The following is a 68,179-nucleotide window of genomic DNA, read 5'->3' as shown; positions in this document are numbered from 1 at the left end:
TTGACTTTATAAATAATGATACTTGCATTTTAATATAAATTTTGCATCGTTTACTTATATTTTTATAAGTTTATTTAAGAAAAAACGTTCATATGACTTTTTAATTTGTCTGCAGCAGACGCTAGATAGTAGATCATAAGCGCTACCACGGAGAAGCTAGCGCTGTTACGCCACCTAGACTTGTTTTGGTCCCGAATAGCTATTTCTATTTAAAACATAGTTTTACCTCCCCCGGAGACAGTGGCGCCGCCAGAATTTTGGTTCGCACGTAGCCCCCCCTCATTAAAAACGAAAAACAAGAACAAGTTGTCAAAAGGATCAGAGCTCTGAATTAGGAAAAGTCAATTGGTTATCGAGAAAAATCCGAGGGGCTAACCACTCTTAGAAAGTCTGTACACCGGATTACGCTTAGATTAGCACTGCCAAACGAGGGGCTGATCACTCCGCGTAATCGGTGTACAGAGCCGTACCTTTGACTGTACTAATGGGATTACGCGTAATCTTTGAAGTCCCTGCCTTTGGCAGTGTTAATCTAAGCGTAATCCGGTGTACAGACTTTCTAAGAGTGGTTAGCCCCTCGCTGCCAAAGGCAGGGACTTCAAAGATTACGCGTAATCCCATTAGTACAGTCAAAGGTACGGCTCTGTACACCGATTACGCGGAGTGATCAGCCCCTCGGAAAAATCATAAAAATTCTAAAAGCCCAACATCTGAAGAATAGACTCGTTTTACTACGTATCTGGAATTTTGCCGGTTTTACACACAATTCCTAAGCTAGGTATTTGCTAGGGGCTGACCACTATCCGTCATCGGTGTACAAGCCCGTAGCTTTGACTGTACTAAAGTGATATCGTAATCGATTACAGATTACCAAAGGCTGTACTTGCTGCAGGGGCGTAGGAAGGTCTATATTTCAGGGGGGGGGGGCAAACCGATAAAACTCCAAGTCTTCCCCAGTGTTGAAAAAAAGGCTATTTTTTTTTCCAAGACAAGAACCCTCCAGATATAATTTTTTTTGTTATTGTTTCTCTTTTTGGGTGAGTATTTCTACGGGGGATCAAAGTTTTGTAAATTTTAGGTAATTAAAAGAAATCAAATTTTACTTAACTATTCTCAGTTTCTCACTCAAAAAAAAAGAATCCATTGAATCCAAATACATGATAATTAAATAAAACGTTTTTATTCAAAATCAGAATATAAATGCTAGACTGAATCGCAATATTTGGATTCTAGATAAACCAAAGGACATCGCACTTCTTCTATGGGATTTGGCTTTCGACAGATTTTTTTCAAAATGAAACATGTTGCTAAGCTTGATCAAAGGAGCAAAATTGTCTCTTGCCATTTTTCCCTAGCTCTTATAGTTTTCCAGTATCAGCGGTCAAAAGTAGACAAAACTTAGTATAGTCTATTTGTTAAATGCCCCCCCCCCCCCCGGTTCCTACGCCGCTGACTTGCTGTAATCGGTGTACTTAGTTAGCCCCTCGGGGATTTGAGCGCACTAGTTACAGATACTGTTTAGCCACCGATGCCGATGCCGCCGTCTCCATTAATTAGGTCTAGACGGGGCATTGATATGTCAATAGATAACGGCTATCGAATCCTTGTTGGTATTTTAGGAGTTTTGGCGCACAGGGCCCACAAGTTGGTAATTTGCCCATTTTAATGGTAATTAGCGATTTAAGCAAAATAATATTCTAATATTTTATAACTAACTTTGAAATCTTCAAACAAAAGATCTATGATCAACGGCGTGCTATTGTAGCAACTAGCCGTTACATTTCATTCGAAGTTCACGTCAAATTGAGACTATGGCATATTTTATTTTTTAATATTTAATAATTGATTATTTACAGGGTGTTTCAAAAGGTTATGCAAAAATTTGAATTAAAGCACATCGTCAAATGAAACTTGGCTAACTTCTTTCAAGTCACTGCAAATATTCCTTATAATTATTACATTTAAAAAAACAATAAATGATATTTCGATTGTAATTAATTAAATAATTCAAAACATTGAAATCTCAAAATTGAAAAGTCCTAGCACAATCCTACGGGAAGTATGTGTGGTGGCGGAGTGCTTAGCACTTTCGCCTCCCAGCAAGAGGAGTTGGGTTCGATCCTAGCTTGTGGCACTGGGTGAAAACTCGGAACAACTCCTTCTGCGTTGAGTAACTTGAGTTTGAAAATACTCTCTCCGCTCACCCCCTACAACTCCTTCAAATTTTTGCATAACCTTTGAAACACCCTGTATAGTATTATAGTAAAGGTAAAGCATAATTATTTAAAATTTCTATATGCTTTATCTGTAGACCTTATAACACAAAACTTGATGATAGTATTTACTATTGGTCAGTTTTACTTAGATTTGCTTGATTACACTATTTCATATTGTGCCCCTTATAACTCAAACGTCATTAGGTGTGCTGTTGTGCATTTAAGCTTCTTCAATGCATTTTCCATGTTATTTTTTAAATTTTAAATGTTTTAGTTTGGCCTACTTGTATATAGTTTTTTCCATAGTCACAGGGGATTTTATAAACGATACCCGTACATTCTATATTTTCCTATGGTCTACTTTTAACTATTAAGCCCCATTTTCATGCTCGCTGGTAGCGGGTAAAAATCGTCAAAATCCGCTTCAGCTATACACTTTTTCACTTTCCGCGTCGATCTGTTTCAAACAGATATTTTAGCTTTATTTTCACGCTTGCGAGTGGCGGAAGCGAATTTTGACGATTTTTATCCGCTACCAGCGAGCATGAAAATGGGGCTTTAGGCTCTTTCCATGAGCGCACCCAGAGCGACCTTTCGGTGTCGACGCATCTGAACGGTCATGAAAATTACGCGACGCGATATCGCCGCCTGTTTCCATTGTCGAATCGAACCCCCACTGATGAGTAGATCGCTCCATTTGTAGTGCTACTAACTGGCACTTTGAAGCATTTATCCTAATATCTTATTTCTAGCCCAATGCGGTGGATTAAGTCAAACCAAACTAATTTGACTTACGCTTACGCCACAAATTTATACGTTCATATAAATGTAAATTTGACGGTGAAATTAGTGAAGCAGTTTGGATATATAATTCAGATTGTACCTGATCATGTGAGAAAAAGGTAACGGATTGATATGTTCAGATAGAAATTAGAAGCACTAGATTTACCAGTGGTTTTTCAATTCGGAAATTGGCTAAGAGGCACACCGAGTATTGAAGGAATAAGGAGAGAAACACCCAAAATGTAGTGAGAACGATGCGATGACCGTTTCCAAGAAACAAAAAGGAGCGATATTTTCTTCCCGGAACACCTCTTTTGTCGTGCCAAGAAGGTCGACCACTTTTATCGCACTAACCTGTTTCCATGACCGTTCAGATGCCGAGACACCGAAAGGTCGCTCTGGGTGCGCTCATGGAAAGAGCCTCTATATCAATTTTAAATTATTATTCGTTTTTTATTACCTTTAATTACGTAAGGCATCTTTTGGTTTTATGGCTAATTAAATTTACATATCTAATTTTTTTTTAATAAATTGCTTTAAATGCGAGAAATTTCTCAGTGGGAAATGGTTTGTTTTTCATAGATCAATTATTGTTTGTCGCGTATTTTAATTCATCGCCAAATTCATCTATACCATCTTTCGGAGCTCTGGGAGATAGTTTAAAAACGCCAACAAAATTAACTTGTCGATCGTCTGCATGGCACTTCATATATTTTTCAATTATTCTACCCTTTGAGATTTACTATGGGTGATATAGCTAAAAACAAGTTGGCCTGGGGGCTAAATATAACGTAAAGCACTATAAATAGCGCCAGGAGACATGACTAGGAGTTCACAGCCGGGCGCTTTTCCCAACACGAGCTGTCAACGAAAGACGCGTCTTTCCCTTCTCTAACTTTTACACCCCCCCCCCCCCCCGTGGTATCTGCAGTTAGAGGCCTGCACCGATCTGATAATGCGTCGGCGGCGGCGTTTGACCCAAAATGTACCGGCGGCGGCGGCTTACGCCGGCGTTTAGGCCTACGGCGGCGGCGTCTTTGGCGTGGCCAAAATGACCGGCGGCGGCAGCGTACGCCGGCGTTTGTATAAATTTTAGAGCTATTTTTTGTAATGTGTAACGGGGTGCCTATATGGGAAACCCCGATTGGGCCTAAGCTCGTTTACAGGTTCATGCGGCGTAGGGAAGATGGCGCCACTGGTCTGACGGATTCCTTATCACCGTTCAAGGGTCAGGCGAGCGCGGGCTTTTCAAGGATATAAGAGGCAGTTGCATCGAGGTTTGGGAAGAGAATCAGGACTACTCCTGAACGTACCACTTCGACGTTGATCATCCGTTGGCTGTCGCATTTAAGTTTTAAAGAAAGAATAAAGAGTTTTTATAAGATAATTATTTCGTATTGTGGTTTTTAATTCGGTTGGACAACAAGTAACTCAGTGACCAAACTTTGGTCCCCCGTACCCCTACAAACGATAGATTAAAAAAACACGCGACCAGAAGGGCAAGGGCAAATACCAACTCGTACTAGTCCTCCCATGGACTAATGAATGTACTTCACACAGGGACGCCCGGTTTCCGAATATTTGCTTCGGGCGATTGTTAATAGTGCGCTCTGGCGGCGGAGTTAGGAACTAACGGAAAACTAGGGTCAACGGGGGAAGAACGAAAGGGGGGGGAATATCGATAAACCAAGCAACATTTAAATTTAAAGGGAATTAAAATGTGGAAGCCTTGCTTATATTAGTCACTCTCTCTAGCTATAGCCAAGATAGCAATGCTGGAATCTATTGACGCTAACGAGTGTAACCGAGGTGTAAATCACCGATTTTGATGAAACTCGGGGGGTATGTGGACCTTGGGGTAACATGAATTTTCACCAAGGGAAAAAGTACGCTGGGCTTCGGTTTTGCTATGGCAACCGAAAATATTTTTGACAACTTAAAATGAAAAAATCTACATTTAAAAAAGCATGGGATTTTCTCGGGAAATTTTGAAAACTCAAAAAAAATAAATTGAAATGCTAAATTTGAACAATTTTGGGTGAAATTCATCAAGTTTGGGTAAACTTATACCAAATTTGGGTAAAATTGAGAAAAGTTCATTGAATTTGATAAATAAAGGAATATTTGCAAATTTTACCTAAATAGATTAATGTCAAATAATTGTTTTTTGAAATCGACAAAAATTGCCTAAATTGACCAAAATTGGGTAAAATGACCTAAAATGTTTAAAATTGCATAAAATTGGGTTTAACCAACTAATATCGTCTAAAATGGGGTAAAATGATAAAATTTGGGTAAAATAATCAAAATTCGTCCAAATGACAAAAATTGAGTAAAATTGTGTTAAAAGAACTAATATCGGATACAATTGGGTAAAATGATAAATTTTTGGGTAAAAAAACTAAATTTGGGTATAATGACCTAAAATGTTTAAAATTGGATTAAATCGTGTTAAACAACTAATATCGTCTAAAATGGGGGAAAATTAAAAAAAATTGGGGATAATTTGAGAAAATTGAGTAAAACAGCCAAAAATTAATAACATAGAATAAAATTGTGTTAATCCAACTACTATCGGATAAAATTGGATAAAATAATCAGAATTCGCCCAAATGACAAAAATTGCTTAGAATTGAGTTAAAACTACTAATATTGGCTACATTTGGGTAAAATGATAAAATTTGGGTAAAACAGCCAAAATTTGACGTTGAAGTATGTTTTTCCATAATTGCTGTATTTTGGATGTGAACGAAAGGGAGGTTTTTACCGAAAAAATCTTTAAGTTAAAGTAGTTTTCGTTATTAATTAGTGTTAACGAAATTACAACGAAATCGATAACCTTTTAGTTTCTACTTAACCTTATTTTGTAGGTTTTCTTCAGTTTATATTCTTTGGTCCTGCATCACTTTTGGTAGTTTGACAGATTTATTTTAGCCAATTTCAATTGATTTCAGACGATTCTAGTCGAAACTTATTTAAGTAAATACTGCTCTTTTTATCCAATTTCGTTCATTTCAATTAACTCATCGCGATACTAGTCAAATTCAAATTTATTTAACCCCAATTCCGGTTATTTAACCAAATTTCATTCATTTTATTCAATTTTAATCATTTTTAGCTACGTGTTTGGCTGTTTTACCCAAATTTTATCATTTTACCCAAATGTAGCCGATATTAGTAGCTTTAACACAATTTTACCCAAATTTAGTCATTTGGGTGAATTCTGATTATTTTACCCAAATTCTATAGTTTCACCCAATTTTATCCGATAGTAGTTGGATTAACACAATTTTATTAAATTTTATTAATTTTTGGCTGTTTTACTCTATTTTAGCCCATTTTAGACGATATTAGTTGTTTAACATTTAATCCAATTTTAAACAGTTTAGGTCATTATACCCAAATTTGGTTTTTTTACCGAAAAATGTATCATTTTACCCAATTGTAAATTGTTCTTTTACCACAATTTTACTAAATTTTTGTCATTTGGACGAATTTTGATTATTACCCAAATTTTATCATTTTACCCCATTTTAGACGATATTAGTTGGTAAAACCCGATTTTATACAATTTAAAACATTTTAGGTCATTTTACCCAATTTTGGTCTTTCAAAAAACAATTATTTTACATTACCCTATTTAGGTAAAATTTGCAAATATTCCTTTATTTATCAAATTCAATGAACTTTTCTCAAAGTTACCCAAATTTGGTTTAAGTTTACCCAAACTTGATGAATTTCACCCAAAATGGTTCAAATTTAGCATTTCAATTTAAATTTTTTTTTGAGTTTTCAAAAATTTCCCCAGGGTACCCCCTGTGAAACCGAGAAAATCCCATGCTTTTTTAAATGTAGATTTTTTCATTTTAGTTGTCACAAACATTTTCGGTTGCCATAGCAAAACGGAAGCCCAGCGTAACTTTTCCCTTAGTGAAAATTCATGTTACCCCAAGGTCTACATACACCCCGAGTTTCATCAAAATCAGTGAATTACACCTCGGGTACACTCCTCGTAAGTGAAAATGCTATTACTCTGCGTCGACCGAAATCCGAAAAATTTGACGTTCGACGTCGTGTTTAAATGTCGTTATTTTTGCGTAAGTGAAAACCAAGTTTAATATACCAAAAAAGTGTATAAAGAAAGAAAGAAACGGCGGCGCGCCGTTCTTTGTAATGGCGGCGGCGGCGTGCGCCGATTTTCGAACAATCGGCGGCGGCGCGATCGGCGCGTTTAGCGGCGGCGCAAGCCTCTATCTCCAGTCTCGTGACGCTCTCTAGCGAGGATTGTGGGAACTACCGCTGAAGAAAAAACCAGTTCTGACGGGGTGGGGGGGGGGCAAAATAACGAGAATGAATATTGGTGTATATAGCAATGAGCCTTCACACCAAGCGCACCAGATTCAAAATAAAACAAATGGAAAAATTAACAAACACTAAAAGCGAACAATGCAATAAAATGAACACACAAAACAAAAAATTAAAATACGCGACAAATCGAATAACAAAACCAAAAAAGAAACGAGATAATAATAGTCCGCAGACAGTTATCAAGTCCGAACAGCGTTGCGAAGTATAGCGCAAGTGGCGGAAATAACGTCTGAAAATCCGGCGTGGACCGCTTTCAACACACCCGTCAGAGAGACGGGAAGAGCCCTCTTATGGAGACTACTGAGGAGACCTCGCCGTGCTGCAACTTGGGATGGACAGGCGAAGAGAATGTGCTCCGCGGTATCTACCGCCCCGCACTTCGAGCAAGAATCCGAGCTACTCAAATTAAAGCGGAAGAGAGTTGCTTTCGTGGGAAGGCGTCCGCAGCCGAGACGTGCCAAAAGAGTGTCATCCCGCCTGGGGAGCTGCCGCCGCATAATCTCGCGAGAGCCCGGATTAGGCTTCGCTTCCCTGAGCGCGTAGGAGGTGGCGCGGGTCTGCCAGGAGTCCCACCAAGCACTGGTAACCACTTTACTACACGCGGATTTCAATTCAGAGAGCGTAGCCGGGAGGAAAAAGTTCACCTTGGAGGGACGCGGAAGACTGGTGACGTCCGCGAGACCGTGCGCCGTTTCATTGCCCACTACGCCGACGTGAGCCGGATACCACAAAAGAGTCACTGAGTAGGAGTACCCGTCGCATAAGTCATGAATAGCGGTGATTACCGGATCATTTGAACGCGAATGTAACATCTTAAGCGTGCTTTTGGAGTCGGAGCAGAGGACTATTGAACTTTCAAGATGAGCGGAAGCGTATGAAAGTGCCAATTGAATGGCCAACAGCTCTATCCTGTTTATGGGATGGCCGGGATCCACTAGAGACCGAGCACCGACCCCGAGAGAAAGAATGGCGAAGGCGGCACCCCCGACTCCCGAGTCCGGGGCGAGAGACCCGTCAGTGTAAATAACCGTCGCGTCTTTGGCGTAGATGTCGAGCGTCGCGAGGAACAACTGTCGTAGCGCGTCCGAGCAGAGGTCACCTTTGCGAGTAGTTAGCCAACGGGAGATGACCGTCACCTTGGGAGGTTCCCAGGGAGGAGTGGACGTGGGCGGAAGATGACCCCTGGAGGAATGAAAGAGCCAGGAGAGATTGTGTTCCCTAGCCATGTTACACGCTCGGAGCAGAAAAGGAAGCCGATCCGGGGCGAAGCGATGCTCAATGACCTCCAGTTGAGCCAGGTTGTCCCGAAGAAGAGCGGGATAAAACGTCGGGGTATCCGCTGCGCCAAATGGAGCAAGTGTATGGAGGTCCAAAAGAGTGCGACGAAAACTCAGCGGTGGAATTGCGGCCTCAGCTTCCATTAGGACAATGGGTGTAGACCGTGGCGCACCAAGGATGACCCGTAGAGCAGCGTTTTGGACTTTGTCCAAAGAGGCGAGCAGAGGAGCGGCTGCGGACGCATAGAGGGGGCTGGAATAATCCAGCCTGGAGCGAATGAGGTGGGTGTACAAAAGCCTTAGCACGCCTCTACTGGCACCCCAACCGGTCGCTGAGACAGTACGCAGAAGATTGAGGCGCTTGAGAGAAGAGGAGGCTAGAGCCTCGACGTGAGGCTTCCATGTGAGTCGGTCGTCGAAAATACCACCGAGGTACCTATACGAGTGGACTTTGTTTAAGGGAGTGCCATCGAGACTGAGAGTGAGATCGCCTGGGATGGTAGTCTCCTTTGAGAAAAGCATAAACTGGCACTTGAGTCGCTGAAAGTTGAGCCCCCAGAGTGCACCGTACTCCGCGATGTGATCAAGCGATTGCTGCATGGAGCCGTATAAGGAGCGAAGGGCTTGGCCACAGACCCAGGCCGCAATATCGTCGGCGTGTTCCCCTTGGGAAACATGTCTCTGGCATAGTTGGGGAATCCCGTCCAACATTACAGTGAAGAGGATGGGGCTGATCGAGCTGCCCTGAGGAACGCCTCTCGTGACGAGGTAAGTGGCTGAGAGCGTACCATTGACCCTGACCTGATAGGTCCTATCCTTGAGGAAGTCTTCCACCCAACGAAGAAGATTGCCGGTAAGGCCCCGGTGTTGGAGTTTGTAGAGCAGCGCCTGGTGGTGAACACTGCCAAAAGCGTCTTTCAGATCTAAGAAGACCGCAAGGCAGTGATTGTTCGTAGCGAGAGCGCCTTGGGCTGCCATAGCAAGGCGGATCGCATTGTCGGTCGCTTGACACCCACGTCGAAAACCCGATTGCTCTGCAGGCAGAACAGCGTTCTGGTCTAGGAACCAGACCAGTCTTCCTAAAACCAGCTTCTCGTAAATTTTGCCGAGATTAGGAAGCAGAGAGATAGCGCGGTAGGACGCGGCATCGAGGGAGGGCTTCCCAGGTTTCAGAATGGGGTGCAAGACAGCATGTTTCCAACGAGAAGGCATGATGCCCTCCGCCCAAAGGCTGTTATAGAGCGCTAGGAGTGCCGTTCGAAAAGCCGGAGTCGAGTTCTTTATAATGAGGTTGGAGATGTTGTCCTTCCCAGGGGAGGTGTTGCGAAGGCCGGAGAGGACCTCATATAACTCCGCTTCCGAGAAAGGGACATTGTATCTCGCCGGTGGCTGCTCCAAAAGTGGTTCAGGCTGGTATTTTTGTTCCGGGCCGAGCGTTGGCTGAGGATGGATATCCGCTCTAACAGACTGCGCGAGGCACTCTGCGACTTGGGCTTGATCCGTTTCCACCTTGTCTCCGGTGTTCAACGTAATTAGCTTCCGTGGACGCGTGCCGGTCTTGAACCACCGAACTTGAGACCAGACCTGAGTCAAAGGAGTGTGAGCATGTAGTTTATTGCAATAAGTTCTCCAACTGTTACGCTTCGTCTCTCTAGTTAGTTTTTTGAAAAGGGCCCTTTCACGTTTGTAAGTGACCTGAGCCAACGAATGACTCGATCGTTGGGCTCTGCGTCGGGCCTGCTTCGAGCATGTGGCATCCCACCAAGGAGGCTGGCGGGGGGCTGCGGAACCACTTCCCCGCTTAACCGGAATCGTTGCCAGGGCCGCTTGAAATATAATAGTTTCAGCCGACTGAGTTGTCAAGGGGTCAGTTGATAGGGAATCATCCAAAAGAATGCGAAAGCGTTTCCAGTCAGCCGCAGGGTAGTGCCAGTGAGCTGGACCAGTATGACCGCTATCTGCTTGAGATGGAGCACCCATGTGAATCGGAAGGTGGTCACTGGTGCCTGCAAGTATGACTGACCAAGGGAGATGGATAGCCAGGTCGGTACTTGCAAAAGCAAGATCTAGTGCACCATCAGGACCCTTAGTTGGGCGACGAGTCGATTCACCGCTGTTGAGGAGGACCAGATTGTCGTGGTCTTCCAGCCAAGTCTGGACGAGGCGGCCCGGTGCGTCTGTCTTGTAGCTGCCCCAGAGAATGTTATGGGCATTGAAATCGCCTAAGATTAAGACGGGAGTGGTTACATCCCGAAGGAGAAGGTCGAAAAACGCCTTAGTGGCTTTACTATGAGGATCATAGATGTTGAAGAGGGTGAACCATCCAACGGAGGAGTGAATCTTCAAGGCTAGAGATTCCACACCGACACAGGCTGGAGAGGGTAGACGGACTACCGGAAGAGACTTGTCGACGAGAGTCGCAACACCACCACGAACTCCGGAAGGCGAAGGGCGATGGACAACCCTGTCCGCACGAAAGGGTTCATAACAGCCGAAATGAAGATTGACTGTATCCGTTGGAGAGAGAAAAGTTTCTTGAAGCGCGATAATAGTGGGGTGTAAGTCACCGAGAAGGTCAATGAGATCCGGTAATCGAGATCGAACGCCGTTGACATTCCACTGGAGGACGCTAATCATCTCCAGTAGGATGTGAAGTGAAGGCATCCTGAGTGGTAGTGCCCTGACCATGAGGGGCAATTTGTTGTTGAACTTGTCCACAAATCCGGCGGTAAGAGAAGCCGCAAGGGATTTCAAGACCGACCGTTTGTCCTGGGTGCCCTGGATCTTTTCGTAGGTTTCCACAACAGCGGCCACGATGTGCGCCACCATCAGAGAAATATCAGCAGCCGAAAAAAGACCCAGAGGCGCGGGCGTCTGTAGCGTTGGAGCGGACGCAGCTGACGGTGGCGGCCTGCGTGAGGTTTTACTCCTGGGGCGTGACACTACGTGGGCTTATGACTTTTGACGGACGATTGCTCGTGCCTCTCTGAAGGAGACATCCTCTGTGCGGCGGACTTGTAGTACTTTCTGCTCCCGTTTCAGAGAAGGACACTCTGAAGACTTAGAGCTGTGGGCGCCTTTACAGTTGACACAATATGCCGTCGCTTCACACCTCTGAGTAGGATCATAGACGTGATCCTTTCCGCATGTGGGCCACCTGGGTTCTGCAAGCTGAAGCAATGTGCCCGTAGTGCCGGCACTCGTAACACTGTAGTGGACGAGGGGTGTAATCTAGAACCCCAAAAGCCATGCCATACACGAAGATTTTCCTCGGAACGGATTACTTGGGAAAGCCGATGAGAAACGTATTGGAACGGCCACCTAGATGGCGGACCGACTTGACCGCTTGCTGCCTGGAGTGTAAGGCCTCCTCAATATCCGCTTTGGTAATGTCCGTCGGGACAAAGAATTTAGACCCAAGGAATGGAAACTGCAGCTCCACCTAGTATAATTTGCTTGTCCCTAGCCTCCAAAGGCAAACCTAGGTTGACGGGCTTATTTCCGGTTCTATTGATTCGCCTAGCCGGAAGCTCTCCCGTCAACTCGAAACCGAGACATTAACGGTTTTTCTTTCCATTCCTGGGGTCTAAATTCTTTGGTCGGGACATGAATAATTCGCCGTAGAGCCACTTCCGATGCCGTCTGGGATCCCGCCACTCCAAATTTTAAATCTCCGAAAGCGGTCGCTGATTCGATAGCCACAGCCTGCTCCTCTGTTTTCGGGAAGACCAGCAGGTCCCCCTGTGGGAGGGGCTGAAAAGTGACCCCTTCGCCGAAAGCACCAACGGTATACACGTGAAGTTGTTTAGTACCCAGGCTTGAGAATTTCTCTCCTTCTAAAGACGGCTTCAGGCGGAGGGGGGGGGGGAGACCCCGGCGAGGGGGTGCCCCGGGCGCTGAAACGTCCTGGAATTCGCGGTGGGGGGGGGGGGCACGTACGTAGGAATGTTCCCCAACGCTCGGCGAGCGCGAACGCTTGGCGCGGTTTATCGGCCGGCCGCGGCGATCCACGGTGATGTAGCCGGAAGAGTCATCTTCGGCCAACTCCATACCTTGAGAAACGCCGGCAAATTCCGAGGAAGAAGCCATAGTCCCAAAAGCGGGCGACTAAAACAGGACGGGGAAAGCTAAAAAACTAGGCAGGATAGGGACTGGGAAAGCTAAGACAAAAGAAGCTAGGCCGAAAAGGCTTAGAAAAAAAAAGACGAAGACAAAAAAGACACGTCCTTCCGCACCAAAAATAACCCGCCCAGTTCTGACGGGGTTGTAGAGCCGCCTCAGCGTGAGCCCGCGAGAAGGGTTTTTTTTTCTCCCAGAGGGCGCAATGTTGATAGTATAGTATAGGAAAAAAGAGAACGCTAGAGAGAAAACTTGAGGGGTGGGTAGAAAGCGGGAATTATTGGGGAAAACGGGATTTGTGTTCACGACGCCGGGGCCCATTCACCGCGGCAACCGCTGTCAACTCCTAGTCATGTCTCCTGATAGCGCAGAAATTAACTAAAGATGCTGATATAGCGTTAAGATTAAATTAATTTTAATTTATTGCTCCAAACCAATGGCAGGGTTTGTGGAGAGATGGTTGATAGACTCCGATTGTTTCCCATAGTATAGCTTTGATTACGCCATTGGAAAATATAGATGGCGCTGTCATCGCTATGTAGCCCCTTTGAAATGTCGACCACTTCTCTGCAGCACATAGCGGTGAAGCTCATTCGCTATCTTATTTCCAAAACCACGTATCTTTGCACAAATTGTTTTAAAAGATACGTGGTTTTGGAAATAAAGTAGCGCACTGATGTTTTGTAGCTATAATTGCGAGTTTACAGATTAAAATTTTTAAGTTAAATTAGAATATTGATTTGAATTTATGGAAAAATGTTATGTAAGAAAACTTTAAAAAAAACTTATTTGAAATTTCCGATGTCATTTTACCACAATTTAAAGACAACTAAATTAAAAAACGAAAGCACAGCACCGATAAAAATCATTGTTAATAAAACTATATTTACCGCCCGCAAATTCGTAAAATTTTTAAAAAGTATCGCCTACTGATAAAATGGAGTAGAGTCGAAGACGCAAAAAATCTTTCTTGATATGACGAAAGCAGAGAGCTGACATGGACTAATTGGAGCTGATGACGAGCCCCTAAACAAAGCGCTCGCTGCGCCTTCTGGCGCAGACTAAGAATATTAAAGAGTAGAAAAATCAGAGTCTATCAACCATCTCTCCACAAACCCTGCCAATGGTTTTAACACGAGGCTTAGTGATAAATAATCAATTCGTAAATATTAAAAAATAAAATATGCCATAGTCTCAATTTGTCGTGAACTTCGAATGAAATGTAACGGCTATTTGCTACAATACCACGCCGTTGATCATAGATTTCAAAGTTAGTTATCAAATATTAGAATATTATTTTGCTTAAATCGCTAATTACCATTAAAACGGGCAAATTACCAACTTGTGGGCCCTGTGCGCCAAAACTCCTAAAAGACCACCAAGGATTTGATAGCCGTTATCTATTGACATATCAATGCCCCGTCTAGACCTGATTAATGGAGCCATCCGACATCGGCATCGGTGGCTAAACAGTATCTGAAACTACTGCGCTCAAATCCCCGAGGGGCTAACTATGTACACCGATTACAGAGAATACAGCCTTTGGTAATCTGTACGATTTACGATATCACTTTAGTACAGTCAAAGCTACGGGCTTGTACACCGATTACGGATAGTGGTCAGCCCGTCGCAAATCCCTTAGAAATTGTGTGTAAAAACGGCAAAATTCCAGATACGTAGTAAAACGAGTCTATTATTCAAACGTTGGGCGTTTAGAAGATTTATAATTTTTCTCGATAACCACACATCATTTACATAATTAATAATTTTGGGTCTAGTTATGTTCGGTGCATAAAATTCTAATGCTATAGCTTCAAATTCTTCATCAGAGCTGTCAGACGATGACTCCAATAACATGCAAGCTAGCTAGGGGTGTGCGAGTACTCGATCATCATCGAGTACCCGACGTTTTTTGAGGTCGAGTACTCGACACTCGAACTCGAATAAGAAAATTTAAATACTCGTCGATTATCGAGTAGTAAAAATTTGCCTTATTCGAGTACTCGACTACTCGAATAAGCCGCCTGCTAAACTCGTCGAGTTATTTCCCCGTCGATAATATTCAGCCCGTCGTGTAATCGTCTAAAAAACGCCACACTCCCCCTCTAAAAGAGTCTCTTTCTCTTCGTCTAGCCCTTTTCTCCACCGATGAAGTGTTTTATTTTATCTTCAACGCGCGGCTGCGCGGTACACAGCTATAATATAAATAAATGCCACCGTTACCTGGTACTCTTAGGCATACGGTACGACGGCTAGCTTTGAATTGGTAGTAGTAACAAGTATGGCGGACTTCCTGTACTTCTAGAACTTTCTAGTGTTTTAAAACTTCACTTTTCAAAATCAAATGTGATAACTTGTCAGGTAACTTAGGCAAAATTATCAGTTGTTTGGTTTGCTTTTCCTGTTTTTTGGATTTTTAACTTAATTGTTATAGTTTTAAATTTAACATGAACTACCTCTGTGATAATTTTTCACAAGACTAGAATTATAAATACCTGTGATAAATAAACTAGGTCATTTTATTGTAACTCTTCAGATTTTAAAGTTATTAAAATTAATTAAAATTTTTAATTAGCTACTGGTTTTTCTTTAATCGACAACTCCGGGCGATTTTTCAAACTACTCGAGTACCCGAACGATTTTTCATAAATACTCGATACTCGAATAAGGAAAAATTTTAGCTTAATCGAGTACTCGAGTACCCGACTCGACCAAAATATTACCCGACTCGACTACTCGACGAAAGCTTGTCGAGTACTCGATACCCGACTCGATTACCAAAAACCACTACTCGCACACCCCTAAAGCTAGCCGACATTTCGCATATAAAAAATGCTTGCAATTTGTTGATCTGCCAAAATTTTCGGATCAACTTCGAGCGCTCGCTGCTAGATCGCGATCGCCAGGGATGGTAGTCTCCTTTGAGAAAAGCATAAACTGGCACTTGAGTCGCTGAAAGTTGAGCCCCCAGAGTGCACCGTACTCCGCGATGTGATCAAGCGATTGCTGCATGGAGCCGTATAAGGAGCGAAGGGCTTGGCCACAGACCCAGGCCGCAATATCGTCGGCGTGTTCCCCTTGGGAAACATGTCTCTGGCATAGTTGGGGAATCCCGTCCAACATTACAGTGAAGAGGATGGGGCTGATCGAGCTGCCCTGAGGAACGCCTCTCGTGACGAGGTAAGTGGCTGAGAGCGTACCATTGACCCTGACCTGATAGGTCCTATCCTTGAGGAAGTCTTCCACCCAACGAAGAAGATTGCCGGTAAGGCCCCGGTGTTGGAGTTTGTAGAGCAGCGCCTGGTGGTGAACACTGCCAAAAGCGTCTTTCAGATCTAAGAAGACCGCAAGGCAGTGATTGTTCGTAGCGAGAGCGCCTTGGGCTGCCATAGCAAGGCGGATCGCATTGTCGGTCGCTTGACACCCACGTCGAAAACCCGATTGCTCTGCAGGCAGAACAGCGTTCTGGTCTAGGAACCAGACCAGTCTTCCTAAAACCAGCTTCTCGTAAATTTTGCCGAGATTAGGAAGCAGAGAGATAGCGCGGTAGGACGCGGCATCGAGGGAGGGCTTCCCAGGTTTCAGAATGGGGTGCAAGACAGCATGTTTCCAACGAGAAGGCATGATGCCCTCCGCCCAAAGGCTGTTATAGAGCGCTAGGAGTGCCGTTCGAAAAGCCGGAGTCGAGTTCTTTATAATGAGGTTGGAGATGTTGTCCTTCCCAGGGGAGGTGTTGCGAAGGCCGGAGAGGACCTCATATAACTCCGCTTCCGAGAAAGGGACATTGTATCTCGCCGGTGGCTGCTCCAAAAGTGGTTCAGGCTGGTATTTTTGTTCCGGGCCGAGCGTTGGCTGAGGATGGATATCCGCTCTAACAGACTGCGCGAGGCACTCTGCGACTTGGGCTTGATCCGTTTCCACCTTGTCTCCGGTGTTCAACGTAATTAGCTTCCGTGGACGCGTGCCGGTCTTGAACCACCGAACTTGAGACCAGACCTGAGTCAAAGGAGTGTGAGCATGTAGTTTATTGCAATAAGTTCTCCAACTGTTACGCTTCGTCTCTCTAGTTAGTTTTTTGAAAAGGGCCCTTTCACGTTTGTAAGTGACCTGAGCCAACGAATGACTCGATCGTTGGGCTCTGCGTCGGGCCTGCTTCGAGCATGTGGCATCCCACCAAGGAGGCTGGCGGGGGGCTGCGGAACCACTTCCCCGCTTAACCGGAATCGTTGCCAGGGCCGCTTGAAATATAATAGTTTCAGCCGACTGAGTTGTCAAGGGGTCAGTTGATAGGGAATCATCCAAAAGAATGCGAAAGCGTTTCCAGTCAGCCGCAGGGTAGTGCCAGTGAGCTGGACCAGTATGACCGCTATCTGCTTGAGATGGAGCACCCATGTGAATCGGAAGGTGGTCACTGGTGCCTGCAAGTATGACTGACCAAGGGAGATGGATAGCCAGGTCGGTACTTGCAAAAGCAAGATCTAGTGCACCATCAGGACCCTTAGTTGGGCGACGAGTCGATTCACCGCTGTTGAGGAGGACCAGATTGTCGTGGTCTTCCAGCCAAGTCTGGACGAGGCGGCCCGGTGCGTCTGTCTTGTAGCTGCCCCAGAGAATGTTATGGGCATTGAAATCGCCTAAGATTAAGACGGGAGTGGTTACATCCCGAAGGAGAAGGTCGAAAAACGCCTTAGTGGCTTTACTATGAGGATCATAGATGTTGAAGAGGGTGAACCATCCAACGGAGGAGTGAATCTTCAAGGCTAGAGATTCCACACCGACACAGGCTGGAGAGGGTAGACGGACTACCGGAAGAGACTTGTCGACGAGAGTCGCAACACCACCACGAACTCCGGAAGGCGAAGGGCGATGGACAACCCTGTCCGCACGAAAGGGTTCATAACAGCCGAAATGAAGATTGACTGTATCCGTTGGAGAGAGAAAAGTTTCTTGAAGCGCGATAATAGTGGGGTGTAAGTCACCGAGAAGGTCAATGAGATCCGGTAATCGAGATCGAACGCCGTTGACATTCCACTGGAGGACGCTAATCATCTCCAGTAGGATGTGAAGTGAAGGCATCCTGAGTGGTAGTGCCCTGACCATGAGGGGCAATTTGTTGTTGAACTTGTCCACAAATCCGGCGGTAAGAGAAGCCGCAAGGGATTTCAAGACCGACCGTTTGTCCTGGGTGCCCTGGATCTTTTCGTAGGTTTCCACAACAGCGGCCACGATGTGCGCCACCATCAGAGAAATATCAGCAGCCGAAAAAAGACCCAGAGGCGCGGGCGTCTGTAGCGTTGGAGCGGACGCAGCTGACGGTGGCGGCCTGCGTGAGGTTTTACTCCTGGGGCGTGACACTACGTGGGCTTATGACTTTTGACGGACGATTGCTCGTGCCTCTCTGAAGGAGACATCCTCTGTGCGGCGGACTTGTAGTACTTTCTGCTCCCGTTTCAGAGAAGGACACTCTGAAGACTTAGAGCTGTGGGCGCCTTTACAGTTGACACAATATGCCGTCGCTTCACACCTCTGAGTAGGATCATAGACGTGATCCTTTCCGCATGTGGGCCACCTGGGTTCTGCAAGCTGAAGCAATGTGCCCGTAGTGCCGGCACTCGTAACACTGTAGTGGACGAGGGGTGTAATCTAGAACCCCAAAAGCCATGCCATACACGAAGATTTTCCTCGGAACGGATTACTTGGGAAAGCCGATGAGAAACGTATTGGAACGGCCACCTAGATGGCGGACCGACTTGACCGCTTGCTGCCTGGAGTGTAAGGCCTCCTCAATATCCGCTTTGGTAATGTCCGTCGGGACAAAGAATTTAGACCCAAGGAATGGAAACTGCAGCTCCACCTAGTATAATTTGCTTGTCCCTAGCCTCCAAAGGCAAACCTAGGTTGACGGGCTTATTTCCGGTTCTATTGATTCGCCTAGCCGGAAGCTCTCCCGTCAACTCGAAACCGAGACATTAACGGTTTTTCTTTCCATTCCTGGGGTCTAAATTCTTTGGTCGGGACATGAATAATTCGCCGTAGAGCCACTTCCGATGCCGTCTGGGATCCCGCCACTCCAAATTTTAAATCTCCGAAAGCGGTCGCTGATTCGATAGCCACAGCCTGCTCCTCTGTTTTCGGGAAGACCAGCAGGTCCCCCTGTGGGAGGGGCTGAAAAGTGACCCCTTCGCCGAAAGCACCAACGGTATACACGTGAAGTTGTTTAGTACCCAGGCTTGAGAATTTCTCTCCTTCTAAAGACGGCTTCAGGCGGAGGGGGGGGGGGAGACCCCGGCGAGGGGGTGCCCCGGGCGCTGAAACGTCCTGGAATTCGCGGTGGGGGGGGGGGGGCACGTACGTAGGAATGTTCCCCAACGCTCGGCGAGCGCGAACGCTTGGCGCGGTTTATCGGCCGGCCGCGGCGATCCACGGTGATGTAGCCGGAAGAGTCATCTTCGGCCAACTCCATACCTTGAGAAACGCCGGCAAATTCCGAGGAAGAAGCCATAGTCCCAAAAGCGGGCGACTAAAACAGGACGGGGAAAGCTAAAAAACTAGGCAGGATAGGGACTGGGAAAGCTAAGACAAAAGAAGCTAGGCCGAAAAGGCTTAGAAAAAAAAAGACGAAGACAAAAAAGACACGTCCTTCCGCACCAAAAATAACCCGCCCAGTTCTGACGGGGTTGTAGAGCCGCCTCAGCGTGAGCCCGCGAGAAGGGTTTTTTTTTCTCCCAGAGGGCGCAATGTTGATAGTATAGTATAGGAAAAAAGAGAACGCTAGAGAGAAAACTTGAGGGGTGGGTAGAAAGCGGGAATTATTGGGGAAAACGGGATTTGTGTTCACGACGCCGGGGCCCATTCACCGCGGCAACCGCTGTCAACTCCTAGTCATGTCTCCTGATAGCGCAGAAATTAACTAAAGATGCTGATATAGCGTTAAGATTAAATTAATTTTAATTTATTGCTCCAAACCAATGGCAGGGTTTGTGGAGAGATGGTTGATAGACTCCGATTGTTTCCCATAGTATAGCTTTGATTACGCCATTGGAAAATATAGATGGCGCTGTCATCGCTATGTAGCCCCTTTGAAATGTCGACCACTTCTCTGCAGCACATAGCGGTGAAGCTCATTCGCTATCTTATTTCCAAAACCACGTATCTTTGCACAAATTGTTTTAAAAGATACGTGGTTTTGGAAATAAAGTAGCGCACTGATGTTTTGTAGCTATAATTGCGAGTTTACAGATTAAAATTTTTAAGTTAAATTAGAATATTGATTTGAATTTATGGAAAAATGTTATGTAAGAAAACTTTAAAAAAAACTTATTTGAAATTTCCGATGTCATTTTACCACAATTTAAAGACAACTAAATTAAAAAACGAAAGCACAGCACCGATAAAAATCATTGTTAATAAAACTATATTTACCGCCCGCAAATTCGTAAAATTTTTAAAAAGTATCGCCTACTGATAAAATGGAGTAGAGTCGAAGACGCAAAAAATCTTTCTTGATATGACGAAAGCAGAGAGCTGACATGGACTAATTGGAGCTGATGACGAGCCCCTAAACAAAGCGCTCGCTGCGCCTTCTGGCGCAGACTAAGAATATTAAAGAGTAGAAAAATCAGAGTCTATCAACCATCTCTCCACAAACCCTGCCAATGGTTTTAACACGAGGCTTAGTGATAAATAATCAATTCGTAAATATTAAAAAATAAAATATGCCATAGTCTCAATTTGTCGTGAACTTCGAATGAAATGTAACGGCTATTTGCTACAATACCACGCCGTTGATCATAGATTTCAAAGTTAGTTATCAAATATTAGAATATTATTTTGCTTAAATCGCTAATTACCATTAAAACGGGCAAATTACCAACTTGTGGGCCCTGTGCGCCAAAACTCCTAAAAGACCACCAAGGATTTGATAGCCGTTATCTATTGACATATCAATGCCCCGTCTAGACCTGATTAATGGAGCCATCCGACATCGGCATCGGTGGCTAAACAGTATCTGAAACTACTGCGCTCAAATCCCCGAGGGGCTAACTATGTACACCGATTACAGAGAATACAGCCTTTGGTAATCTGTACGATTTACGATATCACTTTAGTACAGTCAAAGCTACGGGCTTGTACACCGATTACGGATAGTGGTCAGCCCGTCGCAAATCCCTTAGAAATTGTGTGTAAAAACGGCAAAATTCCAGATACGTAGTAAAACGAGTCTATTATTCAAACGTTGGGCGTTTAGAAGATTTATAATTTTTCTCGATAACCACACATCATTTACATAATTAATAATTTTGGGTCTAGTTATGTTCGGTGCATAAAATTCTAATGCTATAGCTTCAAATTCTTCATCAGAGCTGTCAGACGATGACTCCAATAACATGCAAGCTAGCTAGGGGTGTGCGAGTACTCGATCATCATCGAGTACCCGACGTTTTTTGAGGTCGAGTACTCGACACTCGAACTCGAATAAGAAAATTTAAATACTCGTCGATTATCGAGTAGTAAAAATTTGCCTTATTCGAGTACTCGACTACTCGAATAAGCCGCCTGCTAAACTCGTCGAGTTATTTCCCCGTCGATAATATTCAGCCCGTCGTGTAATCGTCTAAAAAACGCCACACTCCCCCTCTAAAAGAGTCTCTTTCTCTTCGTCTAGCCCTTTTCTCCACCGATGAAGTGTTTTATTTTATCTTCAACGCGCGGCTGCGCGGTACACAGCTATAATATAAATAAATGCCACCGTTACCTGGTACTCTTAGGCATACGGTACGACGGCTAGCTTTGAATTGGTAGTAGTAACAAGTATGGCGGACTTCCTGTACTTCTAGAACTTTCTAGTGTTTTAAAACTTCACTTTTCAAAATCAAATGTGATAACTTGTCAGGTAACTTAGGCAAAATTATCAGTTGTTTGGTTTGCTTTTCCTGTTTTTTGGATTTTTAACTTAATTGTTATAGTTTTAAATTTAACATGAACTACCTCTGTGATAATTTTTCACAAGACTAGAATTATAAATACCTGTGATAAATAAACTAGGTCATTTTATTGTAACTCTTCAGATTTTAAAGTTATTAAAATTAATTAAAATTTTTAATTAGCTACTGGTTTTTCTTTAATCGACAACTCCGGGCGATTTTTCAAACTACTCGAGTACCCGAACGATTTTTCATAAATACTCGATACTCGAATAAGGAAAAATTTTAGCTTAATCGAGTACTCGAGTACCCGACTCGACCAAAATATTACCCGACTCGACTACTCGACGAAAGCTTGTCGAGTACTCGATACCCGACTCGATTACCAAAAACCACTACTCGCACACCCCTAAAGCTAGCCGACATTTCGCATATAAAAAATGCTTGCAATTTGTTGATCTGCCAAAATTTTCGGATCAACTTCGAGCGCTCGCTGCTAGATCGCGATCGCCAGGGAAACACACGAATCTCGGCGAGAACTGCTCTCGATTTCCCAGTGCAGCTTAAAATCAAAAATCGAGCGATCTCGGAGCGCCCGAGATCAGCTAGTGGAACCCGCTAATAGTGTTTTCCATTTGACTGCTCTCGAGCGCTTTAGATCGCTCTGATCAACATTTTATGTTCCATTTGCGTGCTCAGATCTGCTCCGATCAAGTTTCGTTCCATTTCCCCCTCTCAGGTGCTCCGAGATTGCTCAAAACCGATCTGCCGATTTCGACAGATCAACGGACCGAGATAGAGATCGGAGCAAGTTTTTGGGTGTTCCTTTTAGATTTTTTGGCAAAATCGCAGACCAAAACGCGAAAATTCAAATTACTAGCAGACCAAAAAACAACAAAGCGCGGGAATATGTTCATGGAATGTTCCATTTGCGGTTTTACTCTAGTCAATTGAGGCGAGATCTATGACGTCAGAGACAGTTTCGGAGCGAATTTCGAGAAGTCAAATGGAAAACGCTAATAGAGATAGAGATTTATATGAACGTGAACGCTCCAGCTTCTCTATGACACTTCGTCGGAAATCGACTTCAGTGACGCCAAGTTAGTCCTTATTGAACTAAAATTACCCGTGATTTTCCTATTCCCTCTATTCACGCGTTCTTTTTAAAGCCTAAACAGTGAGTCCCCTTAGATTCTTGGTCCATGGTTTAAATAACTTATACAGGGTCTTTTAAATTGATCGATCAAAGCGTGACGGACAATTGTGAAATTTTCAGGGTATATACAACCATAAGTCTATAATATTATTCTATAAGTTTGTCACTTTAGGGCAATATTTTACGGAGAACTAGTAACGGAGTGACGTCATCGCAGGAAGAAAATCTCCCCCTAGCGAGGCGCTGTCAAAGGCTACGTGTGACGTGGGAGCGAGCGGAAGCAAAACGGTGATGAAGCCCGTAATGCAATCTGTCTTGTAAATAGCTCTCAGTAAAACCTTTGTATATGAAGAATAGGAAGTGTCACACTTATGTAACAACGTTGGCCTGCTAGTTCTCGGGACTTAACTCCGATGGACTTCTGCTTGTGGGGCTCTATTAAAGACTACGTCTACCGTAAGCCGGTTTCGACCATCGAAGAGCTACTGGAGAGAATCCTCTAAGCTTTTTGTCTTATAAAGCCAGAAATTATACAAAGCTCGTTTCGAAATATGATTCACCGTACCCAAATGTGTATCGCAGTGGACGACGATATCTTTGCACAATTTTTGTAAAGTAATAGTAACGGTAATAGTTAGTGTAGGGAGCTGTTGGCTCGCGTGGCATGAAGGGCTTGCCACCACCCTCCTACGCATTGTAACCCGGCCACCTGTTTAAAGGCATTATAAGTCGCTAGATGACTTGGGCCTAAGCTGGTGCCTTGGGTATTAGTAGCCTAGCTGATTATTTATAATAATATTTATTTCTTTATAAACTTTAAACGTTATTTTATCGAAAATCCGAAACTTTAATTCCAATTTTGATTTCAAAAGAAGCTATTGCCACCTACGATCAACTTGTCTTCTATCAAGCGGCTTGACTACGGTTACATGGGGCTCTGAACGTCGACGTAAGGGAACGTCAACGTTTATTTTTCGCATGTAACCGCGCGAACGTCGACGTTCGGGGAGATACGTCGACTTAACGAAAACTACCTCGAACGGTCGACTTAACGCCTTACGTCGACGTTCGGCGCTGCATGTAACCCCTCAATGACGACGTTCCCTTGGCTAGTAGGGATTTTTCCTACCACATATCCGACTGTTCCGAAATAAATTCGTTTTCATTTGAGTTTTTTATATTATTTACTATTTATATTTATTTTTATATTTATATAATAATTAAAATAGCTACGCTTTAAGAAAATTATTAAGTTAATGATTTCAGAAATATTTCCAATAAAAGATTACGGTTCCAAGCTAATGTTCATTAAATATTAATTGGATTAAACAATAATCAGAGGGGCAGATCACAAGGTTAATCGGGGATATTTTACTTAATTTTATTTCCTATTAATTTATAAATAATTTTAAATATTTCGAAAAAATTTACTAACTACAAATTGCAATTTATAATTTATGAAACTTTTTAAATTATACTGAAAATAAAATGAACATAATTTATAATTCATTTATATAATAAATTAATCAACGTAAAATTATATACTAATAAAACGCAAGTAAAGCATATTTTTAAGGATCGCCAAAACCCCTGTTTTTGGAAGGAAAAATCCGTAGTATTTTTTGAAACCGCTCTCCTTTTCGGAACGTCGACGTTCCCTTACGTCGACGTTCAGAGCCCCATGTAACCGTAGTCAATAGGTGTTTTCATAAAATCCGGCTATGTTGTATCCCCCCCGATAAAAATTAAATTGCCCCCTCAGTCTTTGATGGGAGTTCAGTTAAGAACGTTCCAGTTCTAAAACCATCGGCGCGATTCGCGTGACTGTACATCAACAAGCTGGCAAACAAGTTTCCCGAAATATCAATAAAGACTACACTGTTACATGTCCCTTCCTCGAGTATATCACCTTCTATGCAGTTCTTTGATGGGGATTTTATGAAAACAATTATTATATTCTTACTTTTTTCAATATGCTCTTCAACTTTTTCATTGACACTTTTTGTCTGCACCCTACCGGTGAAAAAATATATTTTCTAAAACGCAAACAAATGCTTCGATTTTTCTGAAATTAACCAATAATAATAATAATAATAATCAGCTAGCTATTATTATTATTATTATTATCGTTTTTGAGAAAAACGCTTGGATCGATCAATTTAAAAGGCCTTCTATAATGTGTTTGAAACAAGTTGGCAAGCTTGCCAAAATATACCTCTCCTCGGAAGAATTGTCCCTAATGGTATTAATTTCTCGAGATGACCCTTAAAGATATATCTCCGCAATTCAGAGTTATTACTAAAAACGAAATCCCGGTTCCATCCCGCCCGGTATAAAATTTTAATTAAAATTAAAATAAATGAGACGAAACAACCGATTTTAATTTATTCAAAATATTATAAATAAAGTAGTTACAACAGTGAGTTAGACGTACTAAAACAATGCACAATTGAATTTAACCCTTTTTACAGTACAAGTTTATCAGTTGAATATAATACGAAGTAAATTTTAATGAAAGAAATATCTACACAGGGTATTTGTATTTTTCTCGCTTACGAAATACTTTCCGCATCTTTAACCCTCATTTTATTTCAACACTCGTAGACTTCCAGTTGACGTTGTGACACATACCGCATGAAAAAGACCAATACCGTCCAATTTCCAATATCATATAATGACTCGCACACCCAGGAAATCATTGACTGCGTTAGAAATCGTAGATATCCAAATATCCACACCAAATGTATTTATAAGAAGCAAAAACCTTACCATCAACAAAGCACAGAGAGCCACTTGACTAACCGACAGCTCTTAAAGCAATAAACGTTAAATTATCGCCTTTGCATTAACACAATTATATATAGGTTGATAAGAAAACCCGTAAATAAATAACAAAACACTAACAAAGTAGACCACCCACAGGGTCTACCCTTTAACCCTCTTATCTCGGCTGACTGCGCTAAAACCAGATTTGACCTTTAAAATTTCATACGTAAAAAATTTTGACTTTAAAAACCATTAATATACTCTTCCGCTAAGCTGAGTTTATAATTTTCAAAGATGCGTAACATCTATCGGTGGTTCTGTGGTAGAACATGCGCCTGTCATGCAGAAGGGCTCGGGTTGAAAACCTGGGCGGCGCTTTCGTTTTTAATCAACAGAGAATACGCTACATTAGAATTACTTCGATGCAATAATTTAAATTGAACACGAAATTTCGTTCTATTTAATAAAAACCGAAATTTAATACTCTGTTAATTTGTAATAAACGCTTCCGATAAAGCTGAAGTTCTAATTTTTGATGAAGCGTAATAAGTGTGGTAGAACGTCCGCCTGTCAAACAGGAGGTCTCGGGTTCAAATCCCGCCTGATGCGATCGCAAATTGATACGAAGACGAATACCGTAAACAATTGGTGGGAACCCTGCCATTTGGACGTTGAGACGTTTATCGTAACCCTCAGCACTCGGTCCGTACCAAAAGTCAATAATAAGAAGTTAGAGATAAAACGCCCATACATACAAAATGCAAACACAACACACTGAACACCCACAACCGCCATATCACATACTCAACATTCCCACATTACGCACATACATTACAATAACATAATTTCCAATGAACGACGGTGAGCGTTAACGAAAAAACAACCATACCAAACCGCGCCAACCGCAAAATACTCCGTCGGACGGTGGTTTTAAACTGCATAAACGGTTTTTCGACTTTGCTCCGGTAACGCGCTTTGAACTTTGCCCCGGTAACGCGTTCGCAGCCCACAGACAGACACACACACACACAGAGAGAGGTAAAAATAAATGTGTGTTTTTTACAACTCTACAATGTCGAAAACCGACTGAAGAACGTAAACAAACCAAATCACGTTGCTTACGACGTTATATCACGTGATGATATTATTTCATACATAGTTTCAACTTTTTTTATTAGATGGCGCGGATATGCGGGTTCCACTCTAATGGCGGTCTTCTATCTGGTACATCTCCCCCCATCCGATCGAAGTTCTAGTCTCATAAAGGGATACTAAAGCTAAACCCTAAACAAATTGAAGAAATTTAAAGACTTACTAATAGCTCGTACCATATGTAACATATTTACTCATAAGTATGCCTCTGTATAATATTTCCATTGAAAAAAATTCAATGAGACCTTGTTTCACGCGGAACATACATTAAGCGGACCCTAAAATGCAAAAAGGCTTATAATCCTTGCGCTATTGAAAAGGTTACCATGGAAATGAAATCATGTGATCGCGAAGCACGAGCTAAACTTGACATGGGCAAAGCCAGAAACGCGCGAGGAATTCTCACTAACTTCCGTTTCCCATCAGTAAAGTTGATGACGCATATTTCGTCACGGAGTTGTAAGTGACGTAATTTACGTCATATCCCGTGAACAAGGTTTCATTAACGAAAATGCTTTAATGGAATACTTATGAGTGATTATGTTACATATGCTCGTACCGATAGGTCTTCGAGCAAACATGAAGATGGGAAACTCGGACCCAATAGATCTTCGAGTGAAAAACTAAATTAAATTAAATCGGTGGTTCCTTTTAACTTACCACTTGATAACCTAAACAGACCACAATACGCAAAAATCAGGAACGAATTGCAATGAAAAACAATGACAAATCACGTCAGATCGTGCGCGAGTGAGACGACATAGACTAATGGATTTATATACCCCCGACAGTGAAGTAGACGGTGCCGGACGACGTGACGTTGCCCGCCTCACCACCCGCGCGCTCGGCCAAGCAAGCGCCACGGACTACTTCACTTAAACGGGTGATAGCTCGATGCTGTCGGAGACTCTTCAGTGAAAACGGGACAATTCTGCGTCCCGAAGCTTTCCCCGGGGACACCGGGACGGAGTACCGAAAAAAGGGACAGTCCCGTTCAAAACTGGAAGTATGGTCACGTTATGCATATGACAAGGTCAAACCATTCCGATAACATAATCACTTAGCCTGACTATTATTAACGGAAACCTTACAGTGTCATACCTAGGAGGATGAAAGTGGACTTCTGGAGTGGAAATCGGGGTGCAGAATGTATCCCAACCTCAAACTCTTGAATATAAGTTAAAAACTGACATCTAGCGTAGAAAATTAGCAACTTTTTCAAAAATTTTGCTTCGGTTCTTTTAATCGGGCTGGGTGTCTGGAACACGTGTTTACTTGTTTTTAACGGATTATTAATTGAAAATGCAAGGCAAAAAAATTTAGAACAGGGGGGGGGGGTAGAATAACGTAGTGTGGGGAATTGGGGCATACCAGGGTGGGAAATAAGGATTTTTTTGAAAGTGGACAGGAGACCAGTGACCCCCTGGCCTAAAATAAATAAACTGGACCATGACCAGTGCACGTCGTCTGCTACATTAGTATAGCGTGTTTTAAGTTTTAACCGGTTTTAATAGGGTGAATTCTAGGGCTGTGCGAGTCATAGAAATAGAAATGAGACTAGAGCCACTGCGCTATTCGGTAATCTCAAGGGAAACGGGCAAGCTAGTAGGCTTCCATGAGAGTGGAATCGCTACTAATTAATCCGCACTGGAGTGCGCCATCTATTAAGATAAATTGAAACTTTAAAGAATACAGGCGATTCCACTCGCATGGCAGCCTTCTTACTCGTACATCTCACCACAGTTCAATCTTGCTTCTAGTCTCATTTCTATTTCTTTCGTCCGAGTACTCGAACATCGTCGATTACTCGGCATTTTTTTAAATCGAGTAATAAGTAATTGGAAAACACTCGTCGATTATCGAGTACCAAAAAATTGAATAGTCGGGTACCCGATTACTCGAATAAGCTGCTGTACAAGACGTACAAACAACAAATGCTTTGAATGACCTTGGGGATGGATCACGTAGTGCGCCTGCACGGTTTTAGTTTTGGTTTGGAGTGTCATTTCACAAAATCGGATGTCGGCCGGCGTTAGAACTTAGAAATCTTAACTTCCTAAGCAATATACGGACAGACGGTACATTAAAAATTTAAAAAAATGTATATTGTATTGTTATTTTACTATTAATTACTATTATTAGGCTAGTAGCCTAGTATACTAGTCTTTTTATATCCCACTAGTCACTATTAGATAATTACTTAAGTTATGGAAATTGTGGTTCATTTAAATTAAAGGAATATTTTTCAGCAATGAAATTTAGTTTATACTCATTTTATATTTAATTTCCTAATTACTCGAATAAGACCAGCTCCTAATCAAGTATACTCGATAACCCTACTCGTTAAAAATATTACTCGAGGTTTTTTCTGAATTACTTGACTCGAATAAGAGAAAATTTCAATTAATCAAGTACTCGATTGCTCGACTCGACTTGAATACTCGAGGAAAAAAAAATCGTTCCCGAAACCCGACTCGATTGTCTAAAACCACTACTCGCAAAGCCCTAGTGAATTCGAATTGGAATGTACAAACATGCCACAGCCGCCGTTACACAGACCTTCAAATCCAAAGACTAATAATATAACATTTGGACCTACCAATTGCAAAATATTCAAGCAGAATCACTTAATAAAATTAAAACACCTCGAATTAATTAAGTGGTCTAGTCCAGGCAATTTAAAAACTGGTCATTTGCCCACTGTCACCACCTTATTTCCCACGCTGGTGCATACAGCGTAGAGCCTTCACACCAAGGGCGCCAAGACAACAAAAAAATATGTACAAAAAACCAATGAAAAATCGAGAAGAAAAAAAATAAAATAAAAATGCACAATATAACTATAAAACACAACCGAGTAAAATGCACAATGAATGTCAGAAACAAGTTCTCAGATCCGAATGGCACGTCGAAGAATAACGCAGGTGGCAGTGACCACCTCGGCGAAGCCCGCGTGAACCTTGGGGAACCCATCCAAAGAAACAGGAAGATGCCTCTTGTGTAGAGCGGTGTTGAGACACAGCCGTGGTGCAAGCTGGTCGGGGCAGTCTAGAGAATGTGCTCCACAGTGTAATCCGCACCGCACTTCGAACAACTGTCTGTGAGAGACAGATTTAATCGAAAAAGTAGCGTCTCCGTCGGAAGGTGGTTGCAGCCGAGACGCGCCCAAAGAGTGTCATCGCGTCGAGTAAGCGTGAACATGGATTCGGCTTCACGCGATGGAGAGCATACGCGGACGCACGAAATCACTCTCTCGCGCGTTGCCGATAGCGTTTACCCACTTCCCGCTGGAATTCAGAAAAAATTCGCTCCATGGTTTGCGCCCGATTTTTCTGAGGTCACGTGCCGGAAAAGGGTAAACGCTTCGTAACAAAACCGTCAATGGGAAAGCTCTCAGTATTCGAATCTAGGGTACGAGTTTAAATTATCTTTGCCGGAATCGACATAGGAACGGGCTACAACCCCTAGAGATGGAATTGCGAAAGCGGCGCCGGCGATTCCCGAGTGCGAAGCAAGAGAACCGTCAGTATAGATAATGGTCGCATCCTTGGCGAGAGTGTCAAGCGTGGCGAGGAAAGATTGCCTCAGTGCGCCCGAGCAGAGGACGCCTTTGCGAGAATGCAACCAGCGGGAGATGACCTTCACCGTGGACGGTTCCCAAGAAGGATATGGGGCGGGTGGGATATGACTCCTGGAGGTACGAAAGAGCCAGGATAGATTTTGCTCTCTGGTTAAGTGCCACGCACGAAGCAGGAAAGGGAGCCGGTCCGGTGCGAAGTGATGTTCGAGGACTTCCAAAGTGGCGAGATTGTCGCGGAGGAGAGTGGGGTAAAATTCTGGCGTGTCGGCTGCTCCACATGGCGCTAGAGTGTGAAGGTCCAGGATAGAACGAAGAACGCTCAAAGGAGGAATTGCCTATGGGCGAGGAGTGCGTGACTCCGAGGATGACTCGTAGAGCAGCGTTCTGTACTTTATCCAAAACGGCCAGAAGGGTGGCGGAAGCGGACGCATAGAGTGGGTTGGAATAGTCCAACCTGGATCGGATGAGGTGGGTGTACAGGAGCCGTAGCACCCCCTACTCGCCGAGATAGTACGCAGGAGGTTAAGGCGCTTTAGTGAAGATGTAGCAAGGGCCTCAACGTGAGGTTTCCGAGTGAGACGCTTGTCAAAAATGACGCCAAGGTACCGGAACGTCCTGACCTTGGTCAATGGGGTGCCGTCGAGACTGAGAGTGAGACCGCCCAGTTAGGTTTTTTTTTGAAGAGCAAATAATCGCACTTGAGGCGTTGAAAGTTGAGGCCCCAGCTGGAACCGTAGTCCAAGATATTATCAAGCGCTATCTGCATTGTGTCGTACAGGTTTTGAAGCGCCGGTCCACACTTCCAACCTGTAATATCATCTGAATGTTCACCGTGATCTACCAAGCTCTGACACATTTGGGGGATCTCGTCCAGCATAACGTCGAAGAGGATGGGGCTGATAGAGCTGCCCTGATGGACTCCCATTTTGACTGGATATATGTCAGAAAGCTCCCCATTAACTCTGACCTGGAAAGTTCGGCCCTTGAGAAAATCATCCACCCAACGAAGAAGATTTCCCGACAGACCCCAACGTTGTAGCTTGTAGAGCAGTTCTTGATGGTGGACACTGCCGAAGGCATCCTTTAAGTCGAGGAACACTGCAAGACAGTGTTGGTTCTTGGCCAAAGCGCTTTGAGTATAGCTGTGGCAAGACGAATCGCGTAGCTGGCAGACGAAATTCCAAAAAAAAGTACTTGCTCTGGCTGTCATGGGATGGCGTTAAAAATTGTGTCCAAAGGTTTGAATCGCCTTAGAGAAATAGGGGAACATTGGGGGTATACAATTTTCTATTCCACGATGCATAGTCTTCATCATAGAAATCTCATAGGTAACTAGAATGCTGCCGTGTAACTGGCAAATGGGCCAAACGCCCTGGCAGACGATAGCCAGATCTCAGCCAATCAGAGCTCAAAGAGTGGTTCTGCCAAGAATTTAATGTCACCAGAGAGAATGATGTCACCTATCTCCCGCTATAGTAGCGGATCCAAGGAGGATTATTATCCTCCTTGTCGGAACCACTCTACGGCCTCTCATTGGCTGAAGGTTCAAGGCGAACTGGCGACAAGCTCGGCCGTAGGCGGCAGCATTCTAGTTACCTATGAGATTTCTATGGTCTTCATCTTCATTTATTTTTGTTACTTATGGTAATACAGGGTTGCCATAAGATTTTGAGATTCAAATTCCCTGTTTTTTTAAGGCCAAAATTTTTCTTTTATATTTTACTTTTATCAGACGTTAATAAATTTAAATGGACTTATATTTCGGTAAAAAGGTTATTGCTATCATGCTATGTTGAAAAAATTATCCAAACTTTCAAGGAAATAAATAATCCTAGAATTTCTCATAGATCTAGAGCAAAATTACCTTAAAAGTGACCTTCATAAATTCTTAAAATTCCCTGACATTTAAGGCCCATTTTTTAATTCTCTGATTTCCCTGACGTGTGGCAACTTTGTAATAATAACGTGACCAAGAGTAGAATTTCATTGTTTATTTCCAAATCATTCATCCATTCATAAAATACAAAAAGATGACCTAACAAAATAACAAAATATTTTATGAAACTAAATGAAAATAAATGACCAATCTTTTGCACGAATGAACCAAATATTGCTATTCAGTTTTATCTTTGCTATCGCCATCACGGTGATGCAAGAAAACGCAACTAAATAAAAACACACTAATCATCATGCTAAATGCGCTTAAATAATAGGGATATGCGGATTTGATAAATCTCTCGTATTGTGTATGGGTCAACGGGCGGACTGACACCTGGGTGGAACTGTAAAGATGTGTGTAACCAAGCTTGTTGTAATCGACTTTGAACTGATAAACTCCGTAAACATCAGGTACTTTGAAATTGGCAATATATTCATTGCCTGCAAAACATTTTAAGGAAAGATTATGCGCTAGTTATTTCGGGTAAACTACACGATATTGTACCTTTTTTCCTCAATGGAGTTCTCACAAATGGGTCAATACGAACAAATTCAACTTGTAAATCATTGGTCTCGTAAGGTGCCCATTTTCCGTCTTTAAGAATTTCAACTTCAATGGAGTAAACCTTTACGGAGAATAAAATTATAATTCCACTCCCAAATGCTCAAAAAATAATCTTAGGAAATACTGTAAACGTACTACATCTTCTATGATAGTATAAGCTTCGGGTGGCACTTTTTCACCCTTTTTATGATGTTTAACACCTCCAGTTCTGAGAACTCCTTTTTCTTTAAAGACCCACTGAGTAAGGGCAACTGTTAGTTCAAAATTTCCTGACTTATCAAATCTAAAATCATTTTTTTATGTGAATTTAGTGTTCAACACTATAATTTACTATTCTAATTAGAATACTTTTTTCCTCCCAGTGTTTTTTGTACTGGTGCTTGGAAAAATTGGTCACTGAAAAATTCTAGTGATCCGGAGAACACAACTCTGGCGTTATTCCTCGCTTGGAGGGCTGATATGAGCAGAGTACTTCTTCCAACTGCATGTGGATACTTAAATACAAAAAGTCAAATTAATGAATTATTGACTCTCAGAAACGTTTTGGTCTATTTACTTCGGTAATCTTATTGTCTGGATTATAGCAATAAGCAGTGGGTGACGCTCGAAGAACTTCCAGAACCAAAGGATTCTCTCTATCAGACACAATTCTAAAAAAAGAATCAGTTGCACTTAATATGAAGATAATGATTATATACTCAAATTATTCTCACCCAACTCCTTGAAACAATAGTGGATTGATATTTTTACTGCCAACAACAGTGGGGGCGTTAATTAAGTCTGCAGGATCAGCCGCAATCAAGGTATGCTAGATGATGAATGCTGTTAATGAGTAAAACTTTAAGGTAATTTTTCGTTTTTTACCTTCCCATCATCTGTCATGTCATAATTCAAATGATCAATGACTTCTGATCCTTCTTCATCAATCTCAAAACCATTTTCACTGGCTAGTTCCCTTATCAGATCCCCTACTTCCGAGTTAGCAGCGACCAAGACATTACCCCCATTATCGATAAAGTCTGTTATAGCCTGCACATTCAGAGTACCTCCAAATTCTGTAAGCCCCAATGTAGTTTAATGTCAGGAATTGGGGGGAATATGAAAGCTATTACCTTCAACTGATGGAGAAAATAATATTAAATGTTCATAAAGATATTCTCCATATTTTACCAAACTCAAACCGGGATCATCGGCAGTTTTATAGGTTAATTTAAAACCTCTATCTGTAAATATCATCAATTGAATTAATGTTTTAAGAAAGGGTATTGAAAAAGCAAGAGGGAGGGAGCACGGAGCACAGGTTCAAGGCAGTGAGTGGGAATCAAAGGCTTATACAAAAAGTACTTGAATATTAACTTTACCTTGTAAACTCTTAAAAAATATAGAATGACTTTCTCTAAGAGCTAAACTGTCTAGTAATACCAATGTTTCGCCTCCAGCATTTATTAAACTTGCCGAAATTATTGTAAAAGTTACAGAAATTAGTATTTTACAGAAGTTATTCATCTTGCTCGACGTGTGATTTTGCACTGTATGCAACGAGAAGAGAAAACCGGTATCCGCTAGATGGCGAAAATAGCAGTATTCCACGTGTTACGTTTTTGTTTGTGGTTTTTTTTTGACAGCTTGTTAAAGTCGGGCCTTGTGCGATAGTTTTGTCAAATATTTTCCAAATTAAAAATGCCTAGTGAAGTGCCCTTTTTTTCTTATATATCTTTATATATAGTATCACTTCAAATAATTAATTGCAATACGAAATCTTCTCTTCATTGGAAATTAAGATTGGAAGATGGTAAAGTGTTTGGAATAAAACCTAACACTTTGTTAGCAGACGATAAGGAAAATGACAACAGGCCAAGGGTAAATGATTTGGGTCACATGTATGAAAATGAACAACACAAAATATTCAATAATGATCCTGAACTCAATGATAATATTGGTGATACTGTGCTTAACATATTAGTATCTACCATTTTACATAAGGGATTATGGGTTAAAAAGGATCATGGTCCTTGTGAAAAGGCTTGCAACCCCGTGACTGAGACTGTCAGCGGAACTGTAGGGGATAGTGAAAAGCCTGAAGTTCCAGAGTCCAAAAATAGCAATAGGTATAATGTGTAAATAATTTTTGACGTTAGGGAAAGTGTAAGTGATAATTTGTTACAAATATTATAGCCGAAAAGAAATGTACAGTACGAATGAGAGTAATAGGCTGTTGGGTTGTCCTGAAGCTAACTATACAGAATACGATAATCTGTCTGGAGTGGCTAATAGGCATAAACACCCAAATCTACCAGAACCAGATGTTATTACTTTTTTTCAAAAGAAAAGTACTGCGAAGAAAGAAGTAAACTTAAAAGCTATTGAAAGACAGTTAAGAAAGTCTTTAAAAGAGGTGTGGGTTTGATGTTGAACAATAAAGAATTTTTTTATTGGCATTAATGTATAATTTTTTATTCTAGGATCCGCAAAATATTAAAACATTACTAACAGCTGGTAATTATTGGAGGTTAAAGGGTGATACGCACAAGTCAATTGAGTGCTTCCGAAAAATTTTGAAGTTACAGCCAAATGACAAAGAAGCTTTGCTTAGCTTAGGAAGAATATTATACCATCTTGGTTATTTAGAAGATGCAGCTTTTTTGACAAGGAGGTCCCTAGAACTAGCTCAAAATCACGCAGATGCCTACCTTCACCATTTCACGCTGGGTGAAATTTTAAAGGCTTATGGTCACTATTACGAAGCTTCACTTTACTTTAAGCAAACTTTGGTTCTCAATCCAGATTATCAGGTGATTCCTTATTCTCACATGGATAATTTTTTTCAAGATATTTGGTGATTATTTAACTTAATTGGGATATTTACAGCCTGCCTCGGATCTCTTAAAGGATTTACAATCACTGCCCGAAGCTTCTGTCCATGCCTACACCCTTTTCATCATTGCCTTTCTGGTTTTAGCTGTTTTATTCGGAGTTCTTTCTACAATTGAGGTTGTTAGCCGAGTCTCCGATGAAGGATGCGCTTTTTCCTCCGCCACTGCTGAAGTAACTAAAACTCAACGCCATTTCAACAGGGCAATGGCAATGAGGTCTATGAAACTTGCTGTCAATTCTAGACCTTTTAGATTTAAGAAGTCCAATTAATTATATTTTTGGCTGCTTCTTACTAGCTTCAAATAGCTGTTAGGGAAAAATGTTCTGGCCATTTTACCAAAATATGTCTATACAATCATGAATTTCTTACCAGTATTACGTACTGTTTGTAAATTCTCTTTTTCTTCTTTAAAATAAGATTTGAAAAGTTCTTCAAATATCTCTTTTATGAAAAAAACTAAATGCATTTAACTTCAAAATTTGTGGTGAAAATTATGACAGCCATTTGTAGAAATTCTTCCATTGCCCTAAAGTAGTTAAATTTCCAAAGTTTTGTTAATTTGCATTTTCCAATGGCAAAGGGGCCAAACAAACCAATGTAGAATATTATTTTTAAGCATTATGCTAAAATTGTAAATCTGGTCATGTTTTTAAAAGTACTTAATTTATGGCTTCCAAATAGGGCCGTTATTTGTAAAGTAGTTTCGTGTACATGCCTAAATATTTTTTTAATGACAGTAACATTTTGTTACATCCTTATTTTAATTCAGGAACCCTGGATAAAATACATAAGCCTTAAAAGAAGTGGCATTTCTTGAGACGCAATAAAAATTGCTTTCTTAAAATTTCGGAAATGAATTTTCGTACTTTGATATTCATAATACTTTTATGAGACAATATATTTTCTTACATTAGGAAACTTCATACTGCATTTTAAGCTTTACAAAACATAAAATGGAATGCAAAAACCTTACACTCGATAATATATACTTTTTCAATAAATAGGGCTGAATTACATTTATCAACATTTTTAATTATAGGAAATATTTTTTTAATGAGCAACAACTATATTTCATAACGTGGTTTTAAATTTAATTTAGCCAAGAAAATGTGTAAATCTAAATATGCACCAGTCTCAAAAATTTTATTACAAATATTTGGTTTTACTTAAGAATTAATCTTTTTCATAAATACTGAGTTACTGATTAACTAAAGGCAGCGTTAAAAAGACTAGCAAAATTAATGATGCTAACATTATCGGACAGCGCTAAGTCATATCAATCAAAATGTTTACATCCGTAACCACCAAGATAACATAAGGCACTATCCTACGGAATTATTTACAGTTGAAATAGAAATATAAACACCAGGTTTTTAAACAATACCCAATAGACACAGTAAGTTAATTAAATTATACTAACATTTAAGAGAAAAATGTATCACTCTTTTCTCAATGAGTATGCATAATCGGAGAAATTATATTGCATCAATTTTGACCAAAGGTGTTAAGTTCTCTAAACTCTATTTTTATATATTCTAGGCATACATCAGTAGCCCCATCCTAAGATTGGAAAATGATATGACATTTTAGATTTCTAACAACTGATGATTTTTTATAAAGCAATTTAATTTATAACTATTGAAGTCCTTGAACTGTAATTAACATTTGAAATTAGCGGAAGAGAAGCCATAGAAAAAGACAATTCTACTACAGTTTGTGGAAGAGTAAATTATCAACTAAAACTGCACCCAATTATTAGCTTGCGTTGTAGTTGCTGCTGGCACATTAGCAGAGCTAAAAAGTCAAAAATAAGTAACGAAATTTAAACAATACTTAGGATATTAGTCACACTGATTTTTACTTTTGGCCAGCTGATGCAAAATCTCCCCAAAGGTCAACAATCTGCTGTCCATTAGTAGCTGTGCCTGTACTAGCTGGCGCTGGTGGTGGCGCAGGTGCTGAATCAAGAAGGCCCAAGAGATCAACTCCACTAGAGTCAGATCCTGATGATGGAGGGGAGGCTGGTAAAATGCTAGTTGACTCTGCCCCTGTTGGAGAAGGTGCTGGTGGGCTGTTTTTAGCACTAGGTGGACCTGGTACTTTGTGACTACCAGGCGGAGGTGGTAATAGTCCAAAACCTAATCCTCCAGCTGTTCCTGTACTCGTTTTGGCCTTTTGCTTTGATGAGCCACTTTTTTTCTGTAAATGAAACATTTTTCATCAATCAAATGATTTAATTTGTTAAATGTCAAAAAGGGAAGAAAAACAACTAACAGAGATATTCATATTAATAGTGATAGTTTGGCCTTCCTTAAAGCCCAGATCTAGTTGTGGCGTTGCTGCTTCGGGTTTGCTGGATTCTTTTTCAATTTCTTCACTCTTTTGCAGCCATCTGCATTCATATCATCATATTTTATTATAAATTGAACTACCTATAGCATTATTATATTACTTAAAATGGTCCTGCAATGCTACATTGACATCGAAAGAGTCTCCTCTGTCAGCAAAACCAATACCAATAAATGCTGATCGGCCATCATCGTCTTGTAGCCTTACAACGAAATAACGACTAGAATCAGTGACTGCTTCCAAAGCAATTCCAGGATATTTATCGATAGGGCTTTTTGCAAAAAGTTCTCCTGTGAAGTTATAAATTTTAGAAGTTAGGTGGTTTCTGATATTATATGCAATAGCGTAAATACAAAATACCTGTAATTTTGTCCTCCAATTTCAAAATGCATTCTTTTCCTTTCGCAACTAATCTCAAACGACCAGTCCAATCTGGACAGTCTAGTTTCCAATCTGCCGCTCTAGATTATATAAATGTTATTGTAAACAATATCAACCTTCAGCGACTGGCAATGAAAGTTGCCACAATGGTTACAAATAATTTAATAAAGGGGGTGGATATAAATTTTAATTACAAAGGCTTAGAAAAACCAAATGTAAAAGTTTTTCACAAAGCTTTTGCTTCAAAAAATTCTAGTCCACAAATTTTGTATATAATTATTCTTACCGGACACCACGATTCGTAGTTCTAGGTGGAATCTTGTAAACAAATATTTCGTTTTTAACAAGTATAACTCGCTCGTACGTATCTTCCTCCATTTTTAACCGGAAATTATTTTTAAAAATTCTTCGTAAAATAAATAGTTCCGGGAGTTTTCACAATTATCACGTGAATATATCTGACCAATGAAAGATTCAAAGCTTGGCGTTACAAAGCAGTCTGCAATAATTTCTGCTTTAATTTTGACCTATATTTGGGACAGATATTTTTTCGGAGAGGATAGTAAAGTGTTTTATGATTATTCAGATGTTTTCCCTTAAAAATGCTATGACAACTTAGAAGTTATTTTCCAAGTGACTTAAAATTTATTTAAATATGACTGCGTGTCTATTTTCTAGAGGAACTTTTGGGTAATAATTTTTATTCCTAAGCCTTGTCTGCCCATTTAAAAATGGCTTCAATGTAAATTTACAAAAATTTAGGTTTCGTATTAGTGGGTTATCTAAACTCGGACAAGAGAAAATCCAGCCGTTTTTCAAAAACTTTTCACACACACCAAGAAATCGTCTTGTAATACTGTGGCTTCAGTCTCCAAACTATTCCAGTCTTGCGTCAAAACACCTCCAGCTACATCCTACATTATTATCAAGAAATTCAAAATTACCACATCAACTAACTGTCAGACAGCTTGGAATTTTAGCGCGAGTTGTAAAAAATGTCCTTAAAATCAGATACATTGTTATTGGGTCTGCTGTTGGTGGTGGTGTACAATTGACTAAGGTATACAACTTATATTCTCTTACGGTTTTCAATTTAATTTCCTTAATATTGAATCCCTGTCAGAAATATGACGAATGGAAAGATAACTTACCTGACATGAGCTGGATGAAAAATATGATTCCACCATCTGAAGATTTAGATCGCTACCGCGCCAGTTTACTTGAAATGAAAGATAAAATTGGGTTACCTGATCAAGGATGGCTTAAAAAGGGACTTTCCAATTTTGGTGATAGGGTTCTAAGTTGGGCGGAATGGCTTGAAAGAGAGAAAGAGAATGAATCTTCTTTACAAGAAGGTAAAATTAACTTGATAGGCCAAGCTCTTGTGTTATAATATTTTGAGATATATATCTTTTTGTGATTGTACCGATACTTTTCAAAAATTTCTGTAATTTCTTTAAACACAATTTTCGTTTTTGTTTTGATTTTTTACTCTTAGCACCCTCTTTTTCTTTCTCGATTTAGGTTTATACGGCCTAGCGAAAGATTTTCAAGCTGCCATTGGAATAGGTTGGTTGCTCCCCTTATTTTTGACTCTCCCCTTTTATTTTATTTTGAGATATTATTTTAGTTGTAAAAGGTATCGGTACATCCCATCAAGTTTCAGTAGCCTCACACCCTCATGTTCTAAATATTTCATGTAGATGGAAATATGGGATCAGTCATGCCAGCAATCTCATTTTCCTCAACATCTTCAACTAAATCTGAAAGTGAACGTATGTCTCGTATGCAAGATGAACTGATGCAAGTGCAGGTAAACATGTTACATTTGAAAGGGCTTAGCAAATTATTAATGCAGGCATTTCTTCCAGTTGAAATATCAGCGAGAAATTGAACGTTTAGAAAAGGAAAATAAGGAATTAAGAAAGCAGTTGCTACTCAGATCACAAAAATATGTTCCAGTCCGAAAACTCAAAGTAGTTTAACAACCTTTGTTGCTAAAAATATGTTATTAAACTTTATTTCAAATTCAGAAATCGCTCATTGACATGTATTCTGATGTTTTGGATGAGCTAAGTGATTATGATTGTAATTATAATGTCCAAGACCATTTACCACGTGTTGTTGTAGTTGGAGATCAAAGTGCGGGGAAAACAAGCGTCTTAGAAATGGTCGCCAGAGCCAGAATATTTCCGCGGTATTAAATACATTACTAGAATATCATTGTGCTTATTAAAAGAAAACAATATTTATGTTAGTGGAGCTGGAGAAATGATGACTAGGGCTCCCGTTAAAGTCACTCTGAGTGAAGGACCTTATCATGTTGCGAGTTTTAAGGACTCCTCAAGAGAGTTTGACCTCACAAAAGAAAGCGAAGTATGATGTATTAGTATTTTTATTTCATTTCCGATAATGTGTTTTACGTTTTAGCTCGCTGATTTAAGACGAGAAGTGGAACTTAGGATGAAAAATAGCGTCAGAGGTGGAAAAACTGTTAGCTCTGAAGTAATTGTTACATTTGAATAAATGATTGAAAATTCTACATTTGTTACCTATTTAATTTTTATGAATTTTTAGGTAATAGCGATGACGGTTAAAGGTCCCGGTATCCAAAGAATGGTTCTCGTTGATTTACCTGGAATAATTAGCGTATGCTTTCATAGTTGCTTTCTTCAATAATGCCAAAAAACTGACCCTGCATATTATTTTTAGACAGTAACTACGGAAATGGCTAGCGACACCAAAGATGCTATAAAGGAAATGACCAAATCATACATGAGCAATCCAAATGCAATAATACTCTGCATTCAAGGTATATTTTTATAGATTGGTTAATAATTTAGGAGGATCACCTCTGACATTAGAATAATGTTAGATGGCTCTGTTGATGCGGAGAGATCAATGGTCACCGATATAGTTAGTCAAATGGATCCCTCAGGGAAAAGAACAATCTTTGTCTTAACCAAAGTTGACCTGGCGGAGCAAAATATGGCCAACCCAAATAGAGTAAAAAGTTATTCATACACTTCAAAGAAAAGGTCTTAATTTTCTAATTATTTTCAGATCAAGAAAATTTTAGAAGGAAAGCTTTTTCCAATGAAGGCCCTAGGTTATTTTGCTGTTGTCACTGGAAAAGGTAGCAAAGACGACAGCATCCAATCAATAAGAGAATATGAAGATGAATTTTTCCAAAAGTCAAGATTATTTCGAGATGGAGTATTAAGAATGGCTCAATGCACGACTCACAATCTTAGTTTAGCAGTTTCACAGTGTTTTTGGAAAATGATAAAAGAGTCTGTTGAACAGCAAGCGGATGCGTTTCGAGGTTTATATAGTCCTTCATAATTATTTGCTGTTGCAACTAAATGGAGATTGTTTTTCAGCTGTTAGATTCAATCTTGAAACGGAATGGAAAAACAGCTTTCCGCGACAGAGAGAATTAGACAGGGATGAATTGTTTGAAAAAGCTCGGGGTGATATTTTAGACGAAATTGTTAATCTAAGTCAAGTTTCAGCTAAACATTGGTACTCTTAATATATATTTTTTTCATCTAGCTATGCATTAATCAAAATCATTTTGATCATAGGGAAGAAACCTTAAGTCACAATCTTTGGGAAAGCGTTTCCCAGCAAGTTTTTGAGGATGTTTACTATCCAGCTGCCAAAACTGACAATCCAGGTGTTTTTAACACGACTGTCGATATTAAACTCAAAGCCTGGGTTGAACAGATGTTGCCTAAAACTTCTGTACAGGTGATTTCCAATTTAAAAGTTTTATACCTTACAAAAAATTACGAAAAATGTTAGCCATTTGTACATCAGCGTAATTATCCCAAGTCCGGATTAACATTGGCAGTGACCCCTATCAACCATTAAATCTTCGTTGCTTAACCACTAACAAAATATTTTTTTAAACTAACACGCCTACTGCAGCATCCTATTGTAACCTAACCTTTATTGAAATTTTACGTCATTTTATCTTGTATCTAAATAGTATCTTACCTAATTTAATATCAAACCATAACACCTTGCGCATACTTCTTTCAAACAGAAGAGTTAGAGATTGAGAAGAACTATCAGTAACTAATGGAACTTAAGAAAAATAATCCATTCTTATTTTGATAGGTTGGCCTTGAAACACTGCATGAAGAATTGATCAAGTTTCTGAAAAGATCTAAACATACAAAAGGAAATGACCCGGTTTTTGAGCTACTGAAGGAAACGGCTATTCACGAAGCTCTAGAACATCATTTATGGGAAAATAAGGCAAAAGATGTTCTTAGGGTAATTCAACTTAACGTGTTAGAAGACAGAGCAGTGCATGACAAGCAACACTGGGATGCTGCGGTGAAGTTTTTAGAGAGCTGTTTAAAAGAAAGAATGACCAGGGGTTAGTTATGAAGTTTTCATTGCAAGTCAAAGCATGTGTCTTAAACACATTTTTTACAGCTGAAGAGGAGCTGCACGAGTTAGTGGGCCCTGGAATTAGGGAAAGGTGGCTTCATTGGAGTTACCGCACACCGGAACAAGAAATTAAAGCAGCGATTAAATCAGAGTTAGATAAGCTGCTAGATTCAAACAGTTTCAATGTAGGAAACTTGCTTAAAAAAATTAACACAACATTTTTTTTTGAAAATTCCATTTATCTTTATTAGAACCATGGATCGTCTTTGACATATGATGAAATGACCACCGTTAAAAAGAATTTGGAAACAAAAGATATAGAAGTTACCAGTGATTTGGTGAGAAAATTACATTGTCAGTTACGTAGGCACTTAGTAATTATAATTTTTATTAGATTAAAGAGGTATGGACCCCTCAACACGAATTGTACTTCTTGAAAAAATCTCTAACAAGAAGTCAAGAATGCAAAAAAGGCTTCTATCTGTATCAACAAGGCTTAGAGACTGATGTAAGCTTATAAATTATCCAGTTTGGTAAATTGTTTGTATATTATAAATGTTTTTTTCTCCCACAAAGCTTGAATGTGGAGATGTAGTCTTTTTCTGGCGTATTCATCGCATGCTACATGCCACATCAAATGCTCTTAGACAACAGCTAATGAACAGTGAAGCCAGAAGGCTAGAGAAGGAAATTAAAGATGTCTTAGAAGATATAGGGCAAGATCGGGAAAAGAAAGTCAAACTATTAACAGGAAGGAGAGTGGAATTAGCAGAAGAGCTTAGTAAGAGATACCTAATAAGCAATAACTCTAATTAGAGCTAAAACATTTCTTTAAATTTCTTTTAGAGAGAGTTAGACAAATCCAAGAAAAACTAGATGAATTTATTTCTGCTCTAAATGAAGAGAAATAAGGTAATTTGTAAATTAGCAGCATCATTATTTTTAAAGTTTATTTCCATGTGCAATTGTGATGTTAGGCCAAATTTAAGTTAAAGCTTGTGTGTACAGTTCTAAATTAAAAATTTAGTCTTATTTTGTTCAAGAATAAAATTAAAAAGCACTAAACAATACAAACTGATAGCCCAATTTTAAAGTATTGAAATCTAACAACGTATCCACAAAGTAAAAATTTATTTCTTTTTTTTCTTTACAATTGATTGGTTTTTTGAAACTTTAATTTCTTCAACGCGAAACCCTCTCTTCTTTGATTTGTTGATCTTCTTCTTTAAAGCTTCAATATCTATCTTATCTTCTTTCGTAGGTTTCTTTTTAATGATATGGAGCGGTTCTTTAGGTGGTTGAAAAGCTTGGTTTCTTTTTTCTTGACGTTTCTTCTCCGATTCCCCTCTTTTTGCTTGCTTTTCTCTTAGTTTCTTAGCCTGTTTTTCAGACTCTTTTAAGAAATATTCTCCAGTAGCTAGTTGCTGATCTATTTTGCTCTCGGGTTGGGTAGGTGGGAATGGAGTATATTCTCCTTTCTTTTTAGTCTTCTTGGGCTTTTTCGTCTGAACATTCTTTGCCTTGAATTTTGGCAAAAATCTTTCCCAATTTTCATTTTTTAAGTTTTCATCTTTTGCTAACTCCCTTTTGATGAGTAAAGCTTTGATGTTGTAGATTGGGTGAATGTTTTTCATAGTGTCTTCAACAATTTTCCTGACATGTTGTAATCCTTTATACGGCCCCAGAGCCGCAACTGTACTTCCTTGAACTAAAATATAACAGTTTGTCAAGAGTTCAATGGCTTTTAATGTTGAGCCATTAGGGCCAACCAATCGCTGCCTTCTTTTAACAAAACGGTCTTTGTTTCTGACAAGCGTTCTGATTTTTATAATGTCGCAAGAGCAGTCATCTGCAAGAACTTTGATGGCTTGTTCATACGGTACACTTCTAGCCAACAACTTGATGATATCTCGTGCTTTTATAATTATGTAGGGATCAAAGGTTTTGCGTGTAGTCGATACTACCATGCTGCCTTCTACAACATCCAATTCTGCATTAACATGGTGTCCTTCCAAGGCTTTCTTGACTAATGGCCAGCATTCTCTGATATACTTTTCCCTGTACTTTGGAAATAAAGTAGCGAAACTACTCTCTGCTAACATGCCATGAGGGTTGTCTTTTTCCGTAAATTCTGGGATTTTAATTGACCACGGGTTTTCAACAATCTCTGCCTCGTCCATTTTAACGGCGTTTTCAACTTTATTCAAAATAATTTAATTACTAGTAATAGAAACAAAATTTCCAAATACAATTATTCACAGATGTAGTGTGCTTCTGACTGTGAACTCTTAGGGGTCATGGCCGCTAGGTGGTGGCGTCACAAAAATGTTTTTTCAACTTTTTCGAAAAAAGCGCGGCAACTCCCGTTTCAGAAGTTTAAACCAAACGTTTCTACAATTATTACATTTGAATCTATTTAAGGAGTTATAAAACATATCAATTTCCACGTGTATTATTTATATACAAATTACCGGGGCCCGTACAAGCTTTGGGGCCCCGCATTTGAGCCCTTCTTTTACACTTCTCCCGCGAAACATTGTTAATTAGAAAAATAAGGTAGCTCTTGGGGCCCGAAAGTATTGTTTTGCCGGGGCCCGAGGCCACTCTCGGCGGCCCTGCATTTAGTACAAATTTTAATCATAAGAAGCATAATGATTGCACTATGAAATATTTTTGCGTAATATTACCATTTTAATAAAAAGTAGAACATTCCCCATTGTACACTGTAATTATTTCATTGTAATTATAATCCATGTTATCCCCGTCCTATATTAGATTTAATTTTGTTCTTTTACTAAGCATTGAATACTTGTACATATATTGATACCTACACATAAGTCGTTCGCGGCTTGGTTGGTGACAGTTAATAAATAAATAAATTGACTCGTAATATCGCTGAAATAATTTTTTCGAAAGATTCTTAATTCATTATTTTCCTCATATCGAAATCCTAGGGTTACACTTCTCTTTATTCTTGTGAAAGAGACGCGTTATATAGTTTTATTGTGATCAGCGTTATTAAACCGTAGTGATTAGACGGTAAACTCTTTGCGGGGATAACGTTGCTGAGGCGCTGCGAACCTGCGACAACGCTTAGCGCTCCACCTTTTCGGCCCACCCGCTAGCAAACGCGTAGAAACGCATTCGAGTAGTTTGGGGACGAAAGAAAGGGAAGAAGCTGAAAATGCCAGCGGGATCTGTTCAAAGCGGAAGTGTATTTGAGACAGTCTTCAGGGCTTTAGAGGTGTTGTAGACGTTTTATTTTGTTTTTAAGCGATTTTTGAGTGTTCGGTTCAGCTTGGACGACAATTTTTTAATTCAATCCGCTAACTGTTAGCGAGGGTCTCATTGTCGCTCAAGTTCAGCTGCCCATCGATTCGCTTAGTGTTCCGCCATTTTCTTTTCGCCTTGAAAAGAAGCCATTTTTGTTATCCGTGGACACAAAACGCGACCAATCAGCTATCGAGTTACGATTACCCACAACCCCCTCTGGTTGTCCGGAAAATAAACAAACGCACGTGGTCGTGCTCGGCATGACTTTAGACAGCTGACTTCAAACCCCCTAAAGGTAAACGCAACCTTTATAATTGCTATTTTTAAATCTTTGTGAAGTAGTTACTAAATTAAATGTTATGTTTCCAGATAAATAACGCCATGGCATCTGGCACTTCTGTTGATAAATTAGTGACATTCAAACAAGAGTCAAATAAACACAATAAACACCAAATGAAGTTTCAAGTGCCGAAAATATACACGGACACTCCTTTGTTGCGTCATAATCACCAGCAAAAAGTGGGAAATTATCAAAGGACTAATCGAAAAAACAGCAAAGATGGAGGTGGGCATAAACGTCGTTTCACTTATAGTGGTGGATTCAACTCTCAAGACTTTAAAAATGGCTTTAAACGGAGGAGATGTTCTGGGATTATTGTACCTCCAACCAAATTTTTGCTTGGTGGTAATATAAATGACCCTCTAAACTTGGGAAGCTTGGCAGATGAAGAAATAAACCGTAAAATGAATGAAGTAACCCCTTATTCTTCACCTGTACCGCCGCCTCCGAGGCATCACGGTCAGATTGAAGTTTTAATTCCTCAAAATATAAATGATCCATTGAATTTGAATTCTGGGGAGGAAATTGAGTTTAAAGTAATATCCCCCAAAATTAAGAAACGGAAGAAGAATAAGAAAAAGCGTAGTAGTGGTGATAAAGCAGATTTGTCCGTGACAAATCCCACTGAAGGAGAAGCCACGGACAATTTAGTGAAAAGACCTGATAGATTAGAAGGAATAACACCCTTAACAGAACCTAAGGATAAAAAGGATGCTACTATAACTCCAGATAAGCCAATACAGCAGAAGCAGAGTCATTTACACATAAGGACATTTCACGATCGTTCTATTGACAAGATTGTATCACCGGTAGTTCCACAAGGTTCACCCATGAAGTTCAGGCGTCATCGTAGCTGGAGTTTTTCAAATAATGATGAAAAAAACAAAAATCCGATGAATAACAGTGGAGGGGGCAGTGGGAGTAAGCCTTCTCATAAGAAGGGCAAACAGAATCCACCAGCACCTCCGCCTGTGTTTAGAAAACAGGATGAAAGATTTCAGCATGGAAATTATAATCGCTATTACGGTTATAGAAATGGGCCCCATCAATTTGAAGATCAACGACTCAAAATAATGAAACCTGAGTGGTTTGAGGGTCTAGATGTTCTTGATATAGGCTGCAATGTGGGACATTTAACTCTCTCCATCGCGAGAGATTACAAACCCAAGAAAATGATTGGACTTGACATAGATGACAAGTTGATCAAGTCAGCGCGTAAGAATGTCAGGCATTATTTAACAACCAATATTCGGGGCAAGAAGAAGGAAGAGTTTCCAATTTCTCTCGCACTTTGCCATGGTCCAATTGTAACAGCCGTGAAACCAATAAAATCCGAAACTAGCGTGGAGTTCCCAAATAACGTCTTCTTTGTTCAGGTAAAATACCTATGAAAGATATTTTTACACATTTACTTTATTTAACTTTGCTTTTTTCAACAGGGAAACTATGTACCTGAATCTGAAGAATATTTAGAAATGCAGAGGAGAGAGTTCGATACAATTTTGTGCTTGAGTCTAACTAAATGGATCCACTTGAATAATGGAGATGATGGATTGAAGAGAACATTTAAACGAGTTTTTTCGCAATTACAACCCGGTGGGAAGTTTATTTTGGAAGCGCAACCTTGGAAATCTTATGCGAAGAAAAAAAAGCTTACGGTTAGTCTATTTTTAAAAAATTTTAATTTAATTTATTTATAATCTTCTAATCATGTTGTGTGTTTTATCTTTAGGAGACAATTTATAATAACTACCAAAATATTAAGTTGAAACCAGAACAGTTTAACGAATATTTATTGTCATCAGAAATTGGTTTCAGCACTTGTGAATTAATTGATGCCCCAAAACATTCATCGAAAGGTGAGTAAAGAGTTTATGGTTGGGTTTCGGATGTAAAGTAATTCGTAACATTTTCCTTTTTACAGGATTTTGTCGTCCCATTTATGTTTTCACCAAGTCAGATTCTGTTTCAGCGAAAGAAACCAATTCAAATGATATGGAAGTCTCTCAAAACAAATCCGAAGGAACGGAAGATGTTTAATTGGGTGTAAATATTGTGAAACTTTGTAAACTCTGTACATGGAGAAAGAAACGAGAAACATTTGAGAGGATAAAGAAATGGATTCATATTTCTACGTGTCATTCATAGACCATCACTTTTATCATCCACATTCACGTTCTTCCGTCATAAAAACCTACTAATGAAAATACGAGAAATACTTTTTCCAAAATATATAAATGTAAATGTTATATCTTAATGTTGTTTTCTTTTTCGTTTCTAAAGATAAGCACGGTTTAAAACGTTCTAAGAAATTGTAAAATGAGCATAAATTCTAAAATGTTTTATGTAAATGATTTCTTCCCTGCAGATAATAAAAAAAATAGGAAAAAAGCTTTTAATCTTAGAATTTAAAGATTGTTTTTATTTTGTAAAATACATTTGAAATATTTAAATTAATTAAACCTATTGATAGTAAATAATTAAATTTGACTTAATTTAATTAACATTAAGTTGATTCGTCGTTCTGTGTTTCTTCGGCAGGTGGCGCCGAAAGAGTTTCTTCGGGGCTTTCTTCCGCTTCTTTCCGCGTCTCTTCTGCTGATTCTTGGTAAGGAAAACATTTTAATATTTATTTTTGAAGTTCGGTGAGGTGGATAATTAATGACTTACGATTCAATAAGTCCGGAGCGCTTTCGAATCTGGATAATTTAGCTTTGGACGCGGAAGTGGAACGTATTTTGGGTGTCGTTTGACTAGTTTCAGTTGCAGTAGCTTGAGGCCTTGGTCGATTCTCCAATATTTCCTCCTCTCTGACGTATTCGTGTTCTGACCCTCTTGGGATGATGGGAGGTAAAGGGGGCGGCGGTGACCTGAGCAGAACGGCCGATCTTTGGTCAATATCATCCAAATAGAAAGTTTCTACATCGCCAAAGTCATTTTTGAGTTGAGAAAAACTTAGAACCTGAATGAAAATTGAGAGATAACATATAAGCTAGCTACACCTTCTTGACAAAAACCTGGCGAAACAGTCGTATTATCAAAAATGCATTCAGGTATTTGAGAATATAGGAGTTACCATGTTTGCATACTTCGTAGCTCAAGTTCGTTTTTTTATACTCTTCAAAAGTAAACATAGATAACGATAAAGCCCCACAAAAAATCGTAAGCAGACCAACTTATGCTACGCAGTAAGCGGGTTCTATGTAAAGTCACTGCCTTCCCATATTCTTAGGTACCCGAATGCTTTCTTGGTGTTATTATTTGCTTTCCGTTTTAGGTCTGTTTACGAATCATTTTGGGAAAATAATTCTACGACAGGGATGACTGTGTAGAAGGTTGGCTGCTACAATCCATTTTGCTGGAGAATTTAACCGTGTTAAATCGCGAATTGAAACACGGACCTTGAAGGCTAAATGTTATAACAACCAGGAAATTTATGGATTTTTCACACGCTATCTCTCTCTAAACAAAAACCTTTTTCATCATTTCCAAATGATACCACGGCACTTCCATAAATTAAAAGTTGAAAGGAAGAAGCCAACTACTGATAACTTATTGTTTACCAGCGCCCCTTTGTTCATATCGAAATAAAAAATGTTTTATTAATAAATATGTTTTGTGATACCAAAGGTTTTCAAACAATTGTTTTTTTTTAATACCGCCATAAGTAACATACTTTATATAGATTAAGTGTGACTCTGAATGACTTATGAAAATGATAGCCTGTCACAAAGCGATTGCGTAAACGGAAGTTTTTGGACAGGAAATTCGTCACTCCCTACTCCGGCTATGGGTTTATAAAAGTTAAGTTTATGCAGAAGTAAATGAACCAAAGTTACCAGACTGCTATACTCCCCATGTTGGAGGCGTTTTCCTTATGAAGTTTCCCACAATTCCCAAGTGCAATTTATCGCGTCAAAAGACGGGGATGGAAATTAGCTTTTATTTGACTCGATTTTCTCATCATTTTCATAAGGAAAACGCCCTCAGATTCTGAGCGCTCTTTCGATAACTTCGGTTCATTTACTTCTGGTTTATGTTCATCATTATTTCCAAAGTAAGTTCCATTTTTAATTTTGAAAGCGTTTAAGTTTCTAGTAGGCCTTGGCGTTTTTTCGGGCATCGTTCCAAAGATTTAAAGCACAGTGCGGCCGATCCAACGCCGCCGCTGAGTCATTTATTTTTATTTATTTTTGGCAAAAAATTATTCGCGACCAAAATCTATCGCTACGCCCCCTTTAGTTCCCCATTGAAACCTAGATAGATAGCGGCTAAAGCAGACGCTATTAGGTTTTCCTAAATTTGACTTTACAAATTATGATACTTGCATTTTAATATAATTTTTGCATCGTTTGCTTATATTTTGATAGGTTTTTTTTAAAGAAAACACGTTCAATGACTTTTTAATTTGTCTGTAGCAGACGCTAGATCATAGGCGCTACCTCGGAGAAGCTAGCACCGTTACGCCACCTAGACTCGTTTCGGTCACGAATAGGCGAAACTATTCGCGACCGAAAACTATCGCAACGCCCCCTTTGGTTCGCCATTGAAAGCGAGATAGGTAGCGGCTAAAGCAGACGCTATTAGTTTTTACTCATCGTTTTTCGTAAATTTGACTATAAATAATGATACTTGCATTTTAATATAATTTGTGCATCGTTTGCTTATATTTTGACAAGTTTATTTAAGAAAAAAACTTTCTTAAGACTTTTTAAATTGTCTGTAGCAGACGCTAGATCATAGGCGCTATCTCGGAGAAGCTAGCGCCGTTACGCCACCTAGACTCGTTTCGGTCGCGGATAAAGTAAATTTAGTCTTAACCAACTTGTTAAAATGGGAAAACAAAATCACGTGACTACCATATCACAGCCAACTTCGATTTGGTAACTCCTGTTCATAGTTGGCCGTGCAACGGTAAAGAAATAATATTCCTTCCAGATACTGCAGACACCTTTTCAATTAAAAGATGTTTCAAATAATAATAATTAGATGAATCGATCAAAATTTAAACCGTCATTAGCAAAATAAAATGAATAATAGTTCGTATTTCGTAGGATAGATGGCGCCGTTGTTCTCCAGAAAGTCACGTGACAACCATCTTTTCAGCTCCCCTGGACTTTATAGTTTCGCCTATTGGAAAATATTAGGTGTCATAATTACTCTAATGATGTTACTTATGATAGCGCATTAATATAGTTGACAGTTTAGTTTAATGCATTCTTTTTACAGAACTGTCAATAACACTAAATTTATGTAGGAGTTTGTGCATTAATCGCCCAATTCTCAAGGCCACGTTGGCTCCATTTAATCAGTCGCGTCTCTAAAACGTAATCGCCAATGTTTTCGGAGTAAATCGGGGAGGGTTATTGTGACCCAAAAATGCTCCGTGATCATTCCTCCTAGTTTAATGATGGCCCGCCTGTGACGTACGCCGCCTTTAAAAATTACGCGTCTCCACCGAGCTGTACGTGACATTCTGTTCCCGACCTTATTTTACATTCTATTACGACGCTGGCCACGAGAGACGCTGTGACATTTCATTGAAATGTTTGCGACTAACAACGCTGTTTGATTGGGTTCAAATTTTCGATTATGGTAATTTTTTTTCTCGACTAGGGTGTAGCCCTTTAACCGTAATTAGTTATATGGATGGGTAGGGCTATTCGTTGTTTACTAGAATTTCGTGGGTGACTTTTAAATTGCGTCGCTCTACAATTTGGCGACGCCAATTAAAGCGTAGGTCTTTCAGATACGGTTGGTTTTAGGAGATTAGGGTTAAAAAGTTTGAGCCTATATTGACTAGTGTAATTTACACTCCCATACCAATTTTGCTTCTTAACGAGGTAGAATATGAACGAGAGATACAAACATATCTGGGATTCGCGGTTTTATTTAAGTAGGAGAATTGGGCTTAAGTGGGATATTCCACCATCGTTATTAAAACCCATACCAAGCCTAGAAGAGTTATGCCTAGGCTCAAAAGAATCTGCAAAGTGCAAAGACTTCAACCTTGTAGATGCCCCAGAAAAGCTCAACCTGAATTTCAACTATTTTTTCCAATAAACCTGCTTCTTGTATTTGACATTGCAAATTTATTTTAGATCCCAGCTGAGTCTCCGAAAATTTCATTAATTTGCAAATTAATTGCATTAACCACACCTTACACTATATCGTAGTTCATTTTAGCTCCTAAGCCTTGTTGTTCAAACAGCTTTGTTTACTACAATGAGGTAGAATAAATCTGGGATTCGCGGGACACGTTTTATTTGAGTAGGAGAATTAGGCTTAAGTTTCAACTTTATCCAATCGTGCTGGCGCCATCTGTTTCTAAAAGCAGACACTTTTGCAAAATATATTTTTTTTGTTTTCCAATAACACGATTTGATTAAGTTAATTTACTAGGCCTAACTCTCCAACTCAACAAATACTGTCCCGCGAAACGGTAGGTTTTGGAAGGCGGATTTGGATCTTTTATTCTACCTCATTGGAAAAAGCATAGCAGCCAGCCACGCAGTCGGTCTTAGCTATTTCAAAATTCATCTATTAGAAAAGCGCCATCTATCCCGCCTCAAGGCACCAAAAAAATGTTTAATTTTTAAAAAAGAAATTTTTCAAAGTTATTTCTTTCAACTTGTTCTCGAACTAAAACGATATTCTTTTTACCGTAAAACCATTTATTCGCCTGTTCCGGAGATGAGATTTACTCTTCCACACAAACTATTCGCTTGTTCCGGAGTATTATGGGTACTGTTTCTACTAGTCTTCAAAAGCGGGGTAAAGACAGTAAATGTATAAAATCGACTGCTTATCCAGAATTTATCTGCAGGCAGCCATTTTGAGTAAACATTTAAACCCCGCCTCGAACTATATTCGCCACCACAAAATCGGAGTGAAATGACGTCATAGAGTTACTCTTCTTACCCTACTCCAAAATCCGAGAACATACGATAAGAAACCACCAAGAATTGATCTATTTATATATAGAGATAATGTTTATATTCCGTCGATTTTTAGGTCTTCGCTCCCGTTGCAGCTCTAGGATAAGAACCTGACTAATATTAACTAAAATTCTGCATTGACCCCAGGCCCGGACTGGCTTCTTTGGGGGACCTCGGCTAGAGATAATAATAATAATAATCAGCTAGGCTAATACCCAAGGCACCACCTTAGGCCTAAGTCATCGAGCGACTTTTTAAAGCCATTAGGTCAGGTGGCCGGGTTACAATGCGGGTGATATGAAATAGAAATCTAAATGGTTAAAAAACGTTTAAAGAGTACTAGATTCTACGTGCACATTATTTTGAAACGTCAAAAGCGTCTAAAGGACCTTTAAGAAAAATTTATTATAAGCAATTTAGGGGCCCTCTGGCCAGTCCGGGCCTGATTGACCCCAACGTCGTGATACGCTCTGATGTGTGGCGTATAGTCGCGTGACTGTCCGCTACCAACTGCTTAAAAAAATTAAATATTTTTCTTCCGTTCGTTGTAAAGTGTTTTTTGAATAGCCCCAGGATTTCATCCTCCAACTCGAACTGACCTGGATTCTTTCAACAACAACTATAGATTCACTGGTGGTATTCCCCTTCGCGTTGGGGAGGGCTTTATTGTCGTCCGTAGCGGTAGAGAAGAAGAGTCGGTGCGCGAGTTGGTGGGGAATAGTTTTGAGGCCAAAATCTCGGAATAGTCGGGCGTATGTATGCGGAAAGGTAAAAGTTCAGGTCCCGTACGTGATACTGGTATTTTGAAATTGGATTTCGGACCTTGTCTGGACGTTTTAGATCAATACTGCCGCCTAACCCACTAACCTTTATTTGGACCACCGTTGTTTGCACCCTAATTTCTTGATTTCGTGAAAATTTAAAATGAAGTGATAATTTAGGTTATGAATAAATAAGAATGAAGCTCGGTTCTCCTGGTGGAGCGCTTCCACCTGAACACGGATGTGAGGCGTGCGGAACACTTCTACAGGCGTCTGACCTATTTAAGACGTACTATTGTCTTTACAGGGGGAATTTATATTTTTTACGTACTCCTTCCTCATTTAAAATGCACCCTTATATAGGTAATTGTTGGTGTGACCAGAAGTATATAGTTTATCTCTTTCGACAGAAGTATCCGTATAAGAGCTTCACCGTATAGTTAGTTTCATTATCGGATTTAAATAAAAAATCGATTGATTTGATTTTTATTAAAAAAATCAAAGCGTCAGCCCTGATTTTGGTCCGAATTCAGTCTTTTTATAGAAGTATTTTTGATATTGAAGATGCGATTGAAATGGAATAACCATAAAATTTATTTCGATAAATTCATCCAATCAGAAAATCGCCCCGTCGTGTGCCCTGATTTTCACAATTATCTCAAGTTATGCTAGATAGTCTAAAATAAATTCGTAATGTATGTGGCCCAAAAAGGCTTAATGATCTATCCAGGTACAGAGAGATTTTTTTTGAAAACATTGACTTAAATTTTGTTATCAATGAATTCATTGACGGAGGAGATATTAGAAAGAACACTATTAAAAATATAGTTATAGAGATTTAAAGCTGTACATTTTCTTTCTTAAGGGGGAAGACTACAGTGGCCATTGTCTACTTTCGCGCTATTTCAAGCTGAACTCTTTTAATTTTGTATTTATAAAATTAATATTTAAGTGTAGAACAACCTCGTGTTTAGTGACTATAATAATTTTTACAATTTTAAATTTAAAAGTAATTAAGTTATTACGTTTTAATTCGGACCCCCGGAGCTAAACAAGTTGGGCAAGCGCCCAAACTACCCTTTAGTTAGGACCTTATATCTCGTTAACTATTAATATTAGAATTATAAAAATTATTTGAAGCACTAAAGGAAAGTTCACCCTAATAAGAAAAATATAATTCAATTATGTAATTGTTAAAACAGAAACGTTCAGCTTGAACGAAAAAGATTCTTTTACTGTATTCTTCCCCCTTAAGTTTTAAGTATATGAATTTTTGGATAAAAATTAATGGCCCGAGCCCCCACATTGATCACGCCTCAATATTTATTACCATAAGTCTATAATATTATTCCATAAGTTTGTCACTTTGGGGAATATGTTACTGAGAGCTAGTAACGGAGTGACGTCATCAGAAGAAAATCTCCCCCTAGCGAGGCGCTGTCAAAGGCTACGTGTGACACGGGAGAAAGTGGACGCAAACCGGTGAAGAAGCCCGTAATGCAGTCTGTCTTGCGAATAGCTCTCAGTCAAACTTTTGCATGTGAAGAATAGGAAGTGTCACACTTATGTAAAAATATTATACACTTATGGTATTACTCCGCTCGACGATGTAAAATGTAAAAATCGCAATCGGTGTACAGAGCCGTACCTTTGACTGTACTAATGGGACTACGCGTAATCTTTGAAGTCCCTGCCTTTGGCAGTGCTAATCTAAGCGTAATCCGGTGTACAGACTTTCTAAGAGTGGTAAGCCCCTCGGAATATTTACTTATTAACAGGGCCACCGAGAGCGGGCCCGGACCCCGGTGAAATATAAATTAATACGAGAGATAGATATACTTTTTCAGAGATAAACCCGCGATAAGTATACCTCGTTTGCTCGAACGCGGGGTCCTAGGCTGCACGGGCCGCGCCATTTTGTACCTGCTTCTCCCCGCTTATGAACAACATTTTTCCAAGATAATAGTTTCAGAATATTAATATTAGCCCCGTACTATTTTTTATCGCGAAAATTGTCTAGCCTTCGAAAGTACATTTTTGAAGCGAATTGCCTTACTCTACCTGAGAGCAAGAGTCAAGCTGTCTGATTTTTGAAAGAAATTCGAAATAGTAATCCTTAAGTACTTCTACATTTAGGATAACTCAATACTTTTAAAAGCCGTCAATAGTTCTTTTTATAAAATAACCTTGGCCATCTTGTTGAAATGTTGCCTCCCCGCTTCAGCTCTGGATCCGTTTTCTCGCCCACTAAAGAGCTTATGAACTCATTCTTAGGCATTGGCTGAACTATTCCAGGGTAACATTTCAACAAGTTGGGCAATCGTAAAGACATTTTATAAAATCAACTATTACAAATATAAAACCAAAACATGTTTATCTCAAATTGGGGTTTTTAGACTCGCTTAACTTTTGCTCTCAGGTAGCGATTAGGAAAATAGGTATATGGCTGTATTATCAGGGTTCGTACGAAATTTTCGGATTACAAATCCCTGACTTATCCAGGCTATCAAGGACCGTTTTTTGGCAATATCCCTGACCATTTTGGTAATAGCACAAAGTGAATCATTTTTTTTTAATTATATTTTATAATAGCATACTGAGAGCGTCTCTCTACTCTCTCGGGAAAAAGCGCCACCTAGGAGCAACAAACACAGCACTCCACACAAGGAGAACACAACCCGTCAAACGTCGTGCATTTTCTTGTGTACATTTTTCATTGGTTAGAAGCTTTAGTGCCTGCTGCCGTCGGAAGGGGAAAATTCGGAAATTGTCTCCACCCCCCCTTTCCGTAAAACGTTCAGCGTTAAGGCTCGTCCAATGAAATTTGTACACAACACTACGTTAGCGTATTTAAAGGCTAGCTGCGTTCTCCTTGTGTTTGTTGCTCCTAGGTGCCAGACATGAGCGCCCAAGAGAAGATACTTAATTTTCCTCTGCGATGCAGAGTTTTTTGACTAATAAAATCTCTGACTTTTTCCCCCAATTTGAAAATCCCGGACGTTTTCCCCCAATTTGAAAATCCCCGACTTTTTCCCCCAATTTGAAAATCCCTGACTTTTTCCCCCAATTTGAAAATCCCTGACTTTTCCCCCAATTTGAAAATCCCCGATTTTTCCCCCAATTTCAAAATCCCTGACTTTTCCCCCAATTTGAAAATCCCTGACTTTTTCCCCCAATTTGAAAATCCCTGACTTTTCCCCCAATTTGAAAATCCCTGACTTTTCCCCCAATTTGAAAATCCCTGACTTTTTTCCCCAATTTGAAAATTCCCGATTTTTTCCCCCAATTTGAAAATCCTTGACTTTTCCCCCCAATTTGAAAATCCCCGACTTTTTCACCCAATTTGAAAATTACCAACTTTTCCAGGACATCCAAGTTTCGTACGAACCCTGAATTTATCTAATGTCCCATTTTTATGAGACTTTGAAAGAAGATTACCTCTTGTCCCCAGGGCGTATACATTCGAGTAGGATTATCCAGTCTGATGGCCTGTCCCAGGTCCTTGAGGATCCCTTCGAAGTTTTTGGTGGTCCTGAGGTTGAGGAGCACCCTACTCCGTATTTCGTGATGGTTTCCATTGACGACCGTAAGGATCCGTCCCTCCTTGTAGGCTGCCGGGTAATCGTTCAGGGACGCTCGGCTCCTAATGGACAAGTCGGATCCGCGACTGTGGTTGTAGAGGCCGCTCTGGTCCGAGTATCGGCCGATGCGGTTGACCACTGGCCGGCGAAGGTGAACGGGAGTTACGGGACGCAGAAGACGGAGGTCGTCTTCCCGGAGCAGAGTCGGTCGGCCACCCGTGTACGCCGTACGCATTCGGGCCGAAACTCCGTAAGCGATGTCCTGCAATACGGAAGCGGAAGGAAATGAGCCGGAAATTCATCACCATTTCCGGGCGTTGTTAAAGTTATATGTAAATATATATAACGAAACCGGAATGAAGATATGAGATTGAAATAAGGAAAGAGAACTTGGATTGTAATTTAAAAAAACATTTATCGATCTATATGGCTTAATGTATACGCGGTATATCATAAGTAACATGAGACAAATAAGTTTGACAATTGGCCAAAATTATCACCGAACTGATTTTCAGAGCTATTGGACAATCCAGGTTTAATTCAGCACAAAGTAGTGTTCGTACGGGGTCAAAATTAAGCCGAGGTCGGGGTTAAGCTATCCCCGAAAACAATAAGTCGGGGTCGGGGGAAAATGTCGGGAGTTTTCGGGGTCGGGATCGGGGTTAAGCTATCCCCGATAACAATAAGTCGGGGTCGGGGGAAAATGAACCCCGACTCTATTAGTTCAACCATTTGTAAAACAAATTCCCTTTAAAAATTTTAGTTCTTTATATAATAAATATTATATTTTTCTGTAATTTCAAAATAAATTATCCAAAAAAACACCCGTTTAAAATACTATAAATCGACTACGAATTATTCTATCACAGAAAAAACAACGTTTAGATTTTCAACATCACAAAAAAATAAATGAACAAGTTTAAAAATTAAACACTTAGATTTTACGTTTAAATTTTAGAACTTATTCTGAATAATAAAGTGAATTACTTGGAAGTTACGATTGGAAGAAACAACATAGGACTCTCCGTCTTGCAGCTCCTCTAACCTCTTGATGACCTTCCCTCGTAGATTGAACATGTAGCGAACTCCGTAGGTGACCTTTAATCTTTGGGTCAAGTAATCGCAAAGGGCGCCGAACGAATGAAAGTCCTTTCCTCTCTTAATGGACACTTTGACCCCGGGGAAGAAGAGGTCTCCGTTGATGTAGAAAGTGACCAGTAAGGCCTTGGGTACTCGGAACGCCGCCGGGTAGAAAGACTGACCTTGCCATCTCAGAGGCCTACGCGCGGGTTAGAAAGGGGGGACATTTAATAGTGCTTCGCGCAGTAGCGGCGCCAGCAATAGGCCGGGGTAGGCCCGGGCCTACTTGAAATTTTGGTAGGGGCCTCCAAAAGTCGTCTTAAAGGCCGACTACATAAATCTTCAGTTTACTCTGTCTTTCACTGGAAGTAGGCTTACTGTAATACACGTGTGCCATATAGTCAGCCTACTTCCAGTGAGAGACAGAGTAAACCGAAGATTTATGTAGTTGGCCTTTAAGGGGCCTTCAAAATTTAATATATGGGCCTCCAAATTATTTAATATAAAAAATTCTGTAATTTGTTTGCGAAATAATTTATTTATTTATTAATTTTCCAATATTCAACGCGAGTGATTCGCTTAACGACACTGCTGTTTTTATTCCTTTCAAAGGTACGATAAACTTTTCTTTGACAGTAGTTTATTTTTTAGTTTTAATTTTTCGCGAGCGCTAATATATCGAAATTGTATCTTTAATTTTATCTTTACAAATAAATGGTTCTTAAACTTACTTACGTCGTTAGTGTACCTACGTACATTCTTTTTCGTAAAGTTGAAAGTTCTGATGTAAAGGATGTACACGCGAAGTACCGAAGGAATGAATGTAAATTGATAGACTGGAATTCAGTCGCAGAAATAAGTAAATAACCACTCATTTGTTAAGTGTTATCGGTACACAAATGAAGATCAACACACACTCGGTTTTTAGTAAAGTTTAAATTCATAATTAACTCTAATTGTTTCGTCACGTACCCATTTTACCCAAAAATTTCACTACTTGCTTAAAAAATTAAATAATCCACGTGGACGGATTTGAAAAAATTGTGGTGGGGGGGGGGCTCCAAATGGTTGGCCGACCTCCCCATAAATCCTGGCGCCGCTACTGGCTTCGCGTAATGCCGTTACGTTCTTTTTCCAAGCGTTTTGTCATTAGCTTTGATAATTTGCAAGGTATACGCTACTTGCAGGGTGCTTTCACGGTCGTTAAACAACAATTACTTATTGATCTTTGAGTACGTTATTGACAGAAACCTTAAGATAAAACTAAATTTGGATATCGACATGTTTCGTCATAGTGGCGTTAAATGGAAATTCGTAGGGGTAATGTTGGACGTCGGAGGGAGGCAAAATGAGGCACAGCTCAATTTGGAACCCTATTAAGTTTCAAGGTTACTAGGTAAGTACTCCATAAATTTTAGATCCGCATCTTCGCTTTTAAGCCCATATACGTGTATAGCCAAATTTTATTACTTTCTGTCCGTAAATTAGCTCTAATGCCCCCTCGTAAAAGTACTAGTTAATGAAAATTTTTGCATGATATTATTTACGAATTAATTTATCTTTTTTAATATTAAGACAAACGCCTTGTAATCGTTAAACTACTCCTTACACGTCCGTTACAAAATAATCCGTCATTTCGGGGGTGAAACGTTTGGGGTAGTATCAAAAGTAGCATAAGACCCAAAAGTGTGTCAGAACGGTATAGTAGTTAATGAGAGTTTGTCGCAAAGTAAAACAGGGAAACGAAGGGGGGGGGGGTCGGAAAAAACGTCATCAAAATCGAGGTACCCCAGCGCCGCCGAGTGAGGCGTTTTAGAACGTATGTCTACGGGAGAGTAAAGTTGAACGTTAGCGGTATATCGAATGGGAATCAATTTTCAGCTCGGCGTTTATTATCGTCTTTCCGGCATTTTTTCCGTCAAGTGTGAAACCAGCTTAAATATAATTTTGCTAGTACTATTCCAAGTAGTAGGTTTTGTAGTCTATAGTGTGACTAGGTCTCACTAGAAAATTTAATAGGCGCGAAGGTACAGCTGACACACTTTTGGGTCTTACGCTACTTTTGGTAGTACGAAGAGCGCTTTTGACGTCACAAGGTAGGGGGGAGGCGCAATTCGACATCTTATGACGTCAAGAGCGCGGTTTATTCCACCACAACCGTTTTCCCTCCAAAAGCGACAAGGACTTGTCGATAACTGAAATGGGAATGAAATGACAAGAACCTGTTGTAGTAATTATTGTAGAACATGACGTAGTCTTGACTCTGCAATATTGAATGCTCCCTGAGCGCACGGGCTTTCTCCTCGATCTCGTCCTTGTACTGGCCACGTCTCTTGCTGCGTGGAAGACTTCGGGAACGGTACTGCCCGTTGCTATGAGCGCCCACGGGCGGCTGCTGCTGATCCATAATTATCTCTGTCTTGTCGTCGAAACGTACCCTCTTCATTCAAGTCATCTCCTCTTTTTATCGCCCTGTCACAACGAAAAGCGATGATAAAAACGTTGGTCGAAGAACCGACCAAAAAATACGTTAACGACATTATAATAGGGCTGTGCGAGTAGTGGTTTTACGCAATCGAGTCGGGTTTCGAGTATTTATAAATTTTTCATCTGGTAGTCGAGTCGGGTAATATTTTGATCGAGTCGGGTTGTCGAGTATTCGATTATTGAAAAATTTTCCTTGTTCGAGTAGTCGAGTAGTCAGAAAAACCCGTTCGGGTACTCGGGTACTCGAGTAGTTAGAAAAATCGTTTGGGTACTTGATTAATCGACGAGTTCTATTCGCGTAGTCGAGTAATTAAAGGGAATATAACCTCTGGTATTTGGTGTGGAACACCAACGTTTGCAGCTTTGGCCGCACTCACCTTTGGCTCTAAAAATGTTTGGCGCCACTGTACAGGGAAATTGGAAAATTGAAGAGGTCTTCCATATAGATTGCTTTGCAGGTTATACTCCCTTTAAGAAACATTTCAAATAGCCTACTAGTTACTACTTAAATGGAGGTTAGGTAACAACTAACAAGTTAAGAAATATAAAAATAATTAGAAAAATGCTTATATAAAGAACATTACTCAGGCACTCACAGCAGAGAGAATTCCGAGCTCTCTCGAAACTAAAACCAAAACTTAAAAATTTATATACGAATCCCGCCAGCCAATCACTCAAGGTCATTGAAAGGGATATCCGTTTTGATTTATTTCCCCGGTTTTTCTCTATGACCAAGAGATTATTGTCGAGTACCCGACGAGTGGTCGATTACCCGAATATGATCGACGGGAAAAATAATTCGGCGAGTTTTACAGGTGGCTTATTCGAGTATTCTAGTATCCGATTAAGGCAAATTTCTGATACTCGATAAACGACGAGTATTTAAAATTATCTTATTCGAGTTCGAGTTAGAGTATCTGACCTCAAATATTGTCAGGTACTCGATGATGATCGAGTACTCGCACAGCCTTACATTAGATTGAACAACGCGGTCTAGTTGCGTTTGGTCACGTCTAGAGTTTATTCAAAGCTCAAACAAGTGTTTTCGCGACCACGGTACATTTAGACATTTCTGGCCATCGATTGAGATTTACAGTTAAACATTTTGCCGTTTATTTTATTCAAACACTGACGTTCCTAATTCCCACTGAGAACACGGAATTAGCGAGCGTTTGTTAGCGTTAGTATATTGTACTTAGGAACGATAATATTTGGAATTCTCAAGAGTCTCTGAAAAGGGGTCGTTACTCTCTGGAATTTTATTGCTATTTCGCGTTGTTCCTTCGCGTTGTCTTTTGAATTATATTACAAGCTCGATTTCATTTCCTCCTCTGCGCGCTGCTTCCATATGTTTTTGTTGGGGTACAAAGCTATTTATTTTTCTTTTATTATAGTGGTAACGTAATAAAAGTTTAAATAAAATCATTCTCTAAGCGCTATCAACAGTGGCGGGGCTAGGGGCTAGGCCAGTTAGGACACTGCCTACCTTAAAATTTTGAGGGGCCCCAAAATCATCCTATAAGGGGCCCCAAATTGATCTAGAAAGGGTCTCAAAATTGTCCCAAGAGATAAAATTATTTATAAATAACAATGAAACAATTGTCGATAATGTATTTAGAAATTTTTGAGGTATCTCCTAGTAAATAAAACCAGTTCTGTTATATTTGGACTCGTTTTACTGTTGTTAGAACTTTTGTGTTCGTCATGTACATCACTACTTTATTTTATTGAAGCATTTCGTTGAGAAAAGGGGGGTCCCAGGTCGGGGGCCCATTTATTTGGTTTGCCTACCCTCGCGAAAATTCCTGGCGCCGCCACTGGCTATCAAGAATGATTTCTACTCCCCCATTTTTTTAATTAGACCTTCATGTACCTTGAAAGCTCCTAATACCCTATTCAGACGAGGCTAATAAAACTGGGTTCAGTAAACCAAAGTTAAATTTTTATAGCACATTTCAGTATAGCTAAATAAGCTCTGGTTTCAAAAACGGGATCTAAACCCTGGTTTATAAGCCTCGTCTGTAAAGAGTATAAAGGGAAAGTTTCAATGGCCATTCGTTTTGCCATGGCAACCAAAAACGTTTTTCACAAGTCAAATTTAAACTCTATCTAAGTGAAATAGCATGGGAAAATCACGGTTTGTTATTGCCATTTTCTAAAAATTAAAAAATTAAAATTTTGGCAAAACAATTGGGTAAAATTGATAAACTTAAGTAATATCGATGAAAATGAATTAAATCAATAAAATTTCGGTCATGCTATTTTACGCAGAGAAAGTTTAAACTTGAGTTGTGAAAATCATTTTTGGTTGCTATGGCAAAACGAATGATCATAAAAAAAATTGGGAAGAAACACCTTGGGAGGTCTCCTTGTCAGTTGCGGGTTAAGAAAGGCTAAATATCTAGTACATTTGGCGGAAAGATACTAACACGAATTTCTGGTAAATCGGCGGCGGGAATTTAGAATTCGGCCTGTTTACCATTGTATTCTGCGCGCGTTATATAATTTTGGAAAATACCTTTTATTGAGATATATTTCGAAGTGATTATTCATTACATGGAGTCATTGATAAGATTTAAGAACAGTTCTAATAATTTATTTTTAGTACTACAAGTGCGGCATACCTAACGTTGCTGAACCATTTAGCAGACAACAGTTTCTGAAATCCTGACAACTTAAAAAAAATAATAGTTTAGCCCATGTGAAACTATAGATGGCACCATTACTGGGTGGGTAAATTGTAGTCTTCACTTTTAAAATATTTCGAAATTTAAACGATGAATGATAAACAATTATTTCCTCTTACAGAAAGCTACTTCAGCGGGTACAAGTTTCTGTAAGAGATACATTTTATACTTTTCTGTAAGTGATATATTTAATACTTTTCTATAAGATATATATTTTATTCTTATCTATAAGAGATATATTTTAGACTTTCTATAAGAGATATATTTTAGACTTTCTATAAGATATATATTTTAGACTTTCTATAAGAGATATATTTTAGACTTTTCTATAAGATATATATTTTAGACTTTCTATAAGCGATATATTTTAGACTTTCTATAAGAGATACATTTTAGACTTCGGCTTATAATCGGTTGCACGTTTGGAATAAACTAATTAAAAAATGCAGTTCTCGAGAAAAAAAACTAAGTGGAATAAACTAAATTAAAATTTTAACGATGAACGCGGTGAATTAGTTTAATGGTTGTTGCGAAAGGATACTTCACTTTTCTTTTATCTTGTTTTTAAACTTTAAAAAATATATATATTTAATACGAAGTTATCTATTTTGTACAAAACAAATATTTCACAAATAAAATGTTCATTTAAGGTTATCCAAAAGTATGTTATAGAAAGACACCAAAAACTATCGTGCAAAAAAAGAATATAAATTGATAAATATTACTAAAATGTCAACCTTTTGGGTGCGATCTGTCGTTAGTTATCGCGTCAGAACTAAACACGTAAAAGATTTCGCGTCAGAACTAAACACGCAAAAGATTTTGATTCTCACTCGCTCAGCCAATCAATTTCGCATATTTTCTCTTTCACTTATAATACTCTCAATTTAAATTTATAAGAAATTTTTTATAAAATAATATAGTATATTAAGTTCACGCAAAATTTAATTTATACCTCGCGTAAGTTGAGAGCAGAGAAAATACTGAAGCACAGGTAAGTAGCGTTGCCCTATTCCAATACAAGACTCGTGGGAAAGTACTTACCTGAGGAACAATCTCTCGTGAAATGGAAGAGCCGTGTGTTTTACCCTAGGAAGTCATTCCATTAGTTTGTCATTTGTAATATACGAGAAAAAGAGCGAGGGGGGAGGGGGGGGGCACACTTCGGTAAAAGGCCAGCGAAAGTGACCACGTGACTTTCGAGGGATGAAGTATTATTTGCTAGTTGTCCCGTGTTTACAACGCGCTGCCTCGTATATTATTGATCCCTCGGCCCGGTCGAAGCGCAATTTTTGAACGTGGAGACGTACTATGCCCCCGATGTAACGGATGAGGACAAAACGCGTACGTCGGGTATTGACTATGAGAGCGTAAGTAATATAATAAGAAATAAGTATGACACTATATTATCTCTACATTTTTTTATGATAGTGTGTTTTGTCAATGACAATTAGCATTTTCAAAGTAGGGTACGTTCAGTAACTGGTAAATGGGAAATCAACGTTGAATGAAAAATAAGGCTGCGGTCAGAAACGTTCAATGAAATATCTAAAAAAAATATTTTCGTGGAGTACGATCTTGTTGAACCCTTTTACGCTGGTTGTAAATTTTGTAAAATATTGTCTGCAGCTATAGCCTTCCTCCGTACTGCTACGGCACGTGACCGTTGACTACCGTGACTTCGTTGCTCAACGGATGGGCAACGTGACGTTAAAGCCGGAAACGCGAAAACGTGTACAGTATGAATCCGGACTCAATCTTTACTCAACGGTGAGTCCGTTGAGCGTTACAGAACGCAGCTGTCATCAGTTGTTGAACGGGACGCTCCAGCGTTGAGAATCGTGACGTCATCAGTTGTTGAACGGGACGCTCCAGCGTTGAGAATCGTGACGTCATCAGTTGTTGAACGGGACGCTCCAGCGTTGAGAATCGTGACGTCACCAGTTGTTGAACGGGACGCTCCAGCGTTGAGAATCGTGACGTCATCAGTTGTTGAACGGGACGCTCCAGCGTTGAGAATCGTGACGTCATCAGTTGTTGAACGGGACGCTCCAGCGTTGAGAATCGTGACGTCATCAGTTGTTGAACGGGACGCTCCAGCGTTGAGAATCGTGACGTCACCAGTTGTTGAACGGGACGCTCCAGCGTTGAGAATCGTGACGTCATCAGTTGTTGAACGGGACGCTCCAGCGTTGAGAATCGTGACGTCATCAGTTGTTGAACGGGACGCTCCAGCGTTGAGAATCGTGACGTCACCAGTTGTTGAACGGGACGCTCCAGCGTTGAGAATCGTGACGTCATCAGTTGTTGAACGGGACGCTCCAGCGTTGAGAATCGTGACGTCATCAGTTGTTGAACGGGACGCTCCAGCGTTGAGAATCGTGACGTCATCAGTTGTTGAACGGGACGCTCCAGCGTTGAGAATCGTGACGTCACCAGTTGTTGAACGGGACGCTCCAGCGTTGAGAATCGTGACGTCATCAGTTGTTGAACGGGACGCTCCAGCGTTGAGAATCGTGACGTCATCAGTTGTTGAACGGGACGCTCCAGCGTTGAGAATCGTGACGTCACCAGTTGTTGAACGGGACGCTCCAGCGTTGAGAATCGTGACGTCATCAGTTGTTGAACGGGACACTCCAGCGTTGAGAATCGTGACGTCATCAGTTGTTGAACGGGACGCTCCAGCGTTGAGAATCGTGACGTCATCAGTTGTTGAACGGGACGCTCCAGCGTTGAGAATCGTGACGTCATCAGTTGTTGAACGGGACGCTCCAGCGTTGAGAATCGTGACGTCATCAGTTGTTGAACGGGACGCTCCAGCGTTGAGAATCGTGACGTCACCAGTTGTTGAACGGGACGCTCCAGCGTTGAGAATCGTGACGCCACCAGTTGTTGAACGGGACGCTCCAGCGTTGAGAATCGTGACGTCATCAGTTGTTGAACGGGACGCTCCAGCGTTGAGAATCGTGACGTCATCAGTTGTTGAACGGGACGCTCCAGCGTTGAGAATCGTGACGTCATCAGTTGTTGAACGGGACGCTCCAGCGTTGAGAATCGTGACGTCATCAGTTGTTAAACGGGACGCTCCAGCGTTGAGAATCGTGACGTCATCAGTTGTTGAACGGGACGCTCCAGCGTTGAGAATCGTGACGTCATCAGTTGTTGAACGGGACGCTCCAGCGTTGAGAATCGTGACGTCACCAGTTGTTGAACGGGACGCTCCAGCGTTGAGAATCGTGACGTCATCAGTTGTTGAACGGGACGCTCCAGCGTTGAGAATCGTGACGTCATCAGTTGTTGAACGGGACGCTCCAGCGTTGAGAATCGTGACGTCATCAGTTGTTGAACGGGACGCTCCAGCGTTGAGAATCGTGACGTCACCAGTTGTTGAACGGGACGCTCCAGCGTTGAGAATCGTGACGTCATCAGTTGTTGAACGGGACGCTCCAGCGTTGAGAATCGTGACGTCATCAGTTGTTGAACGGGACGCTCCAGCGTTGAGAATCGTGACGTCATCAGTTGTTGAACGGGACGCTCCAGCGTTGAGAATCGTGACGTCATCAGTTGTTGAACGGGACGCTCCAGCGTTGAGAATCGTGACGTCATCAGTTGTTGAACGGGACGCTCCAGCGTTGAGAATCGTGACGTCATCAGTTGTTGAACGGGACGCTCCAGCGTTGAGAATCGTGACGTCATCAGTTGTTGAACGGGACGCTCCAGCGTTGAGAATCGTGACGTCACCAGTTGTTGAACGGGACGTTCCAGCGGACGACATTTTTATTGAATAAACTCTTTGACAGACGACAAACCCAAATAAAAATCAAGCTCAACGTCCTTTCAACGCTTCACTGCGACGTCCAATTTGTTGAGCAACCGTTGAGAATCGTGACGTCAATACCGGAGTACAAAAAGTCGTTCAACAACTTTCAACGGTTCAACGCGGACTCCGTTGACTAGCTACTGAACGTACTCATAGAGCCATGTAACGGCCAACGATTTTCATTTGAATCGTCTGAAAATTGAAACGCTTTCAATGGTAAAAATAATATTGATTAAGTTTTTAGCGACTTGCACAGATATACTTATTTTAAAAAAAAGAGAAACAACGAATTTTTAAGTGCACAAGATAATTTTAAAAATATTTTGTGCACTTTAAAATACGTTGTTTCTCCTTTTTTA

The 68,179-nt window shown here is 40.3% G+C and overlaps 7 protein-coding genes across 10 annotated transcripts; 3 read left to right on the top strand and 4 right to left on the bottom strand.

Moving 5' to 3' along the window:
- Nucleotides 1-32,317: 32,317 nt before the first annotated feature.
- Ost48 (dolichyl-diphosphooligosaccharide--protein glycosyltransferase non-catalytic subunit Ost48) lies at nucleotides 32,318-34,391 on the bottom strand. The gene is made up of 9 exons (XM_090162045.1): nucleotides 34,206-34,391; nucleotides 33,957-34,067; nucleotides 33,709-33,899; nucleotides 33,558-33,652; nucleotides 33,401-33,494; nucleotides 33,193-33,338; nucleotides 32,980-33,127; nucleotides 32,785-32,905; nucleotides 32,318-32,720 (listed from the first exon to the last, which is right to left on the bottom strand). Exons 1-9 carry the CDS (start codon nucleotides 34,348-34,350, stop codon nucleotides 32,455-32,457), a joined length of 1,317 nt encoding a protein of 438 aa, XP_090018171.1. The 5' UTR covers nucleotides 34,351-34,391; the 3' UTR covers nucleotides 32,318-32,454.
- Nucleotides 34,392-34,460: 69 nt separating this feature from the next.
- LOC149923547 (uncharacterized) lies at nucleotides 34,461-36,560 on the top strand. The gene is made up of 4 exons (XM_090162046.1): nucleotides 34,461-34,952; nucleotides 35,020-35,239; nucleotides 35,307-35,636; nucleotides 35,713-36,560. Exons 1-4 carry the CDS (start codon nucleotides 34,525-34,527, stop codon nucleotides 35,986-35,988), a joined length of 1,254 nt encoding a protein of 417 aa, XP_090018172.1. The 5' UTR covers nucleotides 34,461-34,524; the 3' UTR covers nucleotides 35,989-36,560.
- A 281-nt stretch (nucleotides 36,561-36,841) lies between these two features.
- Nucleotides 36,842-38,882, bottom strand: LOC149923546 (adaptin ear-binding coat-associated protein 2). The gene is made up of 6 exons (XM_090162047.1): nucleotides 38,736-38,882; nucleotides 38,429-38,529; nucleotides 38,172-38,358; nucleotides 37,994-38,111; nucleotides 37,581-37,918; nucleotides 36,842-37,513 (listed from the first exon to the last, which is right to left on the bottom strand). The coding sequence occupies exons 1-6, from the start codon at nucleotides 38,825-38,827 to the stop codon at nucleotides 37,456-37,458; spliced, it is 894 nt and encodes a 297-aa protein (XP_090018173.1). The 5' UTR covers nucleotides 38,828-38,882; the 3' UTR covers nucleotides 36,842-37,455.
- A 98-nt stretch (nucleotides 38,883-38,980) lies between these two features.
- Opa1 (Opa1 mitochondrial dynamin like GTPase) lies at nucleotides 38,981-43,827 on the top strand. 2 transcript variants are annotated; one of them, XM_090160459.1, is made up of 21 exons: nucleotides 38,981-39,139; nucleotides 39,212-39,509; nucleotides 39,573-39,804; nucleotides 39,974-40,018; nucleotides 40,153-40,262; nucleotides 40,321-40,425; nucleotides 40,483-40,646; nucleotides 40,708-40,825; nucleotides 40,880-40,954; nucleotides 41,027-41,098; nucleotides 41,162-41,261; nucleotides 41,325-41,455; nucleotides 41,513-41,774; nucleotides 41,833-41,974; nucleotides 42,037-42,202; nucleotides 42,575-42,839; nucleotides 42,899-43,038; nucleotides 43,105-43,191; nucleotides 43,248-43,361; nucleotides 43,430-43,634; nucleotides 43,700-43,827. In XM_090160459.1, the coding sequence occupies exons 1-21, from the start codon at nucleotides 39,105-39,107 to the stop codon at nucleotides 43,762-43,764; spliced, it is 2,931 nt and encodes a 976-aa protein (XP_090016585.1). In that variant the 5' UTR covers nucleotides 38,981-39,104; the 3' UTR covers nucleotides 43,765-43,827. The 2 variants fall into 2 exon arrangements, with proteins under 2 accessions (XP_090016585.1, XP_090016586.1); XM_090160460.1 differs by lacking the exon at nucleotides 39,974-40,018.
- A 16-nt stretch (nucleotides 43,828-43,843) lies between these two features.
- On the bottom strand, nucleotides 43,844-45,251 carry dbe (KRR1 small subunit processome component homolog dbe). The gene has a single exon (XM_090160465.1). The coding sequence runs from the start codon at nucleotides 45,031-45,033 to the stop codon at nucleotides 43,984-43,986; it is 1,050 nt and encodes a 349-aa protein (XP_090016591.1). The 5' UTR covers nucleotides 45,034-45,251; the 3' UTR covers nucleotides 43,844-43,983.
- Nucleotides 45,252-45,865: 614 nt separating this feature from the next.
- Nucleotides 45,866-48,847, top strand: LOC149923543 (7SK snRNA methylphosphate capping enzyme-like). The gene is made up of 6 exons (XM_090160461.1): nucleotides 45,866-46,097; nucleotides 46,191-46,421; nucleotides 46,496-47,842; nucleotides 47,906-48,124; nucleotides 48,199-48,325; nucleotides 48,391-48,847. Exons 3-6 carry the CDS (start codon nucleotides 46,508-46,510, stop codon nucleotides 48,504-48,506), a joined length of 1,797 nt encoding a protein of 598 aa, XP_090016587.1. The 5' UTR covers nucleotides 45,866-46,097; nucleotides 46,191-46,421; nucleotides 46,496-46,507; the 3' UTR covers nucleotides 48,507-48,847.
- A 63-nt stretch (nucleotides 48,848-48,910) lies between these two features.
- Nucleotides 48,911-65,083, bottom strand: LOC149923542 (serine/threonine-protein kinase GA29083-like). Of its 3 annotated transcripts, none has more exons than XM_090160462.1 (6): nucleotides 65,045-65,083; nucleotides 61,049-61,298; nucleotides 58,734-59,025; nucleotides 57,604-58,008; nucleotides 49,137-49,428; nucleotides 48,911-49,070 (listed from the first exon to the last, which is right to left on the bottom strand). In XM_090160462.1, the coding sequence occupies exons 2-6, from the start codon at nucleotides 61,270-61,272 to the stop codon at nucleotides 48,973-48,975; spliced, it is 1,311 nt and encodes a 436-aa protein (XP_090016588.1). In that variant the 5' UTR covers nucleotides 61,273-61,298; nucleotides 65,045-65,083; the 3' UTR covers nucleotides 48,911-48,972. The 3 variants fall into 3 exon arrangements, with proteins under 3 accessions (XP_090016588.1, XP_090016590.1, XP_090016589.1); XM_090160464.1 differs by lacking the exon at nucleotides 65,045-65,083 and adding an exon at nucleotides 64,956-65,025; XM_090160463.1 differs by lacking the exon at nucleotides 65,045-65,083 and adding an exon at nucleotides 63,938-63,982.
- Nucleotides 65,084-68,179: the final 3,096 nt, after the last annotated feature.

Source organism: Leiobunum rupestre, chromosome 10, assembly GCF_980474605.1.
Source record: "Leiobunum rupestre chromosome 10, qqLeiRupe1.1.hap1, whole genome shotgun sequence".
Lineage (NCBI taxonomy): Eukaryota > Metazoa > Arthropoda > Arachnida > Opiliones > Sclerosomatidae > Leiobunum > Leiobunum rupestre.
The sequence above is the reverse complement of the archived record's forward strand: the minus strand, read 5'-3'. Positions and strand labels throughout refer to the sequence as shown.

Excerpts from the sequence above, each read along its gene's own strand:
- dbe (XM_090160465.1), bottom strand. The coding sequence starts at position 45,033 with ATGGACGAGGCAGAGATTGTTGAAAACCCGTGGTCAATTAAAATCCCA.
- LOC149923543 (XM_090160461.1), top strand. The coding sequence starts at position 46,508 with ATGGCATCTGGCACTTCTGTTGATAAATTAGTGACATTCAAACAAGAG. Across the intron at positions 47,843-47,905 it reads ATAACGTCTTCTTTGTTCAG|GGAAACTATGTACCTGAATC; the intron begins GTAAAATACCTA and ends TTTTTTCAACAG. Across the intron at positions 48,125-48,198 it reads CGAAGAAAAAAAAGCTTACG|GAGACAATTTATAATAACTA; the intron begins GTTAGTCTATTT and ends TTTTATCTTTAG.
- LOC149923546 (XM_090162047.1), bottom strand. The coding sequence starts at position 38,827 with ATGGAGGAAGATACGTACGAGCGAGTTATACTTGTTAAAAACGAAATA. Across the intron at positions 38,112-38,171 it reads GCATTGCAGGACCATTTTAA|ATGGCTGCAAAAGAGTGAAG; the intron begins GTAATATAATAA and ends ATATGAATGCAG. Across the intron at positions 37,919-37,993 it reads CTATTAATATGAATATCTCT|AAAAAAAGTGGCTCATCAAA; the intron begins GTTAGTTGTTTT and ends TTTCATTTACAG.
- LOC149923547 (XM_090162046.1), top strand. The coding sequence starts at position 34,525 with ATGCCTAGTGAAGTGCCCTTTTTTTCTTATATATCTTTATATATAGTA. Across the intron at positions 35,240-35,306 it reads TAAGAAAGTCTTTAAAAGAG|GATCCGCAAAATATTAAAAC; the intron begins GTGTGGGTTTGA and ends TTTTTATTCTAG. Across the intron at positions 35,637-35,712 it reads TTCTCAATCCAGATTATCAG|CCTGCCTCGGATCTCTTAAA; the intron begins GTGATTCCTTAT and ends GGATATTTACAG.
- Ost48 (XM_090162045.1), bottom strand. The coding sequence starts at position 34,350 with ATGAATAACTTCTGTAAAATACTAATTTCTGTAACTTTTACAATAATT. Across the intron at positions 33,128-33,192 it reads AAAACACTGGGAGGAAAAAA|ATTTGATAAGTCAGGAAATT; the intron begins GTATTCTAATTA and ends AAATGATTTTAG. Across the intron at positions 32,721-32,784 it reads AACTCCATTGAGGAAAAAAG|GCAATGAATATATTGCCAAT; the intron begins GTACAATATCGT and ends AATGTTTTGCAG.
- LOC149923542 (XM_090160462.1), bottom strand. The coding sequence starts at position 61,272 with ATGAAGAGGGTACGTTTCGACGACAAGACAGAGATAATTATGGATCAG. Across the intron at positions 59,026-61,048 it reads TACAATAATTACTACAACAG|GCCTCTGAGATGGCAAGGTC; the intron begins GTTCTTGTCATT and ends ACCCGCGCGTAG. Across the intron at positions 49,071-49,136 it reads CGCTCCGGACTTATTGAATC|AATCAGCAGAAGAGACGCGG; the intron begins GTAAGTCATTAA and ends TTCCTTACCAAG.
- Opa1 (XM_090160459.1), top strand. The coding sequence starts at position 39,105 with ATGACTGCGTGTCTATTTTCTAGAGGAACTTTTGG. Across the intron at positions 40,647-40,707 it reads AGAGCCAGAATATTTCCGCG|TGGAGCTGGAGAAATGATGA; the intron begins GTATTAAATACA and ends TATTTATGTTAG. Across the intron at positions 41,775-41,832 it reads GCAAGCGGATGCGTTTCGAG|CTGTTAGATTCAATCTTGAA; the intron begins GTTTATATAGTC and ends ATTGTTTTTCAG.